The 69,017-nt window shown below is 32.4% G+C and overlaps 7 protein-coding genes and 6 long non-coding RNA genes across 14 annotated transcripts; 6 read left to right on the top strand and 7 right to left on the bottom strand.

The window, feature by feature from the left end:
• The first annotated feature begins 666 nt into the window (after positions 1–666).
• On the top strand, positions 667–1,230 carry LOC135120054 (uncharacterized). The gene is made up of 3 exons (XR_010278482.1): positions 667–888; positions 950–1,039; positions 1,120–1,230. It is a non-coding gene; the product is annotated as an uncharacterized LOC135120054 (long non-coding RNA).
• Positions 1,231–4,277: 3,047 nt separating this feature from the next.
• On the bottom strand, positions 4,278–7,048 carry LOC135120062 (chromatin assembly factor 1 subunit A-like). Its single transcript, XM_064044413.1, has 13 exons — positions 6,909–7,048; positions 6,765–6,853; positions 6,628–6,683; positions 6,440–6,568; positions 6,256–6,387; positions 6,068–6,203; positions 5,898–6,012; positions 5,709–5,842; positions 5,501–5,659; positions 5,273–5,446; positions 5,100–5,216; positions 4,915–5,046; positions 4,278–4,857 (listed from the first exon to the last, which is right to left on the bottom strand). Exons 1-13 carry the CDS (start codon positions 6,928–6,930, stop codon positions 4,420–4,422), a joined length of 1,833 nt encoding a protein of 610 aa, XP_063900483.1. The 5' UTR covers positions 6,931–7,048; the 3' UTR covers positions 4,278–4,419.
• Positions 7,049–9,270: 2,222 nt separating this feature from the next.
• LOC135120067 (uncharacterized) lies at positions 9,271–15,351 on the bottom strand. The gene is made up of 6 exons (XM_064044418.1): positions 15,276–15,351; positions 10,268–10,411; positions 10,163–10,208; positions 10,035–10,105; positions 9,852–9,985; positions 9,271–9,538 (listed from the first exon to the last, which is right to left on the bottom strand). The coding sequence occupies exons 1-6, from the start codon at positions 15,349–15,351 to the stop codon at positions 9,344–9,346; spliced, it is 666 nt and encodes a 221-aa protein (XP_063900488.1). The 3' UTR covers positions 9,271–9,343.
• An 18,093-nt stretch (positions 15,352–33,444) lies between these two features.
• LOC135120061 (uncharacterized) lies at positions 33,445–34,036 on the top strand. Its single transcript, XR_010278487.1, has 3 exons — positions 33,445–33,508; positions 33,566–33,649; positions 33,731–34,036. It is a non-coding gene; the product is annotated as an uncharacterized LOC135120061 (long non-coding RNA).
• A 908-nt stretch (positions 34,037–34,944) lies between these two features.
• LOC135120059 (trafficking protein particle complex subunit 3-like) lies at positions 34,945–36,832 on the bottom strand. Its single transcript, XM_064044412.1, has 7 exons — positions 36,792–36,832; positions 36,078–36,126; positions 35,869–35,966; positions 35,730–35,817; positions 35,528–35,585; positions 35,247–35,371; positions 34,945–35,196 (listed from the first exon to the last, which is right to left on the bottom strand). The coding sequence occupies exons 2-7, from the start codon at positions 36,120–36,122 to the stop codon at positions 35,074–35,076; spliced, it is 537 nt and encodes a 178-aa protein (XP_063900482.1). The 5' UTR covers positions 36,123–36,126; positions 36,792–36,832; the 3' UTR covers positions 34,945–35,073.
• Positions 36,833–38,990: 2,158 nt separating this feature from the next.
• On the bottom strand, positions 38,991–39,322 carry LOC135120064 (uncharacterized). The gene is made up of 3 exons (XR_010278488.1): positions 39,247–39,322; positions 39,109–39,195; positions 38,991–39,047 (listed from the first exon to the last, which is right to left on the bottom strand). It is a non-coding gene; the product is annotated as an uncharacterized LOC135120064 (long non-coding RNA).
• Positions 39,323–45,843: 6,521 nt separating this feature from the next.
• Positions 45,844–46,345, top strand: LOC135120052 (uncharacterized). Its single transcript, XR_010278480.1, has 3 exons — positions 45,844–46,032; positions 46,129–46,216; positions 46,299–46,345. It is a non-coding gene; the product is annotated as an uncharacterized LOC135120052 (long non-coding RNA).
• A 527-nt stretch (positions 46,346–46,872) lies between these two features.
• Positions 46,873–48,093, top strand: LOC135120066 (uncharacterized). Its single transcript, XM_064044417.1, has 3 exons — positions 46,873–46,937; positions 46,990–47,119; positions 47,174–48,093. Exons 2-3 carry the CDS (start codon positions 47,067–47,069, stop codon positions 47,850–47,852), a joined length of 732 nt encoding a protein of 243 aa, XP_063900487.1. The 5' UTR covers positions 46,873–46,937; positions 46,990–47,066; the 3' UTR covers positions 47,853–48,093.
• A 4,286-nt stretch (positions 48,094–52,379) lies between these two features.
• Positions 52,380–54,108, top strand: LOC135120063 (pinin-like). The gene is made up of 6 exons (XM_064044414.1): positions 52,380–52,752; positions 52,806–53,265; positions 53,329–53,462; positions 53,517–53,608; positions 53,672–53,800; positions 53,858–54,108. Exons 1-6 carry the CDS (start codon positions 52,455–52,457, stop codon positions 54,086–54,088), a joined length of 1,344 nt encoding a protein of 447 aa, XP_063900484.1. The 5' UTR covers positions 52,380–52,454; the 3' UTR covers positions 54,089–54,108.
• A 78-nt stretch (positions 54,109–54,186) lies between these two features.
• LOC135120065 (RNA-binding protein FUS-like) lies at positions 54,187–56,037 on the bottom strand. 2 transcript variants are annotated; one of them, XM_064044415.1, is made up of 10 exons: positions 55,965–56,037; positions 55,676–55,808; positions 55,478–55,607; positions 55,336–55,424; positions 55,157–55,280; positions 54,857–55,099; positions 54,732–54,801; positions 54,593–54,669; positions 54,434–54,538; positions 54,187–54,372 (listed from the first exon to the last, which is right to left on the bottom strand). In XM_064044415.1, the coding sequence occupies exons 2-10, from the start codon at positions 55,772–55,774 to the stop codon at positions 54,272–54,274; spliced, it is 1,038 nt and encodes a 345-aa protein (XP_063900485.1). In that variant the 5' UTR covers positions 55,775–55,808; positions 55,965–56,037; the 3' UTR covers positions 54,187–54,271. The 2 variants fall into 2 exon arrangements, with proteins under 2 accessions (XP_063900485.1, XP_063900486.1); XM_064044416.1 differs by having other exon boundaries at positions 55,952–56,021.
• Positions 56,038–59,524: 3,487 nt separating this feature from the next.
• On the top strand, positions 59,525–59,957 carry LOC135120055 (uncharacterized). Its single transcript, XR_010278483.1, has 3 exons — positions 59,525–59,653; positions 59,722–59,800; positions 59,867–59,957. It is a non-coding gene; the product is annotated as an uncharacterized LOC135120055 (long non-coding RNA).
• A 69-nt stretch (positions 59,958–60,026) lies between these two features.
• Positions 60,027–60,817, bottom strand: LOC135120056 (uncharacterized). The gene is made up of 4 exons (XR_010278484.1): positions 60,760–60,817; positions 60,586–60,642; positions 60,472–60,525; positions 60,027–60,235 (listed from the first exon to the last, which is right to left on the bottom strand). It is a non-coding gene; the product is annotated as an uncharacterized LOC135120056 (long non-coding RNA).
• A 2,408-nt stretch (positions 60,818–63,225) lies between these two features.
• Positions 63,226–64,344, bottom strand: LOC135120073 (uncharacterized). Its single transcript, XM_064044423.1, has 7 exons — positions 64,310–64,344; positions 64,044–64,180; positions 63,897–63,991; positions 63,763–63,834; positions 63,609–63,703; positions 63,476–63,559; positions 63,226–63,385 (listed from the first exon to the last, which is right to left on the bottom strand). Exons 3-7 carry the CDS (start codon positions 63,949–63,951, stop codon positions 63,239–63,241), a joined length of 453 nt encoding a protein of 150 aa, XP_063900493.1. The 5' UTR covers positions 63,952–63,991; positions 64,044–64,180; positions 64,310–64,344; the 3' UTR covers positions 63,226–63,238.
• Between the last annotated feature and the right edge of the window lie 4,673 nt (positions 64,345–69,017).

Raw genomic sequence — 69,017 nt, 5'->3', positions numbered from 1 at the left:
AAGCTGCTTTCCGGTAGCTTTTCTACCGTATTCTTATTAGCGTACTTAGAATAACTTAGTAACAAAACTTGAATGATGCTTTAGCCTTTTATTATATGCCGTACTAGTAACTTTTATAATACATAAGTGGGCTCATTTCACTTTTAAAAAGAAAGTATTACTATTAAGCAAACAGCACCTATAAATATATTAACGTAAACTATTAATAACTTCAAAGACCGCGAAAATTACTTTCTAGAAAGAGTTCGGCGTAAAAGAAATCAGTATACGTATTAAAGTTTAAAAAAAAATTCACTATCTAAACAAACTTGTGGAGAAGTCTCTGCTTTTATTTCTTTTTAAAGGTTTTTGTGATATAAGGCTTTATATTGCATACCTTACATAATAATTAAAAATCCTTCCCACACAATTTATAAACTTGCTACTGTTCAAAGAAGATAAAAACAAAGTTTTCTCTAATATTGGTGTTATTATAATATAATTTGATATATAAAAAATGCATTGGGAAACTCAAAAAAGCTAACAATATAACGGACGAAAAAAAAAATTAAGCAAACAATTTACACCATACAAAAATACAGTTTATGCACGTGCTAGTATGAAAGGCATAGAAAAACGATAACTTTTTAAAAAATGTTACTTAACAGTTCACCTTTGCGTAGCAAATGCCAGCCGTTTCCTTCCTGTTTATATACTTTTCACGGATAAATTTAAATAAAATTTTTTTTAACTACTTATGCGCACGTCAAACAGTGAAGTTTTCTCCTATTAAAAGGTGTTCCCTTTTGTGTAATAACATTACTGTTGTAAATCGTATATCTGTAAAATTACCGTCACGAAATTACTGCGATTTTGGAGGGCTGATAGCATTAAAGTGTTTTAATAATGGTTTTATTTTAATAACACCATTTATTACTCAGAATGACTTACAAATATACCATCTATGCAGTAGACGGGAGTAGGTGGACCCCTTATGAAGACGAATTTTACACTTTTCATAAAAAGATGCGCAGAAGACATAAAAAGAGGAAGCACTGCCGTATTTTTTTTTTAAATACAGTTTCAAACCCTATTATTAATACTATATATTCATCAATGTATAAATTTTATTTTTAAAAGAATATAAAAGGCCTAAAGATGATCCACATTATTGGAAAAAAGTCTACAGGAAACAAAAGCAGAGGGCAGAAATTTTAAAAACTTTATATGCTCAGTTAGAACAAAAAAAGTCTAAAGACGATACCGCAACTATTATACAGGAGTCTTTAGTTTAATAGACTTATGCACTTTTTATGAAGTAATAACGTGTACTATCTATTTACAATATGTAAATATATTTTATCATCTGACTCCAAAATTATCTTAATATTTACGTTATATTTCATTGGTATTTAAAAAATTATAATTTTTGTGCCTTTTTAACACTTTTACTTTAGTCAAGATAGTTCTTACTGTTTTTTTAAAATAGCTAATTTTAACCGGCTTGTTTTTTTTCAATTACAAGACCAAATAAGACTGATAATTCCCGGCTTTATGCGTAAACTGGTTAAAAAATATAATTTACTTAAATAACGATGTATTTAAAATATTTCATAGTAATTAAACATCCCCAAGGTATTTTTGCTAAATTGCACCTGAGTAAACTACTAGAAGGTGATTGTAACGGGGGGTGTTTTTTAATTATTTCCTATAAAGAAAAGTGCAATCATACAGTATTATATGTTTTATAAAAGTGAACCAAAGTTTAAATTCCGCTAAAACAATAAAAAGCAACTGACAAGGCTACTAGCCGTTAAATATAATTCCAGCTGATTTCTATATTATTAAGATAAAAAACCGTCTTATTCCTTTCAGTTTAACAGATAGTAGTAAACAAAAACGTGCCAGGGAAACGTGTCTTATTCATTGTTCCCCTAAATAATAAGGTTGATAAAGCTTTCTGCGCCACATTATTGACTTCAATGAAGAGTCAAGAACTTTATTTTCATCTATTTTACAAAGATTTGAACTTAGCTTTGAAGGTTTAAACTAGTAACAATAAAGTGTTGATACATAAGATTTTTTATAGGATATCGAAACATTTTGAAATAAAAGAAAAATTTTTTAAATTTTTTAGAGGTTTACTACGAGCACTATATATCTAATAAAGTACTTTATTACTATAAGTAACTTTAAGCAGTGAATTAGTGAGTGCGAGGTAAAAAAAAGATGTGAACGTAGAATACTTTACTATGTACGTGTCCTACAATAATATAGATACTTCCTCACAAGTAATGATAGTACAGCTATCGTAGCAGTAAAAACACCTTTAGATTGTGAACCACATTAAAACCGAAGCAAAAGGTTTAAAAAACGCCTAAAATTTTGTTATCTTTTTAGTATTATAATAAATACTATTTTTTCTGGGATATATTAAAATAGTGTTTACACATTTACGTTTTTTATTTAACGTAATTTTTCAGAACTTTTTTTTCAGTATAAAAAAAAAATTTTTTATTTTTTTTACTTTAAATTTGATTATAGTTTCTTAACCCCATGAACTACCTACTATTTTGATATTGCGTATTAAAAAAAAATTAATTACTATCTATTTATATGTATCCTTTTATAACACGAAATGTCAAAATTTTGGAAAGTTTAATAAACTTTATGTGGTCTACTTTATCTATATAACTAAGTTTCTTCGGTTTGTTGTAGGTTTTCAAAGGGGTTCTGTCGTTAGAAATTATGCTTCTGTTCGTAAGTCGACTCTTCTATATATTAAAGTCTTATAGCTAAGATACAATTAAACTCCTTTTTTTAATTACTTAACACGGTTTAAACTTCACAAGTATCAAATTTTAAAAAAAATTTGGTAGTTTCTCTAAAGGTTTTTGGTGCGAGAAGCCTCATAACTTTTTGTTTTTATAGCGGATATTATATAATATTATAATTAAGTGAAAATATGTAAGAAAGTTATATGTTTACGAGATTGACAGAAACTGGAACTGCTCATATTTATATCACTACTGCTTTGAGTCCTTTTACCCTTAGTGAGCTCTTCCCACCCCTGAATTTTTCAAAAGCGAAATAATAATATTTAAGTAAATATTAAAACTTTACTTTTATGGAGCTTATCAATTCAGTTTTGGTTAAAACTTTGGACATTTGTTAAGTTCCTCACAACTTTTAAAAAAAAGAATTCCAAAAAATTTTAGTTATTGTTTTTGAATTCCTGCAATGTCCACGAACTAAGTTAACTCCCTTACAAACTCACACTTTTAATAGAGTAAAATAGAACTTTAGTAAAAAAACACAGCTGAGCAATAGGCTTGCCTCCAAAACTTTGACTTAAACTTCCTCATATTAATAGACTACTTGATTTTCATAACTATTTTTTAAATTAAATTGTCTACAACTCAAGAGTTACCACTTAAGGTCATTATCAATGTTAACCTTTTTTTACGAAGAGAATAGCACATTTTTATTACTTCTCTGCTAATTTACAAAGGAAAAATATTTTTACCAACGATCAAAACTAAATCTTTATATGATAACTTTTGTTAGACAGTTTTGTTCCTCTCTCCCCCTAATTTACGATCGAAAAGGCGTTTATCATTTTAATATTTTACTAATTATTATCAGGCTTTTATTCTTTGCCTTCAAAGTAAAAAAAGTTCAACTGACCTTTCACTTATTGAATGCTCTACACAAAACCTGAATAACTCAAATTAAAATTTTGTTAGGAAAAGTAGCATTACTTTTGTGTAATATAAAGAAAAAAATACAGCGTCTATTATAGCTAAGACGTAAAGGAGTGGAGAAGTAAATTTCACGAGTGAAGCACTTACAACCAAATAAGCCCAAAGACGTCGCCTCGCCACGTTTGAGAATCTCAAGGCGTACTTGAAAAATTAAAGTTTTATTAAATTTATATTAAAAAAAAGCCGGCGTAGAAAATTAAATATAACTGACACAATTGGATTATTTTCAAAATAAAAACGGAATGAAAATCTTAAAAAAAACTCGTCGTAGACATGACTTAATTAAGTAAATTATTAAATAATAAAATCATCCACGTTAAAAGTATATGGTACTAGTAGTTCTCCTATAAAGTCCTTCGCTATTAATATTATAGGAGAGCCTAATTCTAAAAAGGTATGAAGGCAATCTCATTAAAAAATAGTATATATAAAAAGTGTATAAATTTTATACAAAAGTAATGAAAAAAAGTTTTTTTTAAGAAAGACATAAAAATATCTATACCCGTGTAAATATTCAAAAAATAAATAAAAAAATAGCCAACAGACGCTTTAATTTTGGTTAAGTATATATCGCCCTTAAACACTGAGTGGCGGACCAGCTCTCGTAGGAAAAAGTATCTACAGGAAAATTGTAACGAAACTCCTTAATAGTCCGCGTTTACAAGAGCGTTTTTTCTTAAGAAGCTGAATTTACGTGGCAATTGTTTAAGAGATGTGCACCCGTTTCCGTCTCTAAAAGCATCTCAGCGTCGCTGGAGTCCTCTTCTTTACTCTGAAGCGGCCGAAAAAAGCTTTCCAACGTTAATCCCTTCAAAGAACGTTTCCGCAAGCCATCCTCCTCAATACCACGAGGTCTCTTGAAAGAAGACGTCACGTGGTTTGAGACGTGCGAATGCTTTCGTTTCGGCGTGGCGGAGGTGCACGGGGAGACCGACAGATTAACCGGTAAGGCAAATTTGGGCGGGGACAGCGACTGAAGGTTAAAAGCGTCTAACAGTTCATCCTTGACTTGCCAGAGTCCAAATTTGTGCGTGGCGATATCCTTTATGGCTTTCAAAACGGTCCCTTTAGAGAGATGCACTTGTTCCTGCAGAAATCTTTCCACGAGCGCTTTCTGATATAAAGAAATTAAACAAGAAAAAAGAGTGGCGAAAGGAATGCAGTTCTGAACTTTAGCCTCGCCGCTGCCGTGAATGATACGCGCAAGTTCCTGTAAAGGCGGCCCCTCCAGAGCAGCCAATCGCTTCTTCTTTTTTAAGCCGTCCTCCAATCCAATGTCTCCTCCCGTTAGGCGAATAGGTGTCTGTTCAGCAGAGAAATGAGTTATAGATATTAATATATATGAAAAGGGAGAACCTGCTCAAAAGGTACTACGGCGCACGACGCCGCGAGAGCAGCTGCAGGGCCGTCAAGGAGGCTGATATCCCAAACACAGCCAAACACCAGCGGGGCTCCGCGTATGCACCCACCCGTCTGCCGAAAGGGGGCGGCTGAGTGGACAGATTGAGCGAAGAAGTGACTGGAGTGACCTTTTCTAAGTCTTGTTCGTTTGCATGAGGCTCGTCCAATCCTGAACCGCTTTTCTCGTCCTCCGACAAATAGCCGTGCGGCACTACAAACCCGTTGAACTCGTCTGCCTCGTCTGCTTCTTTCTCGTCCTCCTCATCGTCTTCCCCGGAAGTGACCGCCTCCAAGTCGCCATACTAGTGAGACGCTACTGCCCACATCGCACGTAGCCACACATGGGGAGAGACTACCTCCCAGTCCTCTTCGCTGTCGCAGTCGTAGTCCCGAACGGCATCGTCTCTGCGGAATGGCCGCCGCGGGCCAATCGTCAAGCTTCGCAGTTGCAGGGGCCCGTTACAAGCCGGCCTCAGACTCTCGTGGAAGATCAGATACTTCCTTGTCCTTGCAATCTATTGGCTGTCAGCAGGGCGTCCAACAGGGTCGGGCAGAATGGGCGACCTCGCTGCATCTCAGCTTCCAAGAAAAGCAGGGCCGCCTCTCCTTCAGTAAACTCCGCAACACCATCGCAGGCCACGTGTCGGGTGGGGCTTCCAATGCAGCATCCACCATCTTGATCAAGTCCGGCGAAATTTCTGCAGAAGTATAATGCTTGTAGGATAAGAAATTGCAAAGATGCACTGTAGAGACCTCTCCGCTGAGCAGAGGCTAAAGTGTAATTTTTTAAAGGGATCCATGCCGGGCAGTACTCCTCGAACGGAGTCAGAGGGGTTCTAGCCGGAACTCTAGCCTCTTCTCTGTTGCACTATAAATCATAGTCACTTAATGTCTAAAAACTGTGAAATACCAACAACGAGCACCAAAGCAGGGATAGGCCCAAAAAACTCCTTAAAAGCTTGCTGTTGCTTTTCCTTATGTTTTTTTAACTGAGTAACTTCCTTTTCTCTTTCTTGTCGCTCTCGTTCTTTTTCTTCTTCTATCTTCTGCTTGTAAGCTCTACTTTATAAGTGAAAGATTGGAAAATAGAAAAATCCGTATCAAAAAAAACTTTTTCTCCTCCTCCTGCTTCACTTTTTGTAGCCGTCTCTCTTCTTCACGTCTCTTTTTTTGTCGACGCTCCTCTTGAATGCATTCGCGTTGCAGTCGTTTCTCTTCTATCTTTAATCTCTTTTCTTCAAGCCTGAAAAGTTCTTTGCTAATTTATCTAATAAGATCTTTAAATTTTGATTTGCCTTAGAAAGCGTTCAGCCTCGCGTTTTTCTTTGTTAAGGCGCCTATCCTCTTCTTTTTGAAGTCTCTCTAATCGTCGTACTTCCCGTACTATTTCTTTTTCTTCTTTGGACAAAGTAGAGACAGATTTACTAATATAACAGCTTATATAATTTGGTAAAACTTGGTTTAATTAGAAAGGAAAACCTACCTTTCGTTAAGGTCGGTGTCTACAGGCAAAGTCTCCCTCAAATTTGCATTAAAGCTCTATTAATTTAAAGAAAAACATAAAATAGAGTGGCAATTACTTAAACTTAAAAAATATGTAGACTTTTATAGAATACTGACGGATGTAGCAAAGGCCTTCGGATCAAAATCGCAAGATGTCTTAATATTATTTAAAAAAGAAGAAATTTGATTCACAAGAGCTGACATTTCTGCACGGGAACAACAACAGTAAAACTTAAAAACATCTTAACTTAATAAAAAAACTTTCTTCCTTGGGATTTAACATAATCCGATATTAAAAGGGTACAGTTTTCATAACAAATAAAAAAAGGAAGGCGGGTTGCTAGTATAAAACCCCGAATAATTATTATTTATTACGAAAGTATCATGAAAAAATAGATATTTCGCTGGCTGCGGGAGACTGCGAGCTACACGATCAAATAAAAACGATTAGTGGCCAGTAAAAAGTATCCATCAGTCTTTAGTTTGATACAAGCGATCAGTTTATGTTGAGGTAAATAAAGAAAGTAAAGGTTAACATAAAAATAAAAAACTTAAATATAAGCAAAAATTGTTAAAGAAATTAAAAACATGAGAGAATGACTTGATGTGTTGTATGTATAATAAGTAGTTCACTATTTTACTTTCGGGTAATTATAAATAAAATGATGGCAGCATTAAATAAAGTAAATAAAAGTTAAACTTTCTTTTTAATCTGTGGTAAGTGAGGTAATCTTTTCATAATTCAAGCCCAAATTACTTTAAGTTGCTTTATGTATTCATTGTACATACATAGCTTATTATAGAGTTTGTATTATGAGAACAAAGAATAACTATCATTTTACCCCCGAGAAGGTATTGTGGAAGTACTCTAAAAAAGTTTTTGTAATATCTACTAAATAAAATGAAACAGTTTTCAAATATTTTAAATATTTATACTTTTCAATACATTGTAGCTTTAAATAGATTAACGGCGTGTATAATTTTAGCCTACAAAATCGACCGATAACTGCTCTCTTTCAAAGTTTTTAAACCTAGAAGCTAAGAAGGCACGCTTCCCCCCGGGCGGTCAAACGTGTGGTTTGCAGAGCAAGCAATCATGCTAAACTCAGACAAACGCTTTCTCAAAATAAAAAACATAACTCCAGTGACTTCATAAGTTGAAGGGACTTGGCGTCCATTTTGTTAAATGGAGGTTATTCAAAGTATCACGAGCGGTAGGCGGGCGCAGTTTGTTTGCTATGGATGCTGATCTCTGTCTCTAGTAGCATGCAAAGGTTATGACCGAGTCAATGAGGCAGTAGAGGTAAGTTATTGTTTCTGAAGGTATATCCTTCCTTGAGTCACTAAAGCCGAGTACTTTTCGTTCTGACCAAGCGTTTATGTATGTCTGGAATCTATTAGTGATGGTCAGCTCGAACAGTTCGCCTGCAGCAGCCAGGAGAAGCTTGGGAGAAATAGGGTCTATAAGAATTCTGGGGAGACACCATGTAGTTCGCACAGGGAAGCGAGTTCTCGGCGTAAAAGTGTCTTTCCGTGCTTTCGGCACAGTATCACCGTCATGCGGGATGGGTAAAGGCAGACACTAGCAATTTTTAACCGTTGTTAATTCTAGCTCCTCCTGCGCGTGGCAAGGTTAAAATGTAGCGGCTATAACTAGGATGTTAAATAAGAGAGAGGAAAATAGGCTTATTGAACTGTTGTACAACCGCATCTAAGAACAGCTTGGGGTTGGTAACGTTGTCTGCACGCCTATTTAGACTAATTAAAAGCGACGCCACGCAAGTCAATAAATAACATTACTGCGCGCTTTTTAGCTTAAATAAACTTAATTAGCTGCGGAGCACCCAGTAAATCTATTTCTTCAAAGTGGGCTCCAAAAAAAACCGTTTAAAAAACTACAAATATGAGGCCCGATCGTCGTCGCCCGCTGACCTATAACAATTTGATCTTTCACGGGTAAAGTGGTCTGCTAAGTCTCTATCTTGATACTGCAGGGCTGGAAGAAATACTGAGTTATGTCGAATTGCCCAATTCAACCACAATAGCAACTTCCTCATCACTGAGTATTAAGCCCATATTCTTGCAAAGTTTTAATGCGTCGAAGGAAGAGAGAAGCGTTTTGCCTATAGAGCAAACATCTATTCTTTTATACTGTAATTACTTATGCAGCTCATGCTTCATGTAAGGGCTCCTTTCTCGCTTCAGAATCGACACTCGCATATGCTCTAAAGGTTATATTTGAACACAAGTTAACTTTATACCAAAGTAGCTGAAGGAGAAGCTTATAGAACTATCAATGAACTTTAAACTGCCTGCAAAAAATTGTGTACCACAAAATAAATCAGTAATTATTAAATAACTTTTGGAGTAAAGTATAATGCAAACTTTATTATCTTTATTGTATTATTTAAAGTACATTGTAATACTAACGCCTTTGTAAATCAGTATTGTATAAAAAAATAAGAAATTGAATCATAAAGAACAGTTATTAGGTAAAAAAAGGTCTTCATCTAATTGTTTCGGTAATTTAGTACAAATTTCAAAGCAGCGCATTAAAAACCTTTCACTTCAATTTTTTTTATTAAAGACAGTAAGCAAAAAATCATCGCAAAGACTTTGAAAACGTGAAACAGATTTTAAAAGAAACAGGTACTTAAGCTTCCCACGAAAGACAATTTACTGGCATCAAATTAAATTTAATCGAACAAATCAATTTCTTCGGGGTTGCCCCCAAACGAATAATCAAGGCTAGAGTTGACGTCACTGGAGCCTTCAAGATTATCAGAGGAAAAAGAATCACTATTGAAAGCTCTTGACTTTAGACTACTCCAAGGATCTTCCAACATGGACGGCTTAAAGTATGACGTGCTCCTATCACTCCGCGTGGGGGTCTGTCAAGAGCAATCCGTTAGCACCATCTAAATTATAACTTTTTAATTAAACGCAAATCCGACGTTCTTTACCCGTAAAAAACTAGTTGGTTATGTGTAAGTCTATTGAAATCTTATAATCGAAGTATTAACTGAATTGAAAGTTGGCCTTTAAAACTTAAGGGCTAAACTAAATACCTATGGAATGAACAATCATAGACATAAGGCCAAAATATATGACAAAGTTAGAGAATCTGACAAGAGAAAAAGGTGAAAGATGCTAAAAGTAAATATAGACAAAAGTTTTATACTAACCAGTAATGAGAAAAATAACCTTAAAACGAGGAGAATTACCGCAAAGAGGAGTTCTTTGGTTGTTAGTACCCACGAAAGCCCGACGATCACGACCGCCGTAACCAAAAGAGTTAGAAGATTTTCTTTTTGTCGTTGAATAATTCCTCCAAGTACCTTTAAATACACAATTACCTCAAAATATTTTGTAAAAAAAATTATTTACCGGGAGGAGTGCTGTAATTAGGGCTCAAGTTTAGATCGCTACGAAAGCTTTTAGTAGAAGAATTTTCAGGGCTATTTAGATATTAGAATATATTACTCATGATAATTAAGAAAATGTTTTACAGTCACCTTTGGACCGTTCTCTTCGAATAGTTTTGTTTAGTAGAAGTAAAGGCTTATTTAAGTAAAAATAAAGTTTGAAGGTAACACACATTTGGTCTATAGGAGTAAAACCTGAGAGGGGACTTCTAAAAGAAGGAAAAAGAGTTAAAGGAGTTTGCTGAGTTAGTACAGAGTGTGGATGAGACGGAGAAAACGAGAGAGGAGATCTATTTTGAATTTTGGAAGTTGCACGATCAGTAGCACTTTTGTTAAAATCTAAGATTTGAGATTGAAAGTTTACACCACGGGTAGGAGTTTTATTGAAAGACACATTTTGATTATATATGACAGAGGGACTTTGAAAAGGAGAATTCGGCGGAGTTATACTTTCAGAATAAAATTCCTCAAAACGACTGACTCCGGTCACTTCGCCAGGAACAATAGTGTTATTAGGGTTATTAGAATAACTAATATTACTTGAACTCTTATTGTTACTACCAAAGTTAGTAGAGTTAGGCCTCATTACAAAGTTAGATTACAGTAAACAAAACATAAGCCCCTCTAAACTAAACTACAAAAAAAAAATTTTGTAAAGCTTAACTATGAAGTAGCCCCCAACAGGAAAAGGTCATTTATTTCTTAATTCAGTCACTCTCATTATGCGTATTGTAAGCATATAGTAAACAACAACCTTATTTAAAAACAGGCTGTATAAAAAAGGGGAAGGGAAAGCGAGCTTTTGGAGGAGGATCTTATTACGAGGGAGAATTAGCGAAAAGGCTGGATACTTAAGTCAACGAGTTTAAATTTATATTGAAGTTATTCTCTGCCTTGTAAAACGATAATGCAAAAATTATACGAAGTAATGAAGGCTGCAGAAAGAGATCATGGAGATTGGATTTTTAAGTAGCAGTGAAAAGTTCTAAAGCTGCTCATAAGAAGAAAAGTAAGGAGCTCTGCGTAGGAGTTCCAGGTGCGTACAAGCTCCTTTGACGGCTGATGACAATGTGCGTTATAAAAGTAATTTTATGCTCACTCCCCCTGAGGGACTAAAATCGCATAGGAGAGCAGCGTGTCTGGGACGTTATTGCGTTGTTACCGGTAATATATGAAGCGGGCTTAAGGTATGCAGGTCATTAAATTTAATTTGGATTTTTGAATGAAAATGGTATAGGTTACATTAAAATAAGAAGGACTAAAAGGAGTGGTTTTTGTTTTTAAATGACATAATTTATAGCGAAACGAAAATTGGAGAGCCATTATTTTATAAACGTAAAAAGTAAGAAAGAACACAAATGAAGTGATTCCCGTAGAATTGTGTGATTTAAACCGTTTATGTTAAAGAGTAATCCAATAGGCGATAGAAGACTTGATTTTAATAAAATCGATCTAAGTTGAAGACTAGAAAAAAGAATATCACTAAGTTAGAGCCGCTTATGAGGGTTTCGAAGAAAGATACGATGCCCCTGTGGTGTAAATATGGTGTAAAGGAGAGCGAGAAGAAGAGAAAAACCCTTTAAAGATTTGTATAAAATGATATGAATCGCAAGAACTTAAAAGTAGAAAAGCCAGCTTTTAAGTTTACCACATGAAAGAAATTAGATTGAGCACCCAAAAGGTATCTTAGAAGGTGTGATGCTTTCCGAGGCTTAGTAAATACGGGGTTATACAAAGACCTGGCATTCCGTAAAAACATTTATTAGTTTAAAGGTCAGAGAAAACAAAAATATCAGAACTTTCTATATTAGCGCCCTTTAAAAATTAGCGCTAATTTTTAAAAACTTGAATTTATGGGGCTAATAAACAGAAAAATGAATGTGAACATCATGGAAAATTATGAAGTTACTTAAAAGATATAAAAAATTGAATAATACGAGGTGGTTCGAGTGTGAGCTAACGAATCATAGATGGCAAGTGACTAAAACAGGACTTTCTTATAGGCTTTATATTATTAATGCTAGATGGAATATTGGATAACTACATGAGATTTTATGGGGTGGAGAGCGAGTTGGCATAAAGATGTGTGTAGCAAACATTTTTGGAGACTGATGTGCGTTATGTGGGTGTATATTAAGTTTTATTTCAGTAAAAGCACCGTATAGTTTTTATGAACAGGAAGTTTATAAATTCTAAAAAGAGACAGTAAAATGGATAGCAGACAACAGCAGTAGAATAGTAAAAATAAATAAATAAGCTCTCAATTTTTAAAGTAGCTGTTAAAGTTATTTAGAGAAAATGGACAGGAATAGGTAAATTAAAATTTTTTTAGTAACAAAGAGGGCGGATTCATTAGAGGTTGTTTGCTAGGGTAGAGATAAGTTGAAAAATGGTTTTATTTAGTTTAAAAGTGCGATCCTGCGTTAGTTTAATAACGAGTTAAAAACATGGGGTGCAGTTACATTTAGGGAAATATACTTAAGGGCTCTAGAAAATTTATTGCGGAGTCATTTTATAATGTCTTGGCTAAACCAGTTTAAATAACACGATACCCATACTCGAATAGGGATTCGCGATATAGGGCTGGGCATAACTGTTAAAAAAGTTAAATGCAGAAATGGTCGTTCAATGAAATTTAAAAGGTAATAAATCAACAGAATCTCTAATATTTTTGTAAACAAGGAGGTCATCTTAGAGATAGTAATGCTTGGAAGAATAATTTAAACTAGTATAAAGGTCTTTTGAAAATAATCTTACAAAGAGAGATATTGGAAGGATCCACACAGGTATACGATTCTATTAAAATAATCAAGTTGTTTTCGGAGTCGTCCCCCTATTACATGACGATTAAAGAGACTGTTAATTAAAATTAGTGGGGGAATTAAAAAAATAAGGGACGAGATAAAGAAATATAGAAATTTTTTTATGAAAGCCAAGGTGGGCAGTGCACAAGTTAAAGTAGAAAGGCATAAAGGCCACAGCTAGACAAAAAATGACAGAGGTCTTTTATAATGAAGTAAAGTACGTCAAAGTCTAAGAAGTTGCCGACACAGAATGCGTTAAAAATAACAGCTTGGGTTTCGTATTGTGAGAGTAGTTAAACAGAAATTTGGAAGGTAAACATACTTAAATGAGGTCAGTAAGGGTTATTTATAATAAATGTTATAAAGTATTGACTGCCTGGTTAATAATAATTATTGGACGCAGTTTTATAATCCTTTAACATAGCTCTAGCTAGAGGAGAAAAATACTTTTCTTCAGTGTTTTTAATGATAGAAAGAGTACATGCATCATTTAGGTGTCCACTGTTAGGAATGGTTAGGTCGGCTTAAGATGGAATAGATTTAAAACCCTTAAAAATTCCTGCATGCCTTGTTCGACTATGAACACACATTTGCGTCAAAGTAGTCACTCATTTCTGACGGAATGTTTACTAATATCGAATATAATTTGAAGAGAATCTAAAAAAGTAGAAAAGCTTAATCTACTATTTAATTGTAAATAGTAAATGGACGGGTGAATACGAGTTGGTCCAAGCGGGAGACATTCTGTCCAAAATTTTGTATAAATTTAATTATAAGAACTGAAGACCATTCTTCTCTTCTCTCGAACGGACTTTTTTTGAAGCTGTCTGTGTCCTGCCATGTTTGATAGTGAGTTCAGGCTGGTTTAACAAATAATTGTTATATGTGCACCTCTATGTAAAATATTTTTAATACTATATATAGTTTTCCCATACGAGATTCATAATGCGTGCCCATTGTATTTATAAAGAATATTTATACATATAAATAAAAGACGAACCACTAAAGTAGTAAAAGATACATGTATCCTCAACTTCCCCTCCCCTTCTCCATATCCGATGCGCACTATTATATATAAAAAAAGCGGTGTTTCCAGGTAGTGAAAACATAATTAATTTTTCTATATAAATAGTACTTTAGTGCGTATTATAAGGTTTATTAGGTTAATATTTTGGCTTAGAAGACAGTTTTTCCTTCAAGTACCACCCCACCATAAAATTAAGTAAGATAAAGCAGCAGAATATGTAAAAATCAAAACAAAATTATTTGATTACAACAATTATAAAAACTTTACTTAACCTTTATCAATAGTTATTATAAAATTAAAGTCTTGAATCGTTTAGTTTAACTTTTTTATACTTAAGCATAAACACCCCTTAACACTCTCTTCTAAAAGTGCGCCAGAAAATATACTAAAAAGGTAACCGCTCTATTATTAAAATTTTTATGGATCTTGCAAACTATAGGCGATCTTTTGAAAAAATTAATACTTACCGGTCTGTACTTTCGAAAAATTATATTGACTGCCTCAAAGGACTGAGGAACAGCGGGCGAATATCGTGCGCTTTTAGTTTAGTGCGGTAAAAAAATCAGCTACAAACCACCATTGAGTGCAGCGACTACTAATGCAAAACCGGCGGTCCCCTGGAAAACCGAGAGTTAAGGCGACAGGATTATGAATGTAGATAACTATAGATAATAAAACTTCATCATTAATCTTCCATTTATGTTTTTTCTATTGATGATTAAAGATAATGGAAACCCTGCAGGTTTTTATAATAATTTATGATTATCTATTTACAGGCATAAGGCAAAGAGATGAGATCATAATAAATGCCTTTTACTAAAACTATAATAATTCTTTTTTTGGTTGGCTCTTTACTTTAAATTTCATTATCTTCATGTTCTCTAATGCAATCAATACCTAGATTTTTCCCTATAAAGCTGTTTCGAAAAGATACCCATAAACGAAGTAACGCAAAGTTTGAAGGTTAAAAAATTACTTAACCTTAACCCATTTCTGGAGGAAATCCTCTTCCATTTGATTAGAGAGGTAATCTTAATTATTTGTAAAAAGGAAGAGTTAATAAATATAATAAAGTAAAGTAAGAATAAGTAAAGTAAATAAATAAGAAAAATACAAAAATTAAACATAAAACAGATGCGACTTTACTAATTCATATTCTGTTGATATCCACAGTTAACATAAATCTGGTAAGAGTTTTTAAAAAACCCGATATAAATAGAAATTAAGAACTCTCTATAAACTAAAGTTGTTTTTAAAATTTAAAAAGCATGTTTTTTTGATCAAGCTTTATGTAGTAAGACTAGGTCCATTATATAGGTCACTTTGGATGTTATTCCTTAAATTGCACAGGGAGTAACCTTATAAATAATACCTTTCTTTGACCTTTTCACTGGTATAGCTAATAAACCCAACCTTCTAATTGGTGAAAGAGGTACACCCCCACGCATGTTGGTCAAAGAAGCTTATGAAATGGATATGTAATGCATTTCATCTTGCGCACATACCAATCGATGTAACAAAGGTTATAGAGTCAAGTCCAAAAGAGCTAACCTTAAAGGTAGTTATAGCGCGTGACAATTTTATTTGTTATATGTATTTATGACAGTATGTAGTTATAACTACGCCTGTATTGCAAGAAATAATCCTACTTCGGTGCAAGCTCAAGGTAATTTTGTAAAGCTTGTCTCGTTTGTTTTCTCCAAGCCTTTAAAAATACCGCTGTTTAAATGCAGGCACTATGGCGGTGGAATCGTAACACATATCTAGTAAGGCGAGGCACTTTAAAATATATTACTTATGTTAATACTAAAGACGAGGATTTCTTTCTTTATTATATCTTGTCCAAAATATAATTAGTTTTTAACTGTACTTTTCAATGAATGAATTCTCATAACTTTTCAGTCCTCCCTTATTCAAACAATTCTTCTTTTATACCAGCAAAATTGGGAAGTTTATGTTACCTTAACTATCTTTTTGGTTATTGTAACTTGTTATTTAGGCATTGGCCCTTTATACAACTAATTCTCGGTGTCATATGGCCATTAAAATAATTTAGTCATTTATAATTTCTCACAAACTTCTTTTAATGACTCTACATTTTTTTTCAGCTTTTGATTCCTAAGTTAATATTACGTTCTGATTGGAAAATTTTGTATTTATCAAACTTTTTTAAAAACAAATATAGATTTGTGAGTAGGTGTTGCCTCTCCTTGGGCCCCCTTCTAAGCTGTATAAAATATTGTGAATTTTTTGTAAAAAACTCGCCTTTATCGCCTTTTAAATACTTTTTTAAAACTCCTGTAATTATATAAAATATCATTTGAAAATACATTATACTCTAACAAGCCCTTAACTTGACAGGATTTGATATTCGAGTAACTTATTAAAATATTTACAAACTTTACATGTATAGCGACAAAAAAATATATTTAGGAACATAAACATATAGAAAACTTTTTATTCTTATATTTTGATGTTAAACTATTTCAATTTAAATTTTTTCTCCGTTTAAGTTATCATTCCTTTTTATACCTAACTTAAACTTAATTTAAACTCATTTGAGAAGAGAGTTAGAGAACTTGTGGTTTTTACGGACGTTTATTAACGTCCTTAATGCTTTCATTTATTATATTAAGAATTTAAAGAGTTTGAGCTTTTGGTAGATCAAAAAATTTTTAAAAAAAAAAACAGCAAATTTAACTAGTAATAATTTATTAGTCACTGTGCCTCTGAAGGTCATATTTTTAATATATTTATGTGTTTTTGAAATTTACTTTTAAAGCTATCGTAATTGGTATTTCTTACCCTACTGTGCATTATAATAAAGACGAGTCACTTTTAAATTTAAATATCATATACAAGCACTTATGTTTATGATATACCTTACTGTCCATCAACTAAAGAAATTTTCTAGTATCTAATAAACTCCTTAGCATATTTAATACGTAAAACTTATAAAAGTAATTGCCTAGCAGGCTCTCGTTTAGGGCTGTATACTTTAAAATTTTTCTCTGCCCATACCACCTGCTCTCTCGTTTCAGTGTTGTCTGCCCATTAAAAGTTTAAGTTAAAGTGAATTCGAGTGAAATTTTATTATCAACATAATAAGTAGGTTTCGAGGGTTAGGGCTCGACATACAATAACAAATTTCCTGTCTCGTAGGGATCATTCATCTTTAACAAGGTTAAAAAAGCTAAAACTATATAATATAAGGCTTACATTTACTCATAAAACAATGACTTACGCAGTTAACAACTACTTAAAACTGTAAACTGAAAGTTATAATTACCTTGATCATTACCATGGTACACTACTACAAACAGCGTGGCACAATTGGTGTCTTAATAATGAATATCAGCTGGATGAGACAAATTGAAGAGGCTTTAACCAATATATAAGTACAGGAGAGTGAGGATTAAGGGTTGAGGGGAAATATATAAAGGAGACACGCAGTTTTCTCTCTCTCTTTTTGATTTAAGTTGCTTTTTGTGTGGGGACTAGCTCTATCTTGTGTGGTGTTATAACCTGGATAGTTTAATAAACAATATATTTGTATAGTTTTAGTCTTAAGTAAAAATTATTATACTTATATAAGTTATTGTTATGCAGTGTCACTATAAGAAAGTTATTGCTCGTGTGTCAATTTTATATAAAATTTTGGTTAGGTTGCTTTTAAATGAGCTTATTTTAAACATTTTTTAAATGGGACACAACGAGTTATATATATAGCTTTTATAAATGTTTATTAAAATGACTTCAGTGTGTGGTATAACGCTTGAAATTCGGTTTACAACATGCCGAGCGGTGTTTTGTAGATAATAATACACTTTGCCTTTTTTAATTCTTAATTCGACTAATTTTATAATACTTTAATGTCTATTATGTTAATCATTATATAATGTGCGAGCTTATTATAACCTATACGGATAATATACAAATCTAAAGATTTTTTATTATTATATTTTTTTGTTAGATACCCTAAATTTTTGTACTTGTAATCACCACAATTTTAATAAACCTTAATTTTAAAGCCAGCAAATTGTTACTTAAGCTTCAGGCAATCAAAGTGTAACAACTTTTACCCCTTCATGGGGTGTATGAATTATATAAAGTGTTTTACCTTTAAAATAAAACTCCCTATTTTCATGATACAGGTAGAAAATTTACTCCAAAAATTTTAAAAAATTAATCGTTAAATACCCATTAACAGTAATTATGTCTTTATCTGCCCACACACCCACAAGAGGTTAAACTCTCATTTTGTTTTACATAAACACCACCGGAAGTAGTAATTAAATTAAAGTTTTTAAGTGTCTTCAAATTGTTTTTTACTATAGTTGGTGTAAAGTAATATTGTTCTACGTATTGTTTTTATTTATTTTAACTTATCTAACAAAACTACAGGTTGATTTATTTAACATTTTGATGGAAGCAGATACGTATACCGTAAAATGTCAAGCCAAACTGATTCAAAAAAAATTTTACTGAAGCCAACGAATAAAGAAGCTTTATTAGAAGAGTAGTGTACCTTTGTATGTTATACAGTGGAGTTTTAATATCTCACTTTTTTATAGTGCCAGATTTCAAAGGTCTGTAGTCCCTTACATTAGCTCAGAGTTAAAACTCTCCTTCGAGTGTTATGAGTCTTTCTTTATCATCCAGTTGTACGAGGGTACGCTCATGAGTTCTATCTTTTATATAGCCTTAACGCGTAAACCAATATGACAACTTTACCTATATATTTTACTCATTATAGGTCACTTAGTCAAGTCGTACATCCCGTATTTGGTGAAGAGTACTGGTATTATGCTTTTTTTTTGTAATTTTATTATTTTTTATCTCAACTTAAATTTTAAGATCAGCCCAACTACCATAACTACCCAGAAAGTTATGTCTTCCATGCTCTTAGGAATTTAATTTTTTTCAACTTGATTTTCTATATTATTAGTTTTTGTGTTTATAGTAATTCGTCTGAACTCTTGGAAAAATCTTTTCTGGTTGAATTTATTGTTGAAACCGAAAATGGTTTTTTAAATATTGGTGTTTTAAGCGTTTTAGTTAAATTACATGAGTAGGAAGTGCCATCACTGTAAAATCTAAAATAGTAACATGTCCCGGCGCCACCATAACAAGTATTTTTACAAGTTTACATTCGTGCTCGTGAATAGAAGTGTATACTAACCTAAATTTTGATTAATAACTCATAACTTCCCCAGCAAGAATTGAAGAGATTAGCAGAGAATACCTTCCCATATGGAACGAGGCTTTAAAGATTGATCTTTCACCAATAGTTTTTCTTGGCAACTCAGAATCGAATTTTTCCTTTTTAACTGGTGTTTTAATTGGCTAGTTTTATAATGAATTTTACTATCTAACGATAGTCAATTTATTATATAATTTTTAGGTTTTTAGCTTTTATTAAACTTTTTATATTAACAACTTGAACGTTACCCATAGTTTTACTTTTTAGATTTTAACCATAATAAAAAATTCTTAAACGTTTTTAAGACAAATGTTTATATTAAAAGTAATCTTCATCGGCCTTATGAATATTGTTGCCTTGACTTTTTTGGATGTAAATAATGATAGCTATAATCTGCTTTCCTTCTTAATTATTATATTAAGGAAAAACAATTATTTAGATAAAATAAAACTAAGAGTTATACTACTTGTGGACTCACAGAGGTCCTTTGAAACAGAGCTCTGCCTTTCTGATGTTGCTACTTTATCTGTACGGTTATATTAAACATAGATATATATATATGTATGTATATGTATATTAATCTTACTGTATAAAATTGATTTTAAATTCATAAATTTTTTTCCTCTTTTTTTATTTTAAAGGCTAGCTAAATGTTTGTAGTTATTTTAAATTAAATTAAAGTACTCGAATGTTTGAGTGTGGCTATAAGGATTGAATTATATTTATTCTATTTGTAAAATAAGAAGTGAAGTTTTTAGTATATATTATTCTTCGAGATTCTTATTAAAAGTTTTTTTACTTGATTTCTCCTATTCTAGTCACGCAAAAAGACGTATAAGCTTCACTATTTTTTTCCTAAAAGTGGTAGAAATTACAAGAGAGTTAGGTTCCTTCTTATATATTTAATAACTTTTGACTTCTAAAAAATACTTTTTTAGAAAAGCTTATGGAGCTACTATTTACCATTTTATCAAATCCTTTTCCTTGAGAAAGTTATTCTCTCTTCAAACATATTTCATTTTGATGTCATGCTTTTTCGTTGTGGTGACGCTTCTCACCGTCGCGATACTACTTTATCAAGCTATTAACGATCATCTCGAGCAAACTTCACAAAGCGCTTCCCAGAGAGTTTGAGCACCGTATTTTGGTATTACGCCTTCTCTCTCACTTCTTTTTTCTTTGCAGATTCTTTTAAACACTGCGTCAACCTTTGAACTTGTTCTCCAGTCAGGTTTTTTAATTATGAAATTACGAATAGAGAGTAAGTGCTGAAGTTAAGAATCCATTCTAGTGCAGGCTGCACTCATTTCAACAGCGACTTTATTCAATTCTCCTTTGTTAGACTACACCTCCAGAAACGTTACAGAAAATGTAATATTCCATGTGCTCTATCACAATTTTAAACAAGCAAGGTCTGCACACTTAATAAACCACTTCTGTAAGGTTGGCCATGTTTTTTTAGAGGAATGTATATAAACTTTCCCGAGTTATTCCCGAATATCTACGTCGCATCCGCCCCTCCTTATCAAAAGTTTTATGCTTCCGCCGTGTATTCCTTACCACTAAACCAAGTAAAGTTAAAAGTTCCGGTGGATACTCACTGTCAATTACTCTGATCCTGTAGGGAGTATCCTTCCACAGTGGTCTCGAGGCAACGCCACTCAAAAGTTCAGAACCGCCTTATTATGTGCTCAAACAGTATTCTTTGAACAAAAATTGCGATGTCTTAAATTATTCTTGCTTCCTTGCAAACTACTCCGCTGGAAAAACTTACACGGTGAAAAGTCCAATATTCGATCCGCGGGTTAAAACTTTCTCCCTCTCGAAAGGGCAGATTGTCATTTATAATGTGACCAATTTCTTTTTTAGTCGCGCGCGTGGTACAAGGCGTCATTATGGAACCCAAACATCACGTGGACTAATATTTACAAGCTGACTCACAGCGAAAACGTGTTGGGCATCAGCTTGGGTCAGTGACTTTATTGTAGTAACCTTTTGTAGCTCCATCGTGCTATCGTTACAGCTCTACGTGTGCCCACTGACCTTTCTTTGCCGGTACGCTACATTGTAGGTGTCGATATAACTATCAGCGCATTGGACGCCATGCTCTGTGAGTTTATACTTAAATTCCGATTTTCCTTTCTTACGATGATTAGCCTCTGAGGATTTCTCTACATTTGGCTATGCCTACGTAAAGGAGGTTAAAACAGACTTTCTTGTTGCTTCTTCTCAGCCCACAAGGCTACTAAACTCTGATGGCTCCCGTATCACAGTTTTTCAAGTATTGGTTTCTTCTTTTTCCGCTTCGATTGGGTAACTTCCTGCTACAGAGCTCAAACAGTAAAATTCGAGAAGCCGAATTGGCTATAAAGAAGTACTGCTCCGCATCGTCTAAAACACATCAAGTGCATAAGAGTTTTTTTCATATCACCCCCTTTGAATAACCTGGTTGCGTTGCGTTACGCACAGATATCTTGCCGGGCTGACACTATGAAAATTAGCGCAGCGCATATACACCTTGGAAATAACACGTGGTCTATAGTGGTCAAATTCTTTAATGCACAGAATTCGTTACATTTCCTATATAATTACTATTTTTCAGGTCGCCCTTCCAGCTTCAGACTTAAGGTTTGCGCTTAACGAGGTCGCTGCTATAAGTTTGACTGTCTCTCTCGGGTTTTTTTTCTTGTGCATTTTCCTCTTATCTTTCTTAGGTACTTTTTATAATAAAATGTTGTATTGCTCAGTTGCAATATCCTTGTGGCTTATAATATAGCAACACGTGTCTTGACGTACCAACTAAATCTCTGCACCAAGCAACTCTTACGCCTTTCCCGGTTAAACTTCTCGCAGGGAACTCCTCGTTTCGGCGTCAATTTTCCTGTTCTTTTGCTTTCAGACCTCCTCTTCTTAAAATGCTTTAGAATTTTTTTATTCTAAAAGGTAGTGGAGATCGCTAGGGTCTATCAAGGCCTCTCCAAGGCACTCCCCTGTTATATCTGTGGTTATAATTTTTTGTGTATTGCTATGATAGGTTCAGGCGTCTCTGGTCTCCTTTGTAAGATATGTTCCTGAAGCGGTTGTTAAAGTTCTTATTTACTCAGAAAGAGTTGCCACGGTGGAAGCCAGTAATCGAGTTTTAACGGTGACATTGTTGTTATCGAACTTAAATTTTGCAAGGTGTAAACATTTATATTCCAGTTATTTTTTGCTGAAATTTCCAACTTTTCCTCCGTCACTCATCGAATGTCGTCGGAAAAGTTAATTTTTTTTTTAAAGTTGGTTTTATACTTCCAATTACAGTTTACGAAAACTTATGCATAGTCAACTTTTCAGAGACTACTATTCATCCGTCGCTAAGTTGGTAGAGCAGAACGAGGGGACGGTAGACAAGTACATGGGCGAGGCCCTTATGGTTCTTTGGAACGCGCCCAGTAATTTTAACTGTTTAGAATAGTTTTTAATAGAACTTTTCACATAATTGGAGTAGAACTCATTTCGAATTATCCAATAAAGGCATGCCGTGCAGCCCTTGATTATAGAAAAGCCCTTAAAAGGCTTTGCTCAGGTCTAATATTTATTTATATATGGACTCCAGCAAAAGCTATTTTATTTGGTGCTATTACACTAGACGTGACCCGGCAAGGATTTCCCAGCTTAGAATATTCTGTTGGTGTTCACACAGGTATTTCTTTTCTTTCTTCTTTAGGCTCCGTAATTAGAAGTTGGTGCTCAGGAAGTTGCCTAGTGGGAAACTTTGGGTCCACTTATCGCCTAAACTACACTGCTCTAGGGGACAGCGTCAACGTGGCCTCAGTACTCACAACCTTAGACAATCTCTTGCCTTCTGGGCTAGCTGTCTTGTTTTTAGCGGCTTCAAAAACTAAACAAAACCTATGGCACCGAAATAATTATTTCCCATGAAACACATGAATTTGTGAAAGGCACGTTTGGTGTCGTACCATTTATATAGTAATGTTTATATACATATAAAATTAGATGTATTTCTGTGTCGCCCATTGGACAAAGTCGTGGTAAAAGGTAAAACAAAGGTTATGCTCATCTACGAGTTGGTAGAAACTTTACAAGAAGCGGATATTGAGCAGGTCTTATGATAAACATTTATTTTGCCGCAAGTGTAGAATTTCTAATTAAGTAATTTATTTTTTAAGAAAAAAAAAGTGGCTCTCTTTAAAGACGCTTTCTATAAGTACATTCAAGGCCATCTAAAGGTTGCTAGAGTCGAATTTATAAAATTTTTGAATATCTACCCAGAAGATACGACGGCTAAAAAGCATCTCAGAACATGTGAAAAATATGGAGAACGCGAAATCGAGTGGAAAGGTTATAACGTCATGACTAAAAAATAATAGGTCTTAGAAACCTTAAAACTTACTCGGACACAAAAACCTTCTGCTTTTTATTAAGTGTTCGAGAAATAAACAGTTTTTAAAATATTACTCTTTAAGTATCACCAAATTAAGAATTATTTAAAACTATATGAGATTTAATGGCAGTATTAAAAAGGAATACCATCTTTTTTAAACTTGTTTGAAGTAATAAAAGTAAAATTACGCATCCAATAATTTCTGCTAGGTATTTTAATGAAACTTGAACTAAAGCAAACACTTCTCTTTATAACAAAATAATATTCACAGCGTAAAATAATAAATAATGTAAATATATATCATTGGTCCTGGCCTCCATCTTAAATTTGTTAAAACCAAACAAAATACAAAGAACACTCTCATCTACTGGCTTAAAAGTTGCTCTTTGTAGTGTAGGGTCAGAGTGGATGAGCTACTGAAAGTGTAGTGCGTTTGGCACTGCCACCACTGCTAGTCTTCGAGCGCAGTGCGTTTCTGTTTTTAAAAAAAACGTAGCGAGATCCTCTTAACTGAGCATTGCACTGAAGCACACAGTTCTGCTTAATGTGCATATTTCAAATACTCGTAACCGGCACTACGATTTTTCAAATTTTCTTATGCTTCCCTGTGAGATTAAAACCTTGCGAAGAAGCTCCTGGGTTTTTTAAAGTTGCTTCCGAGGCTTATGCAAAGGCAGTTAACTAGTAACAGCCATTATCGACATAATGGCACCTGTAAGCGACTGACTACGGGTTCGTCAATTACTCTGGAGAGTGTAAAAGGCTTAAATCCGTTTGCAATGGTTAGACAACAGACACCTCGACACGCTGGTCTGGAACGGAGGGAATATTGGAACATGAACAGCAGAAGTTGCTGCAGTGTGGAAGTATTATTTTTACGTCATCGCCTCCCTCCCATAGTTACATTTAACTTTTGTAACTTTGGCGACGCACACTTCTAAGATGGCTATAAGAAAAGTTGATATATACATATAATTAAGTCATAAATAAAAGTATACGAGTTTATAAAGGTTTGCACGATATACACAGTAGTTTAGGCTTGAACTATCGGTATGTTTACTGTATTCATAGCATTCTCACAATTTGTAATAATAAAGTATTGATTTTTTCATACGACAGTTACGATGTAACTGAGCGTTATGCATCAATCATGGAGGATTCGTGGTCATCCTGAGGACTTTGTTTTAAGATATTTTCATAATATAGTTGTGTCGTCCGCATATTGAGTCAGTGATACAGTACTTGATTTAGGTATGTCTGCCATATAAATCACGAGTAAAGGAGGCAATGAAAGTGATCCCTCAGGGACTCCATTTAAATCCCTCAGCTTTAACTTAACGGTTCCTATACGGTCTGTAAATTATCTATTTAATATATAATTTTTTGTCATCTAAGATAAGTGCATAGAAAAGTGAAACTTGGCCATCCTGTAGACAAACTTTCTGTGCCAAACTTTATCTAAAGCTTTCTCAATATTTAACAATATTATTGCGGTATATTTTTGATCTTTAAATACTTTGGTAATACATTCTAAACTTCTTAGTATCTACTGAAACTAAACTTATGGACCGTTAGTATTTTATATAGTGCCCTGGTTTTTATACAGAGGAAATGAAAACAACCTCTTCTAACTTCCAAAGACTGAAAAGTAGGATTTAGTTAACATGGAATAAAAAAGATCGTTTATAGAGGCAATAGCCTTAATGCCGATATGTTTGAGCATTAGGTTGGATATACCATCCCAAGCCTTTTTGGCCCGTAAGGAGTTGGTTATAGTGGTGATTTCTTCGCAAATAGCAGCATAAAGATTGTCCAAATTATAGTTAGTCTCCTGAAGCCGAAGTCTGTCTTGAATTGTGGTAAGTCTCGAAACATGAGGACAAGTGTTGAGAAACTAGATTTATCTCTGGCAGCATGGGCTACATCAGATTTCATGATATATGGGGGTATGCTTAATAAATTGCGGTAAGATTGCGGGGCCTTGTAAATTCTTAAAACGACAAGTCCACAAGACTTAAACATTTTAGCTTTGTTTCGCAAAGCTTTTTTATGTTTAATCGATCCTTCTTTAATAACTTATTAACTTTGTTGTAACCTTTTGGTCCTTAAAAAGGCCTGTCTTTATATATTTTAATTTAAGCTAGTGTTTCCTTTTAATTGTCTGTTGATAAGCTGGAGGTATTAATAGTTTAAAGAGCCTGGAAGCTTAAAGTTGAGGCAGAATTATAGCATTTTGGTTTGTTGATTCTGGATTATTGACTGCATCATCTTTACCTGACTCTAATGGTGGAAAATTATATTTATTTAAATTTTGGTTCAATAATGTTTGAAAGGTTGGCCAATAAGTTATTTTAATAGTGTTTGATCGTCCTGGAAAAACGGTGCCTTTTAGCTCCATAAGAACTGGATGATTGGTAGAGAACCCGTGAATAGGATTAATACTTGCAGTGACATCAGTGCTGTCCTATGCTGTAATGTAAGTTAGGTCATATGGCCCTAGAATAAGGGAGTCAGATGTATCAGCCCAATTAGTCCTCTCTATTCGCATAGCGGTTTTTACAATAGGCGGGCTTACAATTGAGATCTTCAGCCAACAAAACTGAGCTTGACAAGTTAAAATATATTTTGAGTCTTCATTAAAAAACTTCTTGCTCGGGGACTTGTGAGCTGAGATTTTTGATATGTGATCATTCTTCTGTAATTTGAGGCGGATAGCAATTGCTTCTAAACTCTGAAGATTGTTTATATTTATCTCCTTGTGTTAGATGTCTTTTCTAACTGAAAATTGCTTTCCTCCTCTATCGGAGGCCATGCGAACCCCCTCATTACCTTTGTTTCAATGTAAGAATAGCCTTTATTTGGTAGCGAGTAACAAGTTCAAATAATTCAGGTTTTTTGTTTCGTTAGCAGTCCACGTTCCAAGATTAAATTCTAATATCCTAAGGCAGTATTCTTATTCATCCCGATTGTAAGTTTCTCGAATAAATTGCCTGGTGATTTTAAAATTTGGTTACTATTAACCTTAGTTAGGGAGACTACATGATTAATTATTAATTTATATAAATTAGTAGAAGTTGAAGGTTTTATATTACAACTCGACATTTTTCAGGCATATTTCATTCCTGGTTCCATAGGACTATCTCTAAAAGGAGCATTTTTAGGGTGAGATATGCATTCTTCGTATATTGCAGTGTGGTCGCCCTTACAGTTTGCACATGTTGGCTTTTCACCTTTTTCTTTAGGGTATGATTTCGTGGCATGATACATTGCTTTTAACATATTTGTAGAGGAGGAATAAAATTTTTCTGTGTTCCCGAATAATTGGCATTTAAAGTAACTGATTAACTCTACCGCTATACTTTAAAGTTCTGCATACACTGCAAGTTATATACACTTTTTGCAGATTGCAGTAATTCAACCAATATTAAGGGCAGTGGAGTTCAAAGCTTGTCATATAGAGTTGCGTTCTGATGAGCGCAGATAGATGAAACTTTTAATTTTTTAACTCTCGTTTAATATATTCATCGTCTAGCTCAATTAAGACGCCGCATAAGACTACCTTCATATCTTTTTAAAAAGGTAACTAGTAAGTATAAAATGCACGCTCATTGGCAGTAAGTAGGCTGTACGTTCTCTAGACTTATATTCGGTAGGTACCCATTTTTTATTTCCATGTGTTCCATCTTTAGATAAGTAAAAAAAATGTTGTTAGCTTTATAATATTAAATTTAAAAAGTAAAGTTTTATGAAAGTTTCTTTTTTTTTTCCCTTGTAAAACAGGATTTAAAAAATGCATCTACAAAAAGAAAGCGGCCAAGATAAGCGCACATTATGATAAATGATGAATTAAATAAAATACAGTAACTGCTGTCATGAATAACCAAAAATCTGCTATAATTACTATGTTAATAAGTATAAATACAAACTTTTTTGTTGTGTACAGCTTTATTAAGTATTGTAAAAACTTTATATCAGTTTAACTAAACCCTAACGATACGGTTACTAATTTTACTTAAAAGTAAATTGGTTTTATATTTACTATAATTGTGAGATTAGCATATAGATATAAAGTAAATAAAAAAAATATTATAAAGAGGTTCTCTAAGGTTTTAAAGAGCCGCCCTTACCAATGCACCGTTATAGTTAGATAATACCTTAAGAATAAATTAGAAGTGTATTCAAATTGCTCCCAGCAACTGATTTAAACGTTTAACGTATATATATGTAATATGTAATACAATATAAAGAATTTATAAGGAGACTTTTATTAACTAGTTATTGAGCTGTAATTATACCCCTTCCAAAAAATACAAATATTCCTTAATTGCTCACCTAACTTTTTTTTTACATAAACATAAAGTCTGTTTTAATGGTTATAATTCTAATCTATGACTGGATTACGTTCAAATCATTTTCTATAGTTTAGACGTTTTGAAGCCTATGTATATTCTTCCTTTTTTTGTGATTATATTGTTGTGTCTTTCGTAATTTTTTTTGAGGTATTCTTCGTATTATTTGTTCCCGTAGGCTTTTATGTTCCCGCCTGAAAAATTTTTTTGTAATATGTCTGCTATATTGGAGGGAATATGGATAACTCCGTAGTTGCCCTTTTTCAATTCTTGTTAGCAATATGATATAATATTTCTATATGCTGAATTCTTGTTTTCTGCAATCCTCTCGGCATATTACCTTAAAGCTATGCATCTAGCTTAACAGGACAATTATAGAGTTTTTAATTATGTCAATGCTGGACTTTAACTGCTCAGGGTTCCAGTCTACTAGGAGTATATGTCCCATGGTAATCTGAAAACGTTCGTTGAAACCACAAATGAATAACATTCAGTAAGTACCTTGTTATCTGTCTTCGTTACATTTAAAGTTTAGGATATTATTTTTCTTTTTTGTGTAAATATCTCGACACCCTTTTAATCATTAATAAGTATTTTTCATAATTTTCTTGTGTCATGGGCTAGCGTATGCAAATCAGGTCTTGCATAATTAGTTAGATTTAGGATTTAAAAAATTTATAGTGTTCTGCATATAACCCAGTTTTCTCTTGGGAAGAGGATGTACCTTCACTTTAGTAGGTAGAAGAATTGTGTACTTGATCTTAGTATTATAATAGACGCTTAAACTAGTTGTTTACTGTTGTTATATTATATTATGGTCGCTTCAAAGACCAGTGGTTGTGTATTTATACCCAAATATTTTTTTAACACTACAGACATTTGAAGAGTATACCCTCTCTTGAGTTCTAGAATTATGCGAAAAGATACCAATCTCTAAAGTACACATTTTGCATAGGTTAAGTAGTGTTTAGATATAGCTGCTATTGACGTATTTTAACAAGGTGCTGGTTTTATAAGCCTTGTATGTAAAAATGCAGTAAAAAATTCGGCTGTTTTTATAAACATTTGTTAACATTACCAGCTTAAGAGTTTCGTTAAATAACAATGATGTATAAGTTTTAAGGTTGTCTATGCTCTTAGTTTTATGAAAACCTCTTGCAGTAAGTTTAGCTTAGTAGAAATTGTTTTAACATCAAACCTTTTATTGGTGGTAATGATGTATAAAAAGTTAAAAAACTTGATTCTATAAACTAACTAGCTCTATGGACACAAAAATATCACCTCCAATAGATTCTTATAGTTAAAGTTTTTATTATGATGTTAGTCCATTAAAACAATATTTTAATAGACAATTTATAAGGCTGTTAAAATTTTAAATCTATTAGAGGTAATTGGCGTCTGGACGGTGCAAGTTAGGTTATTAATCAAATTATTTTTAATTTTAATATGTTCTATTCTCAAAGATCTAAGAATATGAATTCTTTTTTAATTGCTCTCTCGTACTGACATTTATCGTTGGTGTCTTTCACTTCGATGAATGTTAAGTGATTGATTATCTTTTGATTTAAGCTTTTTTGTCAAATAGAGTTGGTATTGCAGTTAGTATCTTCATTCTTTCATACTGTCCTTTGAATTAGTACAATGATTTCTCTCTTCTTCATTATCATTGTCTCCGTTTGATGGACCAACAGTTTTTTTTAATGTTATTGCGTTGTAGTTCCTTTTTTTGAAATTTGAGTCTTATAATGAAAACGCAAAGTATCCTATGATGGGTCCTAATTTCAGAGAGCTAAAACATATAACACCAAAGGTTCACCCTAATATAATAATAATGAAAACTGCATGATCTGCTTGACAAACTTTGAAAGGAAAGTTATTTAGCTCAATAAGACAAAGACAAAGAGACTTGAATGAAATTTTATACACACAATTTAACTGGACGCGTTGTCACTATAGCGACAAGTTATTACAGACACTTTATTAACTTTGGCAAAATTAAGACATAAAAAACATCTTAACTCGACCGCATTAAGAAATCAGCTAATATATATGAGGTCGAACTTAATCGCAATTCCAGAAGAGGAGAGTTAGATTATAAGTTATAAGATGGTAAATAGTATTTAATTAAATTACTATAAACAAAAACCATTAAGTAAATATCTTAATTTTTATGCTGAGGATAAGAGGAATGTTGATACGAACGAAGCGTATTTCAAAATATTTTCTAAAAGAAATATATAAGGAAACGAAAAAGATTACTATTTTTGCCTGCAAACATTTTAATAATATTTGTTCTAATATATATATATAAACTAAATGAAAAGTTTTAAATCACAATAATTAGTTAAATAAATCAAGTTAAAAAATTAATACAGAAAATCCGCCTTAATCAAGAAGGATGGTTAAAAAAATGTGTTTAAATTATTGAAAATTTTATTGTTTATCTGTCATATGAAGACTTTATTTCTTCTCTAGTGGTTGTTAATTGCCCTTGAAAATACTTTCTTAGACAAGAAGTTCGTCTAAATCTCTCATTAATATTTTTAAACCGCTTTTCGTGCTACGTCTGTCTCCCTTGGGTCTTGTTCTTTTTCTCGGATCGCCACGACTTTCTTTAAAAAAAATGGTCATTAAGTATAACATGGCATTTAGCTCGAGATTGATTCCCCCTCCATATTTTATTTGAAACATGACCACTCAACTACTATTGACGGTGATTTAACTGTACAATTACGAGGAGGAACATTGACCCGATTTAAAGTGAATCTTGTATCAATAGTTGCTCACTCTGCCACACCCTCTTCTGGTTAATATATCCTAAATTTTATGATCTCTGAGGGCCGTAACGACATGCTTTAACCCTTTTACGGGAAAAACTCTGAGGCTTAAAATAAATTTGTTTAAAGTTCACAGGTAACTAAATTTACCACTTTTTCATACTTTATTAGTTGGCTGCCTAATCCGTTAGGACATGGTACTACTTACTAGATTGTTTCAGGGACGGATGCTGTCGTTTTGAGTCAATTTCCATAGACCTACTCTTTCAAACTGAAACTAGGCAAAAGTGGTAAACATAGTAACCAGTAACCTATAAGGGGTTGAAGGCGACAGGAAGTATCTTCAGGTTTTAAAGATTCCGCGGTAGCTGAGTTCTTTTTATGGAGTGTAGTAATTTTAAAGCTAGGTTACCCAACACCTGTCCTACTGTTATGCAACCGCCATTGAATTGCAAAACCTCTAAATACGCCGGAAAAAAGTATTTTATTACTTCCGCTATTAATTTTGAGAGCTTTGAACACTATCCCTAACTGATTCAAAAATAAGCTAGTTGCCTTCGGCCCCTAGTGAAAAACGGATCGGGGTCGAAAAATCAAATGTTATTTAAAATCTACTACTGAATTTTTCGAGTTAATTTTAAGGGACCTTTAAATTGTTGTTGACGGTTTGTAGCTCTCGAGAAACGTTATATATTGAGATAAAAATTACATTAACGACGTTGTCAGCTATTCTATTTTTGCTTCCTGATAAGCAAGCGTATTGCGATTTAAAATAAATTAAAGGTATCAGGGTTTCCATACAAAGTTAAGATCCTAGGTTCCCAAGACTCTTTAGAAATACCAAGTGCCCACAATTTAAATGATCGATACAAGAAGGAATAAATAAGTGAACTAATAAGTACATAAAACAAGAAAGGAGTTATAACACAAACTGATTACCTGTGCACAGACGAGAATAGAACCTATATACAGAAGCTTAAAGTGGTAATAGAACTTAAAAACCGAAAACAGTATAAAAGTAACTAATTATATTAAATTATTAAGTCTAAAAAATATTGAAGTAAAAATATATATTGAGATTAAAGTTAAAAGTAATAAATTATAGAAAGTTGTGAGGTAAAAATATTTATTTATATTATGGTTTGAAAATTTTATAAAAGACAATATTAAAGTAATAAAAAAAAACTTATAATGTAGGAACTAAGCAATAGGCGCTTTACGATTATATTTCGGCCCTAAATTTAAGTTATTAAGCCTCAAATATCTGTTTCTGAGGCAAATAAAGTATTGGGAAATTTAGAAAAAGCAGAGATCGCGAATTAAAATATTTTGACTAATGAAACAAAGCTTGGAGATGCAAGCCATATCATAGCAGATGCAACCCCCTCTAGTTCTACGGAACTTCGTTGTGTAGGAACTAAATAATGAATTCACTTCACGGCGCGGTGTAAAACCTACAAATGCTAGACTCCAGCACACTCCAGTTCGCGTCCCCATCCCCGGAATAATTAAACTATGTATGACTTTAAAATAAAATAAAATATTTAATAAGGTTAAAAGAAGGTTGGAACCGCTGCCTTTATAAATACATTTTTGCTCCCTTAAGAAGGTAGGCCACTTGGTTCCATAAAAATCTAACTAAAGTTAGCGTCAAGAAAAGTATTATTTAACAAACAAAACTTTACCACTGATTACTTGATTTTTTTTTTATAAATGCTACCATACCTAAGTGAATGGTAATAATCTTATGTTATCGTATAGCTTATTTTAAACGAGTAAATATTAAATTACCATGCACTATTTTTTACTCTGTAACCTATTGTATTGAGGAGTGTACTGTATTATATCACATAAAACTAGAAGTCGAGATTGACTTCAAGCTCATGTAAATATGTAGTCACTATGAACACGGATTCTTATTTTACCCACTTTTTTTTACCAAAAAACCAAGGATTATAAATGTTTAATAAAATTTTTAGTAGTTTAAGTCCTTACCCTAACTTATGGTCGTTAATTAAAAAACAGAAGTTTATTAAATAGACCTTTAAAAAAAGGAAAAAGCGAAAAAAGAAAAATTCAAGATTATTTATTAATTATAATCTCACTGTTCACCTTAAAATCGTACTTAAAAAAATTATAATCTATGCTTATGTGAATTTGGTAATATATATTTTTATAAACGTAGTAAATTTTTTGTAACATTAATAAGGTCCTTGTACCTATAATAATACAAGAAGAGAAAGTATTAACTCACGGCTGTAAAAAAAATATATGCACCAAAAAAAAAAACCAAATGGGTTCATAGAAATTAAAACAACAGTCGTCTAGAGGTTAAACTAATATTAAAACGCGCATTAAACAACGTGAAGATTTATCTTACAGACCAGCTTTGCAAATTTCACTAATGGTTAAGTACCAAATGATGCATGCATAAAGGTAAGAAGCAATCTTATCATTACAATATAAGATTTTTGTTTCCACATATATTACCTTATATCATTACAATATAAGATTTTTGTTTCCACATATATTACCTTATTACGCCATTACTGATCTATGGTTTTTTTTATTCTTTTATAAGGATTCATTTTTTAGTAAAAATAAATCGATAATTGTTTTTGCGTTTTTTCTCCAAACGTTTACATCTGGCGCGTCTTGAAATTTTAAACACTTTTATAACGTACATGGTGCCCAATAAAGTTCAGCATGGCACTAATTACAAATCCCATTGGTTTTTTCGATTTCTATATTTAGCTTGAGTATTCTTCCTATTGAGCACTCCGAACTCTAGTCGTTTTTGTATGTTAATTACTTTTTTTTAAGTGGCACTATTAAAAACTTAAAATTTTTTACATCAAAAGACTACCGATTTTTATAATAATGGCGGAGGTTTTCTTTTTTGCAGTATATTTAAAAACTTTATTAACAATAAATAATATCTTGAAGCCTACCTCCTTATCGGAAGCTGACTTTAGGAAACGTTATGGGAACATAGTAACAAAAAGTGTCGCAAGGAAAGCATTAAACAAGGTCTTTTTTTAAAATTTCCTTCGTTATCATTATTTTAATATCTTTAAAATTATAATATTTCTTCATTTACTTTTTGAATAGGACAGACACTATTTTGACTCTGGAGATCATGCCTTATCTAAAGCTGGTAAGGCGGAATGCCCTCTTGGTAATAAAATTCCTTCACCGGAAGTTATTACTTCTCAAGTTCGTAGGAAGCCGAGTCAGTTGCAAGTAGAACACTTAAGCCAGGAATCTTAATAAATTTATGACAAATATACTAGATATTGGTTTTAGTAGATTTTGAAATTGTTTATAGCATGAAAGTACGTTTGAGATAAAGTTAAATAAGATTTGAGTTTTCTTTTATTCTTCTTTTACGATTTTTATAACTTTTATTAGAGGATTAGCGACTTATAAACAGGACGCGACTCTATTTTTTAAGAACCCCTTTCTCCCTTATCTTTCACTTTACACTTCTCAGATTTTTACTTTTGATCTTTACTTTTTTGGAATCGCAAACTATATTGGTGGGACTTCGTTATAACGGTATACACTACGTCGAAAGTTAGGGACACACAATCTGTTAATTTACAGCTACTTTACTTTATTAATTATATATTACAAGGCTTTTGGTCTTTTCAATTGAAGACGTAAAGTAAAGCAATAATAAATTATTGTTTTGAAAATAAAAAGTAAGACAGTCTACCTGTATAGTACTCATTTAGGGAAGCCTAAAATTTTAAAGCTCATACCCTTAGCAAAGGGGAGGGAGAGGCATCAAGCTTCACACAATAGCTAAAACACCTGCCTATAAAGTTCACTGGAGTTACCTTATATTTTAATTTTGCTGTTCTATTGGGATTATAGTAACTTTTAAAAGCTTATTATGATTTATAAAAACTTTAGTTCTAATGGTAAATTGTGCACCCTCGACGTTTTCCTATCGCTTGTAAGTATGAGCTATTAGATTTACCTATAAACTTAGAAAAAAATTTTAAATTGCAAACCCAAACCGCTTGAGCAAGTAACGCAACGTTATATGTAATTAAAATTGATTTATATATATAATGCCTAACTTTTTTGTTACACGACTTTTTACTATAGCTGTTGAATATGAGTTATTAGATTCGCGTTCAAAATTTAAAATACTTTTTTGAAATCACAAACCCCAACAGCTTGAGCACGAAACGCCATTTATTTATATTTCAGGTTTTATATAAAATACCAACTTTTTGTTAGATATGACTTTATTTATTTATAAAAAGTTTATTATTAACTTTCTAAACAATCCTTGCAGATTCTAAGTACTGAAATTAACTTAAATTTTACAGGGTGAGTACTCAACTTTCAATTTTATAAATCTTTCTAGTACTAATTTTTAATGCGGCGCACTTTAACTCTGTTGCTTTAGAAAACATAACTTATCTTTATTGTTAAAGAGCCTAGTCTTCGTAGTCCGGCACCGCTTCATCATTTATAAGTTCGATCAATTTCAAGTAAATTTCAGATTGTTCGTCTCCTTTTAAAGCATCTTTCACAAAGCAGCATTCAACTTTCATTCTAATCTGTATAGGCGCTAAATAACGAAAAAATAAATTTAATGGGATCGCCATGCCATCTCTAAAGCCCCTCGTAATACTCCGCAGAGGACGTTAGAATAGCACAAGTTTGCGTAAATTTCTGGAAGTTCAACAAAATCGGTTAAAGGGTTTTCGCCAATAATTATAAAACATTCTGTATCTAGGTTTCAAGGAATTTAAAATATAGTTAAATTAAAATAATGGATCTTTTTCTCACCTATATTCTAATTTAACTTAGTTTTAAGTAAATTAATGAAAAAAATTTGAAAGGAAAAGAGGGGAAGATCTACTTATAAATCACAGTATCTTGTTATACCTTCAGGCTTTGGTTTTCTAATACTAGGCTGAACTCCCAGGTACAACGGAAAGGCATTCTTTTATGATGAAAAATATAAAAGTAAAGTTAATGATTACTATTCTTTAAAGCTGATTGTCTTAATTTACTTATGAGTTGTACAATGAAAATATATCTGCACAGCAGTACTCCTTCAAAAATAGTAATATACTTTTACTATTACTTCCACCGTCTCATTAAAAGAAGCACAACGAAAGTTCGGTTCGCGAGCAAGAAAGTCGTCTATCAATCTTATTCCAATGTTATAGCCTCTACTTGTACTTGTTTAATTCGTATGTTACTCAGAAGAAATGAACTTTTACATTTTTTCTAATTGATTATTGACTTCACTGACATCTCCAAAGTCCTTTAACAGTTGAACAACGAAAGAACCGTAAGTAAGACTAAACAGTTCAGAATTCTGGGTATAAATTTTAAAAAAATAACCTTAATTTTAAAAAATACGCAAAAAGCTTTAATTTATACTAAACGTCAGAATATATATAAAAATTTATAAAAGTGTTTAATATACCACTTTCCTTCTTTCAGCTTCTGTTTGAATTATTACTTTTGACATTAAGCTGGTAGCGTAAAAAGGTTAAGTAAAGCGCAAAGTATTTGATAGCTACAAAAAATACTCAATTTTTTTTATTAATAAAGTGAATTTTATACACAAAGCGATATAAAGTAATTGCATAAGTTATTTTTTCCAGTATAGCAATTGCTTGATAACCGACACCAGAGTTTCCGAGTATTCACATAACAACACCATAATATTTAGCCGAAATTTTAATAAAAAGGGGTTGTTGCTTTAAATTAAATACTCTTAAATACTTTATTAAATTAGAGAAATTTCTTTTTGTTGATTTATTTCCATCTTTGTATTATCAAGTACTTAATATTTTTTAAAATAAAATGTTTATAAATTAGCAGGATTTTTACTCATTATGTGTACTAGTTGCGCCCACAGATGCCTTTATATAGATTTGTAAAGTTTCACTACAAAACTAAATTGTTTATCTTAACTATTCTGGCGTCCTTGCTTTAGCTAGATTCCGAACGATCTCTAAGTTAATTTCTAAGTGGTTAGCTTTCGAAATAATACTGGAAACGAAGGGAACTTCTACGATTAAATGATTTCTACGAAAATACTGAGGCGAATGGTAGATATAAATATTAGAGTAGAAAGACGTAGAACTAGGGATTAAAAGATATGTACGCAAGCATGAAAGAAAATGAACAATACCGAAATAGAGACCTCGATTGATTAAAGACTATCAACGAGTTAAGCAGAACTCATAACTTAGATGGGTCTGTTACTTAGAACTTGATACCTTACTAACTGGTTTCCTGCTCCCTAAAGATGGGCACCCCCTTTTCGACGTGGTGGAAATTCTTTCAAGGGCGACGGGCATACATATTAAAAATAAAAATGGAACAGAACAGGAATCCCGAGTGTGCTGAAGTTAGCTGGGAATCCTTATGCTGCTTCCATCATGTTCTTCGTTAATAAATAATATTAACAATGCAGTTGCATAAAACAACTTTTGAATGGCTTGAGTAAAATTAAAGGGCCCACTCGGCAAAAATTTGTTTTGACAACCTCATTTAATTTAGGCATTTTACGAATTTTTAAAATTACATATTATAGTATCTGGGCATTTTTTATTTTATTTAACTATCCTACAAAAATCTATTGGAAACGCGGGCACTTAAATTCAAACTGACCTAGGTTTTTAGATTTACTAATAAAAGGCAACAATAATAATGAACTGGATTGATATTAAAACATATTAAATTTAATATATCAAGTAAAGAACTTAAAGTTTTTCAAAACTTTCTCACTACCTAAAAAAATTTTTCAAAGAAGGTGTAAAAGTATCAATAAAATAGCTTAAACAAAGCATGTCTAAAAGGCATATTTTCAAACTAAAAGTTAACTATAAAAGAATTATTTAAACTTAGGTAGCATTAATAATTAGAGTAATAACGAGTACAAAGTCGTAAGCTACTCGGATAAGCTAACTGTTAAGATAATTAACGACTCTAAGTGATATAAATGCGTACAAATTTTATGCAATTGCAAATCTTGTAACATATTTTAGACTGTCCAGTAATTATTTTAAAAATAGTTTGAGACCATAGATAAAGTTATTTTACGTCATGGATTTAAACTTTGAAACAGTTGTGGCGGACGAGTGAGTTTCTTTTTTTAAGTACTACCTTTAACAATGCCTAATTCTGTCGTTTCCTACTAATTTAAGTTATATATATATATTATTGGTTCTAACTCTAAAATCGTATGACTTAATCCAACTTCACAGGGTATTACGGGGTAAACTAATAAAGGGTAGAATTTAAAACCAATTATCATTGGTTATTTACATTCTTTAATCCCTTTCTTACTGAAAGATTTTCGCCACACCAAAAATTAAACTTCCAGTTTGAGGGAGTGAGATAACGAGCCCTAACACTTACCAAAACGAATTTGCGACCTCCATGTGCATTAAAACTAAAATGATTTTACTTTAATTTAAAAACTGCATTCAATTAGTAAGTACACAGGTATAAACACTTTTAGTGTAGCCTACCATGGAAGTCCGAGCTTACACACTGTAAGGCCCTTAGGCACTACAAACTTGTGTTACGTAGCCATATTCGTAAGGCAAAGCTTAAACAATATAACTAGGAAAAGAAAAAATTGTTTGTTTATCAAATAATTGGAAGAGAAAAAAAATTATACAGCAAACTTGAGTCAACCGGTCTTTTTTATACACTTAAAGATTTGGGGAACACACTACCGACATGGTTAACCTAGGGCGAGAAAAGTTTGTGGTTTTCAAAAAAATTTAGATATCTGTATTTAAAACGTTATACTACTCTTATTTATAATAAATAGGCCAGCACTAATGAAGGAATAAAGGATATGTATTATTTCGGGGTCATTCGTGCATACTGTTGTAGAGGCAGAAAGGGTTTAGCTGAAAAAAAAACATATACTCAATTTTTAAGTGATATAAAAGTTATAATAATGCCGACCTATAGTTTCACTGCATGTAAGTTTTTAAATACCCTCTCGGCTAACATTTTTATTTAGAAAAATCCTTTTTAAATCTTGGATTTTAAAATAAACGGGGAGGTTTTAGTCTATTTTTAGGAACATAAAATAAGTTAGAAGTCGAATTTTTTTTTATTACTTTATACCATTAACTAGCCTCGCCTTTTAAAAAAAGGAAGTTTATATTACAATCCAAAAACAATTATTAAGTTCCTAGATCCTTTTTTACTTTATGCATGTTTTATGTTTTAAGAGCTTATAATGAGAATTGATAAAAGATTATGAAACACTCATTCTAAATTTATTCGTATACTTTACATTTAATTTGTAATAACTGGGTCATGTGTGCATGCAGGCCTTTCACAAGGGCCTAGGCCACCCTTTCGGCTTCGTTATCTGAGTCAATCGAGTGAACTGTTATCCACCCCAATAAAGGTGTACTATCTACACATTTTTTAACAGTGTTGGGAGTATAACAAAAGAAAAAAAAAAAACTTGTTAGCACCTGTAGGCAAATAGGAGTAAAAGTCACTTCCAAGCGAATTGTATAGCAGCTGTAAGGCTGTAGGCTCAAAGAGTGAGACCTTTTAACCTAAATTAAATTTTAATGCAAGAAATGAAGTAAATAACAAATAAATAGGACCTTATTTATGGGACAAAATGCAAAAAAAAAAAAAAACTTGTATTCTTCCCTTGTTTCTCGCACTTGTTAAGAACAGATGCTTTCATCTTGTGCTATATCACCAAAATTCTAAAAATTAAATAAATCTGCATGTTTTCAGCTTTTACGGGCCTTCTTCTCTTTATTTAAAGGGGTTATGGCGTACTAACCTGCTAAAGCCCTAAACCTTCTTAAACTTTTTAGAAATGCCTCGTACTTTGTTTAGTTTACAAACTTATTGTTAAAGATCTTAGTTAGATTCTGTGAAACGATAATATTTCTTATCGATTTACTTAATTATGCCAACAAAACTGAACTTTCGGTGTATAAAGTAGATGGTTTTCTTTCTCTTGTGTGTAAAAGACCTTTTAATTTGTTTAAAAACTATTCAGCTTATAATTTTTTCTTTGTACGTCCTCTTTTTTTTTTTACTGGGGCATTAGTACCTTCATTCCATCTTCTATACTATCCGAATTAATTGGGGCAAGGTCAAATACGCAATCCATCTGAGGCAAGCGTGGTGAAACGAAACGAATCCGCGACCTTGAATTTACAGGTTAATGCTCTTAAGCTTCCAACTAACTCTCAATTTTGATATGAAGTGTTTACGTAAGTGCCCTATTAGATTTTCCAATGCTCGCCTTCATTTCGAACTAATTTTTTATAGTATTTCTCTTCATAAATAACATAAAATTTTTATTGCTTTGATATTTTATAAAATACATTTAGTTTAAAAAACTGTAATGCGATATTAAAAAGATCCTCACATTAAGTTATGTTTAAATTTTAAGGGCTGTCAAAATAATTACTTCTTTTGTCTATTGCCTGCACAACATTAAAGTTGAACGGTGATTGAATATTTAGTAGGGCTAAAGAGTTAGTAAATGCAGGTAGCGCATACTTGTTTTAAATGTACTTAACATACAATGAAGTTTTTCTACTCCTTTGGTGCGTGCATGGTTATCAAGGATCATATAGTAACAGAAATTCTACAGAAAAAATTGTCTCTTTTTCTTCCAGGCAAAGTCGAAGAGTGAGAGCAAACCTAAGATTAAAAAAATTAAAAATTATAAGTTTTTTAATTCTATTATAAAGAGGTAAAAGTTTAAAACTAAAATTTAATTTTTATAAATTTTTTTTGAAACTTTGGCTTCCACAGTGTTGCCAAAGTTTTTTAAAATTTAAATTTTAGTGTTAGAAAACAGTCAATTAACAATTCTTAATACTGTAGGTTATATGGCCCAGTTACAGTGCACAGTTAAAAAAAAAATAAAAAGGGTAGATCCATACAACTGAGGATATGCTCTTTGCATTTATATTAATTTTAACTGGTAGATTTAATCTCACAAGATTATTTTAAAATTGTGTATATACTATCCTTTCTAATTCGATAAAATAAGATTTCGATCTTTCGTTTTTGTGGCATCTTTTCAGTCTCTTGGGGTGTGAAGAAGTTTTAGCTTTGTTATCTAAAGAGCAAGTTTAATGTATTGATTTGGCCTATAAAGTCGAACAAATTGTTGATAGTAACTGTCTACAGATACATTATAGGGAGCTTAATGTCGGTAGGGCTTGTGTACTATGAAAAGAGCCTAAAAGCATAAAAGGAAATTTTAAACACATTTATAAATGATGTTTTAGTAGCAAAAATGAAACTTCTTATCCGCATGGCATTTAAAAAAGCTTTTTAAAATAAAAATTATGAACTAACAAGCTCACAGGCATCAACTTTTTTAAAAAATAACTTGTGTGACAATCAAGTATAAGTGTGAGATATTGACACGTCGCCAGAGTTTTAATATTACTAAAAAATTAGCAGGGTGTAGAGCAAAACAAAAAGTGGAGAGCATGTGATAACTTCATTTTATATGGCATTAAACACCTTTCACTACTCTAAAACATATCTTTTTTACCACAATTTTTTAAAGAGCATGACCAAAACGGTTTAAAATATTCATATATGCTTTGGTGCACGTATTAGATGGATGAGAAGCTTACAGTCGGGAGTAAGCTAGTATTTATACAAAACAAAAATATTATAAAAATAAGTCAGCAGTAACATAGAATTAGATTTTACCGCTTTGTATTAAGGGCGTAAATAATAAATTTTTTGATTGGCACTGTAATACTATCAGGGGGTGTTATAATCCTAAAGAGTCTATAGTCACGAGCACTTTTGTTGCTTGAAGGGGTTCAGAGAAAGCCTCCCTGGTGGGAGGATTATAGGATTTGTAAAATTAAATAATAAAGCGCTTTTTACTTTTATTCTTGACTCTTCTGCCTTACCTTTTCTAACTCTCAGTTGTGCCCTAGCTGTCCTTATATTTTATTTTAATAAAAGTTCTCTTTTCATATTTTCTGCTTATCTTTGTTTTTAGTTTTAGTCGACCTTGTTATTTCTAATCTCTGCTACTTCGCTCTTTTTATTTCCATCGAACTTTATAATCTATACTTGGGTTATATCAGGTAGTGTCTTTGAATAGCATGTAATTTTCCAAATAGAGTTTAACCGCAAAAAAAGTCATTCCGAATAAGGTTTTGTTGGAAATAAAACAGAGATTTGCAAATAATCAAATTTTTTAAACACCAACAACAAAAAGGGCGAGAAAAAAAAAAAGAGCGGGAGGTACTTAATTATAAGTAGTCAAGCTGTTTATAACCTTTGAAAAGGTAAAAAAGCTTTTCAAATTATGTTTATTAGTTTAGAATAAGTTAAAGATTAATTAAACATTTGTTAAATTATCCTGTTATAAGAGTTGATAACTACTATATTTGTATATAATAGATATTGGTTTACGTACCCCTGCCAAAATGTTTAAAATTGCGTTTATTAAAAATACTTTTTAATTTAAGGTTTTTAATTGGTTTGTCTTTTAATTATAGTTTCTGTTTAGTTTACTTATGTATGGTGTATGCGTAGGCTGTTAAATATATGTTAGTGTTTGTAGATTTAAATAAACCCCGATTTAAAATCGCGACCAGAAGGCGTTTTAAAGGCCTTTCTAAAGATTAAGTGGGACTCGGGTTGTCTTCATTATTCTAGTTATAAGACTCAACTTTGTATCTCAAAAAGCATTTATGAAGCGACGTTTACGTCCATAAATGTACTAACGTAACATTAGCTAAAGACTACTTTTTGCAACGTTCTCTAAAGCCCATTGAAAACTTAATGTGGGAGTAGACAACTTCTTTATTAGTTATATCGAGCCATGATCCCTACCGTGAGATAGAAACTGAAGCTGGTGGAAGTACAATGGCGAAAGTTACTTTGACTATGAAATAAAATAGAATTTTTTAGAATTAAATAGCTTGAGTGGGTGATAAATTTTTTTAAGTGAAGTCGGTATTATTTGCACTATTTAAGAGTCTCTAATAGTTGGTCTATATAAGCGTATGCTCTTCACATGAAGGCTGCTATAATATTTGGGATACTACGCAGTAAAACAAAAGAAGGTAACGTCCTGTACTACTAGAGACTTTTTATTTAAAAAAAGAAATATGATAAAGCGACCGGATGACAAAAATAATCACCAACACCAAACTTATGCACGCATAAACTATTAATTAGAGGGATTAACTTACAATTGACATGTTTAATATTTAACAAACAAAGTAAAAGATTTTATTTAAAGTTATTTATAAATGTTAATGTTAATTCAAAAAAATATATATATTTATGTCTTTTATTAATTATTATTACTATTTTTGCATTCTTTGCGCTACTACTACGAAGGGTTTTACATAAGAGCAAATTTCGTATTAAATATATTTTACAACTAAAGTTCGACAACTCTGATTGTAAATTCGGTGGTATTTTCTTAAGGATTGTAGTGAACACTGCAGGCATCTGTAGATCTTACCAAATTCTGTTTTGGTATGAGAAACCAACAAAAGTGTGTGTGTTTTATTTATTTAATTTATAGCACTGGCTTACAACAGGCGTGATTTAGTACTGCTTAGCCTACTTTCCCTCTACTAATTGGGTGCATAAGCCACAACTTTTATAGCGACTTAATGCGCCATCTCCGAGAAGAACGGTTGCGCTTTTATAATCACTGATAGATAGTACATATCAATAAGGTGTAATGGCAAATTAATAACATTATTACATGTAATGGAAAAGTAGAGAAGTTTTATTACCATTATATTATGTAAATTACATATTAATAGGTTAATTAAAATAAAGTATAATCTTACCATATTCTCCCCTCTGATAAATCTAAGAAATGTTTTGGCCGCGAGTACTTGGTGTACCAATGAGGGTTATAATTAAGTGCCTGTCTAATTAGTAGTTGTAATGACTACAGACTCCAGTAACCCAGTTTCATTAGAGTTACACTTTCTGTGTAGCTGGCTGTTGCGCACATATCAAGGAGCTTTTAACACTATTCTCAGAACGCGATTTTGTAGTATTCGTAGTCGATGAACATGTTTGTTTTAGGGTTATATCTGGCAAAAGAGACGTAATCAGCAGCGAGCGTATTACCGATTTGTATAACAGTTGCTTGTTTAAAAAATACAAGTTGCATTCCTACATAGTACGAAATAAAAAACGGCTATAGCTTGACTGGTTTTGGAAATGACTTAAGAAAGATGCGGAGTTGATCTTAGGCTGTGGTGAAGCAGAGCCCCGGAATATTTAACCTTCTTACTTCGAGGAGCGACAATTGGGTTTAGTGGGAGGCTAGGAGTCTGGGGAAGTAACCTCCTTTTTGTTATAATTATAAAGTTACTTTTTCGACGCAATAATAATTAACCTCCATGTTGAAAACAATGTCTTAAGTACTGCCAAATAAGATATATGTCCATAAACACCAGTCAGACGGATTTTGAACTATAATATAAGGCTGTGTCATTAGTGTACTGGACTAAGTTTATATCTAATTATTGTGGCATACCGGACATGTAGCTAGAAAAAAGTAAAAGGGATAGTGAGGAGCCTCGTGGGGCACCCATCTTTGATTGACTAATAGCGATATTTAACGAATTTATACTAGCAGTAAAAGTTATATCCGTAAGGTATGATTGTACTGTGGTATTTAATTTCAAGACCAGACCAGCGTGCCATATTTTATCCGAAGACTTTCAATATCTTCAAAGACCACAACTATTACTTTTCTATGCTGAAAAGCTTTTGCAGCTTCTTCCGTAAGCCTGGGTATCTGGTGAATTGTGGAGTATTTTTTCGAATACCAAACTAAATATTTGGCAAGACGTACAAACTATCGGCACTAATTTTCTTGTTACCTAGAAAAAATAATCGCATCACTTCTACCACCTATCTTAGGCAGGAAAACAAGCTTATTAGGCAATAATCATTAATAAAACGACAGTGGAGTTTTAGATCTCGAAATTTTTTATGGAAAGTTTTGCACCAATAAAAGTTACCCTCTCGGGTGTTGCCTTTGCACATGTAAGCTATCTTTAAAAAACGCACAACTACAAGGTTTACCGCTTCCCAAAAGTTCATGACTCCAATTACTGCGAGATTTTAAAAGAAGTTGCGAAGTTAGCAAATTGTTTTAGCTAACATAAAAGATACCCCATTGACCTACACGCAGGAGACTAGCGGAAGAAACCAATTTTCCGGTCATGGGCACGACCCCTCCTTGCTCACCGGATGGTTGGACCGCGTAAGTAAATATACATTTAAGGCTCTGGTTTACAGCTGATGAAAATAAGGCGATCCATATTTGGAGCCTAATTTCCCCGCACCCATTTAAAAAACGGTGGGAGCTATTTTATTCTTAAAATTATACTACGGCGATAACATCAATTTAATAGCTAAACAAAAAAAGCATTCACTTTAAACTGTACATAGAAATCTCTTTTGCAGATGTTTGACTGATAAAAACCCCCTAATCAGCGGTTGGCCTCCACAGTTTCCTGATTTGAGCAACATCGAAAATATGTAAAAAAAAATGTTCGAAGAGAAAGCGATAAAAAGTTTCTCAATTTCTACGAATTTTAATTGAAAAGCTCCAACCTTACCACGATAATATCGATGTGCTCTTTACAAAAGGTAGCTACTCCAGCAATCCCACTCTTTTTTTGTGATACGGCCAATTTTAAACTTCCTTGCAAATGTTAGCAGAGTGCGATAGAGAACCATAGAAAACATTTATATATTCCTCAATGTTTTCATATTTTTTTCTCATAATTTAAAGAATATTTTTTGAAAAAAAAACAGTTATACATTTTCGGGGCCCACCGCATAAAAAGCAATTAAGGAAGGAATATATTAGTGGTTTGGTCACTTTTGAACGAAATGGAATTACGAAGGCTTCCTAGTAATGTTAAATTCCGTAAACTTAAAGAAAGTGGGTTGAACAGCTTTAAAGATGTTAGCAATAATAATTTTTAATTTAAGATAAAATAACTATTACTTTAAAAATTAAAGTGACGAGTTGATTTGTTAAAATAGTAATTGAGCGACATTTACTAATATTTCTTATCTTTTTTAGACCAATCATCGTCTTCGAAGTTTCCAGGTTTACCCTTTAGCTTACAGATAAGTACCATTACCAGCTTAACACACTGTGAGGTGCTGCAACTGAACTTTTTAAGCTATGTAAAAGACTGGCTTTCAAGGAAAAGTAGATGGTTTCCAAAAATATCAAGATTTATAAAAAACATACAGAACAATTTGAAAGCAATAAATTAATTGAGGAAATCAATTTTGTAAAATATCTTCCTCGACCTTTATGTATTAAGTGTGGAAAGATAATAACAACCCAAGGCCAAAGATGGCATTGTTTGATATGTAAGGTTGTAATTTTTAAAATCAAAGATCTTATTTTTCAACATATATTTCTTTTTTGTAAAATAATTTAAGTTCAATATATCTCTTTTAATCTTACCTAGGACTTTTTCTTGTGCCAGCTCTGCTATCTAGAAGATGGTCATGAGCACGAGTGTTACAATAATACTTGGGCAAAACATTTTGATCAAAGTAAAAATATAATTTTTTCAGTGTGTTAAATTTAAATCTAAATAACAAATAACATTGAAATCTTACGAAAATATTTCACTAGAAAGACAGTTGCTGTTTAAGAAAGGGGGAACCTTTACAAAGGAATGTTTAATTAATGGAAATAAAACCTTAATTAAAAATAACACCAAGAAATCCCCAATTTATTATCAAAAAGTAAAAAAGGATTTTCTAGGTTTATCTAAAGGCTCTCTTTTTTCAAATGAGGATGATATGCGCTCCAAAATTAACTATCCTCAGAGCAAGAGAGATTCCCAACTTTTTAAAAAAGCTGATGAAGAAATGAAAGTATTATCAAAGCTTCTTGAATTTTGTATGGTACGCGATTTGGTAGATATTTTTGTATCATATGAAAAAATAAGAGCTGGAGAGCAAGGTGATTTAACTAAAGCGCAACTAAACGAAGAAAACTTTGAAACAATAAGTACCAATTCTATTGACACTAATAATAGTACAGATAAAAAAAATTTTAATAATTATAGCGTATACAGTTTTCTAAATAATAATAACGATAAAAGAACCCTGAAAAGTTCAGCTAGTAAAATTTTGGTTGATCATTTTATGAAACTAATAATTAGTCAAGGTAAATCAATTTTTTCGCACATAACGCTAAATCAAAGTTTATTAAGAAATGCTAAGAATTTCACCAAGTGGTCTTTAAAAAGGGGTTTTACAAATAAAGGTAAATCTTGGCCTTATAGCTATAGAGTTGCTTGTAAATTGTTTAAATTTAGGTCATTCAAAAGTTCAAAACTCAAAACAAGCTTCACAAACAGAGGGTTTTTTGGTTAAACCAAATCACCGTGAGGATATGTCAAGCCCCAATTCTAAGTACATTAAAAGTATTAAGAGTCATTTTCAAAGGTAACATTGCCTATTCTTTTCATGTTGAACATTATAATATACTATATTAACAAGGGGGCACAAGGAGCAGCCGTCGCGGAAAAATTCTTACTCTTTTAAGAAAAGAAAAGTGAAAGGGGCTTATGAAAGAGGGTCATCTCACTCTCCTTATTTTCGGCATTGGCCCTTAGAAGAATATAAAGGGCGTAACCATTGCTTTATCGAACAAATTTTTGATGACAACGCTAAGATGCACAAGGGTTATATCCCTGGGAACCCTCTCAATTGTAGCCTGGCTAATATGGATAAAGGATGCGTTTGCAACTGGAAACGTTTTGAGTTTACCCCCAGTTTTGAACTTTACAAAGAGCACTTCACACAGAACCTCCCCACCCACGACCTAGAGTTGGCGTTACTAAGAGACAATTATGGCTCTTATATGTATGACCAAACTAATCATGAGATGAAACATTTATCATTTTATGGTAGCGATGAATACTTTTGTAACTTTGGATCACCAGCAGCCTACCGTAAACACTATGCACCTCAAGACACCGACCAAGGCCGCGTGCTTCTATCGCCAAGCAAGCATGATGCCACGAATAAACCTATGTGCGTTACATCAAATTTAGAGACTCCAGCGCCCGTTCAGGCTGACTCATCTCACCACTATTTTTATCGGCCTGAGTCTCAGTTAAGCCTTCTTCCATCCTCCCTAGAAAGCTTTTTCATTTACCAAAACGAAAAAAGCTGAATTAACTCCTCTTAGACAGCCGCAAAAAAATTTAGTAGTTCTAATATGTGCAAACGTTACCAGAAGCCTAAGGCGTAACCTGTTTTTCTAGGATAAACTGAACAACTCTCCTGTTAATACGGTGATATTTTGAATAATACTTTAAACTTGTTTTAGAAAGAAAATGCCATTAATTATTCATATGTAGATTCTTGATAGATTTATGTGGCAAGTGGTCTTAAAAACACATTAATTATATCGCGCAGGCTCGATACATCCTTCTCGCACTTTGATGAGTAAACTACTATTTTTTTAAAATAAAAAGAAAGTTTCTTAATAAAAATCATGAATACTTTTTATCTCTGTTTTAAAGCAGATTAAAGAATTAAACTGTTAAATATGTGACTCAGACTTAAATTACAGTTTTTTTAGTGACAAAAACCTTTCACCACCGCTCGCCTCTTGCAATTTCGTCAAAGGTATTAAAGGCTTAAAGTATTGGTCTGCCACAAAAAATAATACTTATTGGCTCTTAACTTTAATGTTTGCCCTGGATGGCGCTTAACTAGCTCCTTTGTACAACATTTACCTCCATTTTGTTGATAAATTTAATAATAATTAGGTTTACGTGTGTCCATACACCGGAGCCGTATAAAGTTGATGTGCCAAGTTTGTTCTAGCAGTCTTTAAAAACATACAAATTTTTATCCGTAGGGGGGAGGCTATCTACATTTTAAACCTAAAAAAATCCAAGAAATCAGTAAGGAAAAACAATTTTTCATTTTATCGAAAACCTGTTATTAAAAAAAAGTCATCTCTTATTGTGGGAGTTATAGTTAATATTACTGATGAGGCGTACGATACCGGCCTTATAAAGTAAACGACAATTACTGGTCACTACTAAAGAATACTTATAAGTAGGATTTTCCGTTACATTTGTTTTCTATCTTCAAGTATCAAAAAGTATTCTTTATGCGTATCTCAAGTGCATTAACCGCTCGTACTGTGGTTTGGCCTACGACAAAACTTTTAAAAATGGTCGTTTTTGGTGCGGGAGGTTGACAAAGGTATTGCTAAGGTGCCAACTCAAAATGCTTATATACTTGTAGAATTACACTTTCAGCATGGAATAAGACGCCAGATTATTTTACACGAAAAAAAATTGTTATCTGACTTAAGAGCGAGGCCTCTTCTCACGAAAAAATCAAAGGCTTAACCTAATTAAACTAAACTTCTTTCCAAAGACAAAAAGTGAATCCTACAACCATTATAAGATGACCCATACGAAAGTTAAATGGCAGTCTTAGCAACTTAATCCTTGAAAGTATTGACATTATAAGAGAAACCTTTTTCTTAGTAAACACCATATATGTTTTCTAATTAGTAATCTAGTAACAGTTAGCGACATAATTAAATGTATTAGAAAGAACTTAAAGAAAGAAACACTTCTTCCCACCTAATTACGACTCCATGCTGTAGAGCTACTTTTCCTAGCCAAATGACCAACTATAAAATACGTCTCTTTTTAAAGTTCCAAAGAAAAACTAGTTGAACTGTTTTACATTATAAAATGGCTTTATCTATTGAAGAGTCAAATACCTTAATAAAATTGAGTACCGGAGTTCATGGTCTAAATTATGGAATATTAAATTGCAAATCCTCTTAAACTAATGGAAGTCAGACGGAAAACCGACCCAAAATTATTTTTCTAATTATACTCCAAGCTCCGGGTAAAATTCTTAGTTTTTAAAAATATATTGAGGGCTTTGTAGTTTTAGTAACCCTATAAAATTCTACCTCTATACATTAATTGCGACCCCTATATCCCACAAACTACATTTACATTGGAAGTATTAGAGAAACTCAGTTTTCAAAAATATAATACTGTTTATTAAATAACCGTTTAAGTAGCGCTATTAACTTAGCTTAAAAGAAAACATAAACGCTCTTAGTACACGTTTAACTAATAGGTACACAAGGATAAATATAGCGTAATTAACATTTTTCGTAAAAAATTTTTTTTATAGCATAAGTTAGGCTGGCGAGGCTGCTTTATATAACTTCAGAGCAAAAGCGCCTGGAAAAGAAATTTATTGGAAAACAGAATGAATTCTATAGGTGAAATTAAAATATTCCAAAAAACTTTCCTTTTAAAAAAGACACAGTACACACTTCACAATTTTAGCTTTAACAAACGTGTTTGGCCGACTAATTTCTTAAAATATTAATCTTTTAGTTTAATACTAAACTTCCTTCCTTTTTTTACTTTGACTTCTGGTCCCACTATAATATTAATAACTCATCAACTTCCTCACCAAGCTAAATTAACAAGAATTAAATCACCCTTACAGCACAGGATCTAAAATTTGAATAGTTAAGAACTATTTACTATTTATCCAATAGTTTTTAAATTAATTGCATAAATATGTAATAATTATGTTTTTATAAAACATTTGTGGCAGTTCCATTCCTTTCTCCTCTCACTCTTTCTTCCGGTCTTCAGGCGTGTAAAGGTGATAATTTTAATCAAAGGACTGAAACAAAGACTAAACGTCTGGAGGGTGTTTAGTCGAAGTTAAAAAATAGCTTAGTAGTCTAGAGAAGAACTAAGTAAATACTTAGTTAACTAATTTTACTGGATATTTTAAACAGTTTATAAAAAAAAAGCTGTTTTAAACACTGAAACCTATATCTTTTCAACTTGGAGGGAGAAACAGACATACACGTTTAGAGATAAAAGATTTTAAATGTGTAAAAGGAACTCAGTAGCAGCTATACCAAATTGAAATACAATTTAATTGATCTATTTTGGTAAGAAAAAAGGGCCCGACACCAGAAGTATAAAGAGGCGCATAATCTTCTACACGTAGTAACAAACCACCAAATATAACTGCACCCTAATTCTAATTTAAGCTCATTCTGTTATTTCAACACAGAAATTATCAAATAACCGAAATTTATTACAATTTCACAACGAAGCGCGAGTTGCTTGGCATGATTTAGCTGATAAATAGTAGCAAATTATAGTTGATAATTCTTCCATCATCCTGATATCGCACCCTGCGTTTAAATCTCCATAAGTATTTAAATGAAGGACCTATTTTAAGTAAGTCTAAGCTTCATAGAGAACAGCTTAAGCTGCTAAGCCTATATTTGTTAATGAACTGATTACCCCCAGCACGCGGTTTATAAAGCTTAAATTTATCGTCATTTAGTTCACGTGGGAATAACCATAGTCATTTTTATATTTATAACTTTAAAGAGAACAAATATTATTATCCAGAATATTTGAAATCACACTATTAATGATACGTACATATAGCTTTTTTGTAAAGCAACAAAATTTTTTGGTCCCCTGCCTTGTGTCGCTTCGTCTGTTCTCTCTTCGCGCTTTTGGGCCCCAGTCTATAAGTTGGATTGGTGCGTGTTGTAGCTATTAATAATGGTTAAAAAAAAATTTTTTCAATAGGATAAGTCAGGATAATATATTGATCATCTATAGGTTGATCTTTCTAGTAATCGATTATATAATCTAGTTGTTAGCATACATCTAGTTAAAAGAAATATTTAAATTAGATAGATTTATTTTGGCAATATGAACTATGTCGGCTTATACTCTTGTAGAGCAAGTAGGCTAATAATACGTGTGTTCTTAACCTTCAGTCGTCTGGCCTTCCACCCCTCAGAAGACATAAAAATAGCAGTTATTATAAAAAATAAAATAAATGTTTGTAAAGCTATAACTAATTCTTCGTGGTTTTTAAGTACAACAATTTGAAACAGCAATAACTCAATGCTAACAGAAGCACACTATGAATTATTGATGAGAAAATATAATACGGCTAAATAAGTGCTCAGTACAAGTTCAACAAGACGGGAAAAAAGGGTATGCCACAGGTTGATAAAGGGACTAATCATCTCTTAATATTTCCTTTTAACTGTTTACTCTTTCTTTCCTGGTGTTTTACAAACCACCTTACCTTGGTGTATTGAGCAAAGAGTTTTTAAAACCTATTGTAAAGTGTCATTATAATAAGTAATTAAGAATTTTGTTAAATTTCTTCTTAGTTAACTTTTTAGATAAACTAACTTAGCAGGAATTTATGTTAAAAAGCTTAAAATATTATGAAAAGTATAACACTTAGTAAGATTCCTAGTTTAAATTATAGGGATATAATGTTATAAAATCTAATCATTTTAATTTTTCAATTTCCTTCTAATAGCACTCTTTTGGTATCATCCTTATACTGAAAACACTAATTTAACTAAAGAACATAGAGATTTCACTAAAATATAACAGTATTTCTGTTTCGCGTTACTGTTCATGCCAAAACTTATTAAATTTTATATATGATATTAAAATAATTGTTATTAGCCCCCTTACAAACTTGTCAGGGCTCGATACCATGTAGTGTTTAATAATTCCTCGTGCATATTTATCTCGATTCGATTCGTTGAGATTAACACACATTTTATTTCCTCTGTTTTCCTTGTGCTTCTCTTCCGCTATTTTTATTGTAAACAGGTTATTGCGGGTGGCACTTTCTCACCTTTTTTATTTATAATAACATGTCTATAAGAGTTTTTAGAATTAAAAATTATCGTTAATTTTATTAAATCAAAATGGATGTTGACTTAAGAATACTTTCTGTTGAAGAAAAATTACGAAAACTTGATTCTGAATTAAAGACATTCGGTTCTAATATTGCTTTGGGTAACAGACGCAATCTGCTTCGTACAGGTTATAGAAAGTTTCCATTAGAGAGAGAAGGGAACAAAATTAATTTTTATGATGGTAATAAAAACGAAACTCTACCCGCTATACGTTCTCAGGTCACCGTACTTGCAAAGCCGGCAATTCATGAATCTCGCCTTTCTTTGCTTAAAGATAAAAACCTTTTTATAAACGATTCTCGGGAGGGTATATATTTTATATTTTTTCTTCTCCTTTTTTTGAGTTAACGTTTATCTTAGCTCGACATAGAGCTGAGGAACTAACCGATGGTCGCCGGAGACCGATAATGGTTGAGGAATTTAGGTTTGAAAGACCTAGAAGATATAGAATTGAAGTATATAATAGTCCTCCCGGTGGGAGATATAGAAGCCTTGATAAGCGCGATCATGGGCCTTATAATGAGGGAAGAGAACTTCCTCATTACAATAGCCGCCCTAGAAGAAGTGAAAGTTTGAGTCAGCACGACGACCGTTTTAAATATATGAAAAGACGAAGGGAAGAACGACATTTTGATAGAGAACACGATTACAAAACCAGGGGAGAAACAAAAAAGATAAAATCGGAGAAGTCCGAAACCTCTAGTGAAGATGAAGAACAGCACTTTAAAGAGGACGCTGAACGGAAAGATTCGGGTTTAGATGATTCGAGCGTTAAACTTAATACCAAGAAACCTACTAAAGTTGAAACTATAAGAGATCGGTTACTCTTTATTTTGCTTGTGTTTTATATATAGTATATTAGTTTGGGTCGTTTTTATAATAGACGTATGTTTGGGCTGTTAATGGGAACTTTGCAAAGCTTTAAGAATGAGACTGAACAAAAAACGGAAAAGGAGAAGAAGCGTGAGAATCTTTTGAAGAAAATTGCTGAGGATGAACAGAAAGAAAAAGAAGAAGGCTCGTTTGCTTTATAATCTTATACTCGTGTGTTTATATATCATCTAATAATAGCAAAGAAAAAGAGGATAGAGCTTCACCGGCAGCGCCGAATTCTTCTTAGCCAAATTCGGATTCTGAATCGCCGAAAGAACATGACAGTTCTTGTACGTTTTTACTTTTCTCTATTAATAAGAGAGGCAAATAAATCGCTTCTCTTTTGTTTGTAGCGAGAGTCTAAAAAGTACCACTACCGAACAATTTCACTCTTTATTGAGCTAAAAAGCGATCCAAAGATTTTTTTCCTTCCTGCTAAACACAACGATCAGACTAAGGCAGCTCTCGAAAGAACCAAGCAGGTCGGCGATTTTTTATTAATTTTTTCACATGTTATCTCAAATGTGCTTGTACCACAGCTCTACGAAGAAAAATGCAAGCAGCTGGATCTCGAGGCTCAAGACGAGGCGAGCCTCGCCGTGGGAGATGACGAGGTAGAGGTAGAGGTAGAGGCCGAAGCAGAGGCAAAGACAGAGGTAGAGGCGGATGAGAAAATTTCGAATGACGACAACCATGTCGTCGAGGAAAAAAACGTAGAAGACGATTTCAGCCACGATGAGCGCAGTGACCACGACGACACCGCCATTTAAATAAAAATCTAATTGACTTATCTCTCTTTCACCCCTTGCCACGTGTTAAACAAGCGTAACCAGAGAGGCAAAGTTTTTAATGTTTATTCTACCATTAATATAAATAATTTAAATAGTGCAGTGTTAATATAGTTCATGTCTGGCGTTTTTCCTGAGTCTCCTTGCAAGCCGCATGATCGTTCCTCAGCCGTAGCTTCTACCGGCGTGATAGCTTCCTTCATAGTTGGTAGTATAGTAGCCACTATCGTCCTCGTACTCGTGACCGCGCCGGGAGGTCAGGGCCGCTACAAAACCATATAAAAAGTCAAAAGGGGGTGGGAGCGGCGGGGGCGCCACACGTCGTACGTTCTCGGTAGTCCCTGCGAAAGTGGTCTCGGTCTCGATCCCGGTCCCTATCTCGGTCTCGGTAAGGGTGATCGCTCGAGTATGGCTCCCGCGGGTAGTTACCATCTTGCACGTGGTCATTGAACGCATATGGTATTGTGGGGTTGAAGATGGGGGTACCTGGAGGGTGCTGGCTGGGACGGGCGAGGTTACACCTGTAGCAACTCAAGCGTTTTGCAAAGTTGTGATTTTGACACCTATAAAAAAAAGCAAAAAGTAACGAGTGATAACGATAACCGCCCCTTCAAGCGGCCAATACTTCGGATCCGGACAAATCCAGTCACCATCGCGCATGCTACCGGACCCTGATGCAGGAACTCCCCCGTAAGCTACAGCGACTATCGTGATAGTGGAGGAGATTAAAGCCAGCTAAACAACACCTACCAGCTCGATTGCGCCCCGGACTGGGCTCGTAGTAACGCTCGGGCGGAGGGCGCCGGCCACCTGGTCGTTTGTCAAAACCGTCATCATAACCACCGCGGTAGCCCTGATCGTCATATCTGCCACCGCCTCTGCCCCTTCCGTTATAGACAATGGGAGGCCCGTTATAGCTCGCCTGGGTTCTTTGCTCGGGTTTCGGTTTTCCGCATCTGTTGCACTCAAAGCGTTTGGCGAAGTTAATATTTCCTTTAACGAAGTTATTAATAAAATCGGAACAAAAAATATTAAAGAGAATGGAAGCACCGCAATCGAAACAATTCCAGTCGCCCTCTTTTGGAATAAAAGGCCCTCGACCTCTTCCGCGGCCACGCATTCCAGGGTAACCGCCGCGTCCGTCATTCCTACCATAGTTACTTTCATAGCCGTTCTTTGTTAATAAGGAAATCACCACAACTTAACAAAAAACTATAAACATAGCAAACCAAATCGCGGCCTTGACCCGGACCGGACCATATTTTTCGTTGACTAAGAGAAACTTGAATTATGTCCTGCGTGTTTAAGAAAGGCTTTCCTTTTTAAAGCAGCGTAAGTAAGGGGGGGGAAAATTTAAAGCACAATAGGAACCGTTAAAACAGTCAATAGCCATAGAGGCGTAGCTTTCGTCCTCAAAGGTTATGGTGGCCTCTCCTTTTCCTTCGCCGGTTTCTTTATCTTTGTATATCCAAATTTTAGGCTCCCGCTTCCCTTTGTCGAACTTTGGTATAAATTAATAAAAGATTAAATAGAAAAACAAACAAGATTTTAAATAGTAAAGTAGAGCACTTTTATATTTCCAATAAGCTTAAAATGCGTTTCAATTTCTTGAGATGTAACATCTTTAGGAAGACCCGTAACAAAAATAGTGTCTGACTGGGTTTCCATCTTCACAGTAACAGCTTCTAAGAATGGGTATAACCTTGTCATAAGAGTAAAATTAACAAAAAAGATCATTACGGTTATAGTACTAATAAACATCTAATTGTCATAAATAGAAACAGCGATAATAAAAGTGCTACAGAGACAACCAAACGACGAACTAAAAAAAAAAAGAAAATAAACCGTATTATAATACTCTATCAAGCAGAATATATTATTAGTCGCAGTCGAACAATAGCAGATTTTCTAGAAAAAACGCCCTGCACTTCGACCATCTACCTGCAGAAGGGATGGAAGCGGAGGTCAAATGTATTTACTACGACCTTTAACGCGTGGCATGGTACGGAATTAGCATATTTAAAAGCTGATTTTATTACGTCAAGACGGTCGCCTTAGTGACTTTTCCTTGAAAGATACTCGAAACAGCTAACTATGTTAGATAATAATTTTTTCTAAAAGTAAAATTACTATTATACTATATTAGTGATAGGAAAAACTAGTAGTATTGAATAGTAAAGCATTTATAAAAGTATAGTAGTTATAATACCTATAATAGTGATTTAAGTAGTTAACTAATAATAATACAATGATAATAGTAGTTATAACATTAATGATAATTATTATTTTAATAATAGTAGCGTAAGTTTTGATTTTTTATCTAATTGCATTAAAGGGTTTATAAATTCTCAATCTAACCTTTCCTATTAAATGTAAACAACCATACTTTTCTTAAAGCATGACTTTTTATCCACTTTGCGGAGAAACATTCTTCCCTGGGCCTCACGTCCCTAAGACTTAAGATTAAACAGTTTAAGTTCTTTTACTCATCATGACATTAACATGATCGTGCAATAAGTAAATATATTGATTAATTACAGCTTCCCTCTTCTTGTAAGCATATAGTAGCTGGGGAAGTCTTGGTTTAAGTCTCTCTCCCCGATAGAAGTTCTTTGGACGGATTTTCACCACATTAGGCCGTATGATGGGAGTTTCGCTATATCTCTCTGTTTTTAAGTCCTCTGAAGCAGTAATTATACACCTTTAAAAGATCACTCCATAAGCATCCATACCCTAACCCTTTTCAAAGAGGAAAAACGGTTTAAATTTTTTAAAAGACCGACCTTAGCCGCCGTGTTAAAAAAAAATTATGAACTCTCCCTTTAGGCTCTTAACTTTCCAAATATACGTATGCTATTCCTTGTTCTGCCTGACCGATTTTCCTTTACATTATATGCTTATGTCACCGAAATTTATTGTAATTCGAAATCATTGTGCAGTCCTATTTTAACTTAATAATTGATTTACTGAATTTACGGTTATTCCTGCTAAATACCAGGTGATGTTCACCTCAAGAAAAAGAAAAAACGAGATAAATTAAATCTCCTACACTCTCTGATATCTCAATCCACCCTTGTTATCATGTTAAAAAATTGAATACCAATTACGTTCTACGTTTTATAAGCAAAAAAAGTCCATTGAAACTCGAGAATAGAGTTAAGGTTAAGGTTAAGGTTAGGGTTAGGATTAGGGTTAGGGTAAGGCCATTGTATGAACTGTTGATGAGTCATGCGACTGTGGCATGGTAATCCCGCTCTGCTTTGCATTTCAAAAAGACCAAATTCTTAAAACCTTTTTCTTAGCTTTGTTTATTAGCACACTGCATCGTGATTGTGTGATCGAACCACTTTTGCATTACTTTACTTTAAACAAGCGGTAGTGATATAGCTTACACGATACGAGGAACATGCTTATTAACTAGTGCACTGAGCTATCTCCCTGTAATTTTTTAAAACAAAAACGACCTAAACATTTTTTGAGCAAATTTAGTAAAGGATTGAGTACACCAACCAGCCCATATAATTACTTTAAAAAAAATAATAATAAAAAAGATGAAAACAGCGTTATATTTATATGTCATTCCGCTCTTAAGTCATCCATGGCCCCACAGGCAACTTAGGCTACCCTGTCTGGACCCCTTTCATGGCGGGGGAACGTAGAATAAACAGTTTAGATATAATGTATTTAACGATTGTAGTTTGTCAGGGACATAAATAAAAATTAATAAACAAGTTAAAAGTTTCTTACTCTCTTCCTCTTCCTTTTATATACTCACTTTTGTATGTCCTTGTTAAACTTCTGATCCCATTAACAGATAAGCTATAAACAATTGGGTTTCTGATAGAACAAAAACACACAATCATAAGCTATTTTAACACTAACACATTTAACAAGTTTAGAGTCACAAGCTGGTTGTCAGAAGTAGTAGTTCATATAGCCAGCAATCATGACTTACCTTTGAGTCTAGTTAAACTTAACCTTCTTGCAGTAATGTCTTCATAATTACGTAAATAAAAAAAAGCTCATAGCATTGTTAATAAAAAGATAATAATTTGACTTAATTTTACAGAAAGAAAATGGTCTTAAAGTCTAAATAATCACAAACTTTAAGCTTCTAATAGTAAAGATAAATAGTTTGTAATTTGAATTCCGTTTTTTAACCTCTTGTTGTTTACTAGCGCTTTACATAGTATACCAAACAGTCTCTGGACAGATAAGTCAGCTAGTCGTTATATATCCTCTAATTTGTAAACTAATTTACCTAAAAATTTCTCAATACAATATATAAATATTTAAATATGTTTTTATCTTTATCACTATAACAGAAATCTATGTAAAGTTAGTTAAAGATAATGTTTGTTTCAAAATTTAAGTTTTATTGCTAATAAATTTTTTTATAATTTATTTTAAGGTAAAGTCTAAGCCCATAATTATTAAACAATTTAAATAGTATTTTTGTTATTATTTCCTTAATATTGAAAAGGGTTTAGCATATTAGCAAAACTCTAGTAACTTTTTTAATAAATTTAATTTTTCGTAACTGCTAGGGCTCAAATGCCTTAGTATATGATATCCTGCTCTCTAAGTGTGGCGGCCACTTTTTGGCGTGGCGGGAAATCCAACAGTGACAAAAAAAAATTATATACTTTAATTAAAAAAAAGGATGGTAGAAAATTTTTAACAAAGAGCTCATGCTAAAGTCAAGTGCTAAATTATTATTAATTAATAATATAATTTATTTTTATTATATTTAAGCCTTTTACTTATTAACATTAAATTCAGAGCTTGGTTTTAACTAAATAAAGGCTGAAATGTATTTATTAAACATGCGTCCTACTGAGACAGGCTCTTAATATAATACTTAAACACAAAATTGAATATTTTGACCTTCTTTGAAAGTAAATTTCAAACTTACAGTAATGACTTTTACGACTAAAATACAGTTTTCAACTATTATTAACTCGAATTAATATAGATTTTTTCATTATTACAAGTTATATAGGTACATTCTTTTTCAAACCCAATTGTAAAATTAACCTTTCTTTGGAACAAGTAATTTCTATTAATTATATTTTTGTCCTAACTGTGCTTATTAGGAGACCATTACACATAACATAGGCAAAGGCGCCCTCAGCTTGAGCCCCCTCAATTGTTTTTAACGCTATAGCTAACTACCTAGGAACGGCTCTACGAGTATACAAGTTAATTTCTAGTATGAGTTCAAACCACTGTCGTAGTTATAAGAGAGATAGTGAGATTGCTTTAATTCAAGTTTAAATCTTATATGTACACTATCACCCTGTTGAGAGACCGAAGATTCGGTGTTTATTGCCTCGAACGAGCACAGGAATTAATATATAAATTATATAAATTGTGGTACAGCGCAGGAACTTTCGAATGAAACACTGGAGCGGGCAACTCGGTCTGTTAGAGGTTACAATAAAGGATGACCGACTTATGTCTTCAAGTTTTTTAAAGTATATAGTCCTATAGACCAAGGAACTCACCATCTTACTTCAAGAATTATTGAGCCTTCAGCCTGATAACGTTTGTATATAGAGAACTTTAGATAAAATTGCAATTGCTTATACCTTATTCCGTTATCTAATGGGCAGTCTATCTATGTTCCAGCCTCTTCTTCTTCAAGAGTACGGTTTAAAGAAAAACCTTCAACTATTTTAAAGCGGGTTCAAGGTTTTATATTTTAACTTTTCTTATAAGTAAAGCTTATATTAAAGTTTAACCCTATATATATTTTAGATGAACTTACAAAACTAGAGCAAAAAAAAAGGGATCTCTAAACTTTTAGAAATATTCATTTCTAATAATTATACTGAAAATTAAAAGCCGCCTTAACTTACTTGCATGCTTAATAAAAAAAAATTGAAGTTGGTTGCAAAAAAAGTAAATATCTACAATATTGTTAAGCAATTTAAATTTATTTACATAATTGAAAATACAAGAAGGGATAGAACTTTATATTTTGCACCTAGGCAATAATATGGTTTAACATAATTTATTTTGATTCTTTTATTGGTTCTTTAAGCCAAGCCGGTTGCGGCCAGTGAGCAACTGAGTATTTTTTCATTTCTCGTTCCCCTTGTATAACCGCTCCTAGTAATGACGATGCTAAAAAAGTAAAATTCTCGTTAGACTATAAATAAAGATTAAGAAAGCTCTGTTTAAGTATAACTAAGGTAAAATAAGCTTAGTGAACCGATTATAATGCGTGTAGACTACTCGAATATCAAAATTAAATAAGCAAACTGAGTAAAGTTTTTTTTTTGTATAAATAGTAAGTTACTGTACAAATTATGACTAATTAAATCCCAAGCAACACAGAGTATAAAAAACCAGCTAAATACCGGCACAGATAAACACTCTCGCAGGAGCATTCAATTTTCGTACCCACTGAACTCCTTATTTATTATGACATTAAAACAATTTCAATATCGATGGTATAAGTACAAGAGGTTGACCCCCATAGTGAGCGGCTGACAATAATAGAGTAGATCCGAAGATCCCAACTGAGAAGCCTGCAATTCATAAATCACCGAAAAATTAAATAGTACTATAAAACAATATATTATAATCTACTACGAGGATATATTAGATATTGTTTACAAATAATTTTTAGCAGGCTATATAGAAACCCTTAAATACTCCCCAGTATGCCGATGACGTTGCTTCCTTGACTTGGTCTTCACTAGCAAGCTTCATTGAGCATATGTCTTAAGAAATTCGAGTAGTGCCCAGCGCCTTTTAATCTCTCTCCTGTACACACTACTGTTAGTTTAGTTTGAACTATTTATCCTTAAACATTTATTTTTGGGGTTATTGGTTGCATTTTTTTTCTTTACTTTCCCTATAAGTTATAAGAAAGTTGTTTTATACTGTAATTGGAAATCTATGAAAAACTATAACAGTTTAACAAAGTCTATAATATATGTGGGAACGTGCGATTCTTAAACCTTACGTGAACGGCTTATAAGTTTACCTATTCGTAGTTTTGTAGTAGCAGCTTAATTCATATATAGCAGCAATATTAACTTTAAAAATAAAACTTTATAATTTTCTTAACTTTATTTCATAAGCATATATTTTTACTACGTAACCAAATAAATATATTTTCTTTAATATGCAGTATCTCACTTCAAGAGAAGCCAGTCACCAACAGGTCTAAAAGCCAATGAGTGAATCGAAAAATCTGTTATAAGGTGCTATAAGGAGGCGCAACCCTTTAGTTATTAGTAAAGTAAAAGGAGTGGCTCTAATGTTATAATTAGTGTACTATTATTTATAGTGGTTTCGTAAAGTAAATGATTCCTACTTTATTACTAGTATACTGTTAGGCTAAAGTGGCTTAATAACTATTTGTTATTTTAAAAAGAACCGTGAATGAATTCCCCTTTTATAGAATTTTCTAATGCCTGCTCGGGGGAGTTTAATAATACTATAACTACCGTGTTGATTACTTTATTTATTTATTTCTGCTTTATTTACGAGGATCTACAATAAACTTGTTCGTGTGAGTTGTATATAGATATATTGCTCTAAGCTTTCACGTTTGTCTACTAGATTGCTTATTCTTTGTGCAACGAGAAATAGCCATCTTCTCAAGTTACAAAGTTTATAATTTTTCGATCAACACTATGCACACTTAATACTAGTACTTATAGTGATACATTCTCATATATGTGTAACTTTTATAATATCTTTTTGCCTGGAGAAAAATTTGAGCTAATCGCTATCTCAATTTCAGTTTATAATTTTAAATAACACACAACATTACTCGAGTTGTGGTGGAGCGGCCTACAGGCACCTAAAAGTAATATGTTAATGACCAAGTCCTTACACTCATTTATAAGAACTATACAAAGTAAACTACATTTTTACTGCAGTATAGAATAAATGCTTCTCTTTTAAGGGACAGGTAAACATATACTACAACGCTAATTATATTTACATTCTTTTAAAAATTTTTAAAAAGTTTCCAATTCATTACTCTTTACAGACTAGAAAAAAGTGTTTATCTCTTTTGAATCACTACCGTTGTAGTAAAAAAAAAATTAAGGGGTGCAATATATATTAAGAATTAACACAAGCGAGAAATAACTCTATGATAACTTTAAATTTAAAAAATTAATAATATAAAAAAGTTTAAAAGAGTTGAGTTTTCCTTCTAAATTGCAAAATAAGTTAAACCGACTAATAGCTTTTGGAGTATATATAATTTTTCTCTCGAAGAGTAGGGCGAACTTAAGTAGTTATAACTTTTCTGCAGTTAGTCGCTATATATCACCTTTAAAGGAAGTTATAAGATGAACCTTTTTTTTCGCAAAATCAGGAAAAAACGGCAAAGGCGACTCGAAAGCTTTCACAACTATTAGTAGTAAAAGATCATGGAAATTGAATTACTAACTTTTGGTAAAGATTTATTTTTGTGTCCTATCAATAATTCTAACCTCTTAATTCAAAGTTTTAATATTTACTTATAGACAAAATGTAGCTTACAAAAAACTTAGCAGGATTTGAAAAAAAAGATTAAATTATTAACAAAGTATATAATATACATTTTTAGTTCACAAAAAACTTAATAAAAACTGTAAACGGAGAAACCTACGCAACGTGCCTATTTACAAGCTGTACTGACCTTTTTTAAAATTTTTACAAAAGAACCTTATTTTTTATAAAGGTTTTTTCAATAACTACAAGCTTTGTGTGCTGTCGGAGCATTGAGATTATTAAATTTCTAATAAATATAATTATAAAATATAGATTTTTTTTCGACAGCTACTTAAGACTAAAAAATTTATAGCAGTCTCAAGTTGAATATCAGAGCTTCGCTGCAAGAGCTGCTAACAATGTATATAAAATATCGATATTGTTAAAATAAATAGACAATAAATAAAATTTTAAAGATTTATTACTCTCAAATCTGTTGAAGCGGAAAAAAAAAATGTTTCCAGTGATCTATAAAATTCAGTAAGTTTCAATCTTAACTTATAACAATGTAAATAGTAAAAACATATAATTAGTGTAAATTATAAGGAAGACAAGTTTATTATATATAGCAATTTATAGACCAACAAAACTATCATAACAGAAATTTATTCAGATGAGTATGGAACTCTAAAATTTCCGCTTTTGAATTTTGGATTTTTGCGAGAGTTGAACAAAAGGATTGGAGTAGTCCTTTCTTTCTTTAACTCGCACAAACGAAGTATCAAACGAACGAGGCCGAAGTAAAGCTTCTTCAATTTTCGCAGCCATGTTACTCTTTTAACATTAATAAAAATTATATTTAGAAGTACTTCACCTTACTAATAAATATATAAATTATTGATAAAATTATAAATAAAAACTAACGGGTGTTATGTACTCGACTTTGCTAAGTCTTTCCAACTTTATCTTATTTTCAGATTCAAGTCGTTTTTCAAATGATTTCTGTTCCTAAAAAAAAAATTTCTTGAGACAATTCTCTAAAAAGTTATATATAAACCTCAAAACGTGAGTTTTTTCCTATAAGCGCGTCCTCACACATTTTCTTATGAGTTGCTAAAGAAGTAAATCTTTGTAAAGAATGTGTTTTTGGTCCTATTTAATTTTCCTTCGAGGTAAAAAAATTAAGGCATCTACATAATAAAAAACATAACCCCTCATTTGTTTAACACGAAGAACCCCTTCTTTATGTTTTCTCTCTAAATCTAGTTTCAAAGCCTCTTTATCTAATTTTTTTTAAAAAAAACTAAGTCTTATGCTTTATCCTCTTGCTTAAAAAAAAAAACACCCAATTTAGTTTTTCTAATCCATTCCTCTAACCATTGTTTACGTAAAAAATTCATATTTTGATGATATTCAGCTTTCGCTTCTGCGAAGATAACACTCAAAAAAGTTTTACTATATAAATAATTTTTTTTTAAATAAATGAAAATACCACTCATCTACTGGTACCCATTCGGGGGGTGTAGGTTTTGGAGGAAATTCTGTAGAAAATTCATTTTTAAACTCTTTACCCGGTTCAACGATATTGGTAAATTCATTATTGACGATACAATTCTGATCCTTAGCACGCTAAAAAACGAAGTGAATATTATATTTTTAAACTTAATATAGGTGGTTCACATATATTAACGTTAATAGAGATTATTTGTTCTTCTGGTAAAACTAAAGTTAAATATAATTTTAGCGTTCCATAAACACTTTTGCAACTTCTGTGTGCGAGCTTAAGAGGGGCGACGCTAAGCATGACCTGACCAGCTCTAAACCTTGCTAGTTACGGTATGGTTTTTATCTTTGACACCCCCCATGACATCGAAAAGTTGTAATTCGTTAATTAAGCCTGCGAACAAAACTTTTCAAACATGGCAGGAAAATAAACAAAAAGTATATTAGTCCTTTGAAAAATTTCATCCTATATATGTGACTTTGCATTCATATGTAAATTATTGGTTTTCTATTTTTAATGTATAAACTAATTAGACTCCAACTTGGTTAATCACAAGTACTATATGGATTATCAATATTTTTTGGCAGATATTTAAATTGCTTAAATTATATTAAAAGTTTTAGATTTTAAAAATAATTTGTAAACAACTTTTGGGGCATTAAAATTTTGTGGTTGGCTATTTTTAGTTATAGGCTCAACGAGAAAGTTTTCTTTCTTTGCTTCCTACAATATAGTAAAAGGGGAGAAGAATCTTTCTATCTCCCTTATTTTTATTACATGTAATATTAGTTTAAAAAAATTGGTTTTCAAAGCTATAAAATACAACAATAATTAGATTAAGCCCATTTCCTCGCAAAGTACTGACATTAACTATAACTCTGCAATTAAATTTGGGAGAATGCGATGGTATAAACAAATAAAAAATCTTTAATAAACCAATAATATTATATAATTATTATTTAATCGGTTGATATAATCTTTATAAGATGAAAATAAAGATGACTTATTAAATAAACTTAAATTTTATATTTTGGAGAAACTTATTTTAGCTGATTATCTTATAAATAAGAGTATTGTTTTTGAGAATCTATTTGTTGTAATTAAAAAATAATAGTTTTCAAGTGTGTTGTAAAAGAGGGTTGGTAAGATCGCGAGGCTAATTTTAATAATAAATTGTTATATATGCCCAGCCATTTATTTTCCTTGTTGAACGGTGAATGTTAATAGTCGGCTTTCTGCTAAAAAAGATTTGGTTGGTCAGTCATAAGTAATGACTGTATTAGTCGCAAACTTAAAAACTTAATTTGCAAATTACTATTGCATCCAGTTTCAGAAGTTTAAAATCTTGGCTCTTTTCTTAGCTAAATTTGTGGCTTCAAAAGCTCTGCATATTGAAGCTTTTTCAACGAGGAGGCCGGCAACCGGGAATCAGTAACAAATGTCAATGTATTTAAGTAATAGTCCTTCATAATACTTAATTGTTCTAATAAAAATTACTTTTATAGAGTAAAATACCTTACCGACTCTTAAAATAGCTTTAATAAATAGTAGAAGTTGGGGAAAGTTTACAGGAAAATTAAAAAATTTCTATAAAAAATTGGTGGTTAGTATCGTGATATGTGACCACAGAAACGCTACCTAAAATACTCTCATTTTGCTTTACATTTAAATTAAAACTATGTAGCATTTTTTGACCTACTTTTCTTTTGTTAGTAGAGGTACTTTAAATTAATGGGAGCAGTAAAAAAATAGTTTTATTTCCTTTTTAATTGACATGTTACAGTTATAACCCGGCAAAAGCTTATGAAGTTGTAAAAATGGTTACGCGCCATTTGAATGTAATTTAAAACTATTATAGAAAGTTTTATACTTACTATCAAAAATTATGATTGTGTCAACGTTAAATTACATATACCATGATTATAATTAAATGCGTTATATTCGCTATAATATTTTTAATAGGCCTCATACATTAGTATACAAAATAACATTTGTTAAGGTTGCGAATAGACTCTAAAACCCTTTAAAAAAATTTTAAAATACATGATTTTAGAATTTTTACTCTAAAAAGTAGTAGCAGTTAAAGCAAGTAGTTTTAATACAGTTATTAGGAAGCACTGCTAAAAAAATATAATACGAGTTCGTTACTTGTTAGAATTTTCTGCCCAATTTAAAATTGATGCTCAAAAAATTAATCTAGTGCCTTATTTTATTTTAATACAACTTAACATAACAGAATTTATGGGTAACCAGGTGTGCACTTTCTGCGTTTTAATAGTTTGGTGCAAGTTGAAGGCTTGAGTTTTGTAATCTTTTAACCATATTAAGTAATCTGATATGAATAGCTTCGGTTTCATAGAAAAGTTACCTTATCGTAAGAAATAAAACCTCTTTTATTCAATCATTCCTGATGCAAAATTACTCTATTGATAATTAATTTTTTTATAGCCGACTTTTAATACTTTTTTTATAAAAAAAAATAATTATTAGAAATACTTTTCTGCAGTTTACTGTTCAGTGGATGAGTAAAACGCTTGTTTGCAAACTGTGCTTTTGAGTCAATAACTGTGATTTATTATTGTTTGTGGCTACACTTACTAAAAAGATAATTGTAATACCCTCCTCCATGGCTGCAGTAAAGCAAGAAACTATAGGAAGAAGCGCAAAGTATATGAAACTTAATATATATAGTATATAGATGCAAAATTTTTAAAATATTAACTTATAACAACCAGCTTTTATTATCTGGATAATGAATTTGCGGATTATCGATCACACTAGGAATACAGGGATCATAAAGGCTAGAAGGCTTATGATACCTTGCATGGCACTTGCTTTATTTGCTGTGGTCTGTGGATTACTATTTGGCGTATTCCCAGTTTTCTGAGTTTTCCCAGTGTTTTTAGAAGTTGGCTTTCCACCTGTTCTTTGTTTGTTTGTGTTAGTATTCTGATTATTATCAGCTGGCCTAGGATGCTGCGGAGGGTTCTGAGTTTCCTGCGCTCTTAAATTTCCTTGAGTAGGAGTTTTTGGTGTGCTTGCATGTTGCTCATGCGACGGCTTTGGTGGATTATGTGCGATCCCAGTATTTTCAGTTCCTTGAGAATTTTCAGGAGTGTTTCCTGTTGTAGGTCTTGAAGGCTGTGGAGGTCTTTTTGGAGGTGTTTGGGAGCCTTTTGTATGATTTTTATCTATTTCTTTCATCCCATGTGCCCCAGTAGTTTTTTGCGCTATGCACACGTAATGAACGAGAAGTAAAAGCTGAATAACAAGAATCTTCTTCAAAAGAAAAATCATCTTGACTGCTATATCTTCAAGAAATAACAAAGCAAATGGGATCCTATAGATATTATATAGACCAACTTGACTTTCCATTATTAGAAGTTATTTTACTGCCTTATAAGGTAACCTATAGAACGTTATATGGCTAGATTTTTTCTATTTTCGTTAATTATTTTTTTTAACGCTCATTTCTTGGGTTTTTAAAAGTTTTTAGTTTCCTTTAAAATCTGAATAAAAAGTTAACCTTCTTAATTAGGTTTCTCTTAACTCATTTGGTAATATAATAATAGCTTAGCAAGCTTTGTACGTTTATAATATTTCTGAGATTGCAAAGGAGTTATTTATACATATTTCTGGAAGTATATCTATTAACCTTTAGGTAAAGCGGTTGACTCGCTTATTGTATTATAAACGAGTTTACATAGATTTTTATCTATTAGTTATAAAAGATTGTACACACAATTTGGAAACGATGATAATATCTCCTACGCAGGAGGTAAAGGGAAACAATCGCTAGATTGTGACTTTAATTAAAAAAATTGAACTTCCCTATTTTTTTTAAAAACACATTTTTAAAGCTTAATATAGAATCTTTAATATTTAACGATCAAATTCCAATTTAATTTATTAAAGGTAGTGTTACTAAGAAGAATCGCCTTACAAAGGCCACGATAAAACAGAAATTATCTTTTTTTTAAGTTAATTTCAAGAGATTATCAATAATTAATTTGAAAAATAATTTGCTTAAGACAAAGGCTAAAATTTTAAAGCTAATAAACTATTTTTCTAAATGAAATTCTTTATTCCGCCCCCTCATAGAATTATTAAAGGTTAATAATTTACTAACATAAATTTAATTTAGGGACAATTATATCTTGGTCGCTCGTGGCTTTTTACACGTTTATTAACTTGCAGTCTTCTTTGACAAAGAAGAGAACGAATTTAGACACGCAATAAATAAGGCTTTCATCTAAGTGAATTAGTATCAAATCAAATACTAGCCAAGTCTTCCAATAAGTTAGAGCAGTAAAATACTCATCTTAAAAGTTATAGCTTGGTTCTTACGAAAATTATTATAACAATGTGTTACCACGATTTAAAGCAAACACTGACAGGGGACCGAAGACAAATAAACAAAAATTTTGAATTTTACTACAACCGTCTCACAATTTTAGTCAGGTAACCGATTTCTAGTTTGACGGCAAAGGAATGCACGCACTATACTTAGATATACAACTATTTATCCTCTATACCCAACCATAGAGTAGCTAGTGGTTATTTATGGGTTGGTCAAGCGAGTAAGAAAGCCAAATAAGAGACTAAAATCGTCTAATAAAAAAGGTTTTAACTTTAAATCTTGCCACCTAGCAATGAAGCGATTAACTTCAAGTTACTTACCACTCGAGTGAGCAATAGAGGTACGATTATATCTAAACGCTAGTGCGAAACAGTCAAATGAAGTTGTCCTTCGCCCCTTTAATACTTCTATACAGCGTTAAAGGTAAATCGTATAATTAACACAGAAAGAAATTAAACTAATAAATGAATATATACATATAATAATCTCAAGAAGGATGTTATCTTTACAATTAGCACTAAGGACCTAGTTCGTAAGGCGGTAATTTTATACGCAATTTGCTTTTTTATCAAAATATTGAATACAAGAGCGAGTTTAAAAGC

The sequence above is a fragment of the Zophobas morio genome, unplaced genomic scaffold (genome assembly GCF_036711695.1).
Source record: "Zophobas morio isolate AGI-343-1 ecotype UQ-CSIRO unplaced genomic scaffold, CSIRO_AGI_Zmor_V1 ptg000334l, whole genome shotgun sequence".
Lineage (NCBI taxonomy): Eukaryota > Metazoa > Arthropoda > Insecta > Coleoptera > Tenebrionidae > Zophobas > Zophobas morio.
Note: the sequence above shows the minus strand (reverse complement) of the source record. Positions and strands in the feature narration are given on the sequence as shown.

Coding starts and splice junctions, on each gene's coding strand:
- LOC135120062 (XM_064044413.1), bottom strand. CDS start 6,930: ATGTTAAATCCCAAGGAAGAAA. Junction 5,843..5,897: donor AGCCTCTGCTCAGCGGAGAG/GTCTCTACAGTG, acceptor ATACTTCTGCAG/AAATTTCGCCGGACTTGATC. Junction 4,858..4,914: donor ACGGCAGCGGCGAGGCTAAA/GTTCAGAACTGC, acceptor TCTTTATATCAG/AAAGCGCTCGTGGAAAGATT.
- LOC135120067 (XM_064044418.1), bottom strand. CDS start 15,351: ATGCGTGGGGGTGTACCTCTTTCACCAATTAGAAGGTTGGGTTTATTA. Junction 10,412..15,275: donor AGTGAAAAGGTCAAAGAAAG/GTATTATTTATA, acceptor CTCAAATCTTAG/ATTTTAACAAAAGTGCTACT. Junction 10,106..10,162: donor TCGAAGAGAACGGTCCAAAG/GTGACTGTAAAA, acceptor ATATCTAAATAG/CCCTGAAAATTCTTCTACTA.
- LOC135120059 (XM_064044412.1), bottom strand. CDS start 36,122: ATGTCAAAAGTAATAATTCAAACAGAAGCTGAAAGAAGGAAAGTG. Junction 35,586..35,729: donor CTTTTAATGAGACGGTGGAA/GTAATAGTAAAA, acceptor TCATCATAAAAG/AATGCCTTTCCGTTGTACCT. Junction 35,372..35,527: donor TAGAAAACCAAAGCCTGAAG/GTATAACAAGAT, acceptor CTTGAAACCTAG/ATACAGAATGTTTTATAATT.
- LOC135120066 (XM_064044417.1), top strand. CDS start 47,067: ATGTCAAGCCCCAATTCTAAGTACATTAAAAGTATTAAGAGTCATTTT. Junction 47,120..47,173: donor ATTAAGAGTCATTTTCAAAG/GTAACATTGCCT, acceptor TATATTAACAAG/GGGGCACAAGGAGCAGCCGT.
- LOC135120063 (XM_064044414.1), top strand. CDS start 52,455: ATGGATGTTGACTTAAGAATACTTTCTGTTGAAGAAAAATTACGAAAA. Junction 53,266..53,328: donor GTTGAAACTATAAGAGATCG/GTTACTCTTTAT, acceptor TTTTTATAATAG/ACGTATGTTTGGGCTGTTAA. Junction 53,463..53,516: donor ACAGAAAGAAAAAGAAGAAG/GCTCGTTTGCTT, acceptor ATCTAATAATAG/CAAAGAAAAAGAGGATAGAG.
- LOC135120065 (XM_064044415.1), bottom strand. CDS start 55,774: ATGGAAACCCAGTCAGACACTATTTTTGTTACGGGTCTTCCTAAAGAT. Junction 54,670..54,731: donor TGGATTTGTCCGGATCCGAA/GTATTGGCCGCT, acceptor TTTTTTTTATAG/GTGTCAAAATCACAACTTTG. Junction 54,373..54,433: donor TCGCAGGGACTACCGAGAAC/GTACGACGTGTG, acceptor ATGGTTTTGTAG/CGGCCCTGACCTCCCGGCGC.
- LOC135120073 (XM_064044423.1), bottom strand. CDS start 63,951: ATGAATTTTTTACGTAAACAATGGTTAGAGGAATGGATTAGAAAAACT. Junction 63,560..63,608: donor GAAAAAACTCACGTTTTGAG/GTTTATATATAA, acceptor TTTTTTTTTTAG/GAACAGAAATCATTTGAAAA. Junction 63,386..63,475: donor AAGTCGAGTACATAACACCC/GTTAGTTTTTAT, acceptor TAATGTTAAAAG/AGTAACATGGCTGCGAAAAT.